The 72,089-nt window shown below is 34.6% G+C and overlaps 2 protein-coding genes across 2 annotated transcripts; both read right to left on the reverse strand.

Annotated features, from left to right (window-relative positions):
• Positions 1-18,145: 18,145 nt before the first annotated feature.
• Positions 18,146-25,857, reverse strand: LOC149143115 (phospholipase A1-Igamma2, chloroplastic-like). Its single transcript, XM_089451682.1, has 4 exons — positions 25,120-25,857; positions 24,845-25,083; positions 18,565-18,674; positions 18,146-18,420 (listed from the first exon to the last, which is right to left on the reverse strand). The coding sequence occupies exons 1-4, from the start codon at positions 25,855-25,857 to the stop codon at positions 18,146-18,148; spliced, it is 1,362 nt and encodes a 453-aa protein (XP_089307808.1).
• A 32,627-nt stretch (positions 25,858-58,484) lies between these two features.
• LOC149143116 (phospholipase A1-Igamma1, chloroplastic-like) lies at positions 58,485-59,732 on the reverse strand. The gene is made up of 2 exons (XM_089451683.1): positions 59,345-59,732; positions 58,485-59,239 (listed from the first exon to the last, which is right to left on the reverse strand). The coding sequence occupies exons 1-2, from the start codon at positions 59,730-59,732 to the stop codon at positions 58,485-58,487; spliced, it is 1,143 nt and encodes a 380-aa protein (XP_089307809.1).
• Positions 59,733-72,089: the final 12,357 nt, after the last annotated feature.

Here is a 72,089-nt window from a genome sequence, read left to right on the forward strand (position 1 = left end):
TGGCCTCTTTGATAGGTAGTTCATAAGGCTATGGAATGATGTAACTCTATGGAGGTCTTCATCAACAACTTATGAATTTTCTATAATATATCACAAATAACTTGATTGAAGGTTTTCATTTGGATTCAAACTAAAGTTTGTATATATGGATTGCAATCCTCTGATTGGCCTTCTAGCTCGCAGAATTGATGATGAAAATTTGATCCTTTAAATATAAGGATATGCACCAGCTTTATTTGTTCCTGAAAGGCTTTACTAGGTTGGTCCCTGCTCTTTGACCTGAGATTTCAATGCCTTCATAGGAAGATAAGGACCTGAACCTTATTTGGTTCTTTCTCTTTTGCAGGCCTTTATTGGTGCCGAATGCTATGATTACAATCCAGGGAAAATCATTGGGTGGGGCCTAGCAGACACAAAGTAGAAGTTCAAATTTTTTGAACGTTTTGCAAGAGGTAAAAAATTTCAATTAGAAAGTAGCAAGAAAGCAGCACCGTTTTTTTGTTTTTGTTGTGAAGGTTTTTGGTGAGCAGGTTACATTAGCTACACCTTTTTCGGGTCCTTGATGATAAGTGGAGTGTCCACCTGAACTTTGAACAGATTTAAAAATTCTTCACACAGGCATCCAGAAAATTTCTCTCATAGAATGTAGAGAAACGGTCTCCATCCTGTAAACTTTACCCAAAAATAGTTTAAGTGGAAAGCCTCACATTCTTTCTTCTAAACATGCACATAGAATGTAGAGACACTCTCTCCATCCTATAAACTTTACCCACAAATAGTTTAAGTGGAAAGCCTGACATACTTTCTTCTAAACATGGTTGAGAAGTGCCACCCATATGGATTGGTGGGATGGATATTCTAGTTATCACCCCTATGCACCGTTGACATTAAATACGTTTTCATCGTTTGATGTGTTTACAATCACAGAAGTCGTATCAGCGGCCTTAATTCAAGCATTGACAGTCCTTGGAGCATTAATTCTTTCTGTTTTGGGAAATGTAATGCAGGGGCTTACCATAGTTTTGGAATATATGATTGGGTGTTTCGTAGTTTTTTTTTCTGCATTAGGTGTATGAGCTTCATTTAGGAAGAAATTAGTGCTATACTGGGACTGATTGGTACTGTGTCTACTGAATTATTAGATTATCTTTGCACTGCCCTCCATGCCATTGCAGAGCTTGTTGGGGGAAATCCTGTGGAATGTCATAGAGATGTTGGTTCAGTTACTGTTGACCATATTGAACTATTTTGTAGATGCAGTGGCCTCTTTGATAGGTAGTTCATAAGGCTATGGAATGATGTAACTCTATGGAGGTCTTCATCAGAAACTTATGAATTTTCTATAATATATCACAAATAACTTGGTTGAAGGTTTTCATTTGGATTCAAACTAAAGTTTGTATATATGGATTGCAATCCTTTGATTGGCCTTCTAGCTTGCAGAATTGATGATGAAAATTAGATCCTTTAAATATAAGGATATGCACCAGCTTTATTTGTTCCTGAAATGCCTTACTAGGTTGGTCCCTGCTCTTTGACCTGAGATTTCAATGCCTTCATAGCAAGATAAGGACCTGAACCTTATTTGGTTCTTGCTCTTTTGCAGGCCCTTATTGGTGCTGAATGTTATGATTACAATCCAGGGAAAATCATTGGGTGGGGCCTAGCAGACACAAAGTAGAAGTTCAAATTTTTTGAATGTTTTGCAAGAGGTAAAAAATTTCAATTAGAAAGTAGCAAGAAAGCAGCACTGTTTTTTTGTTTTTGTTGAGAAGGTTTTTGGTGAGCAGGTTACATCAGCTACACCTTTTTCGGGTCCTTGATGATAAGTGGAGTGTCCACCTGAACTTTGAACAGATTTAAAAATTCTTCACACAGGCATCCAGAAAATTTCTCTCATAGAATGTAGAGAGACGGTCTCCATCCTGTAAACTTTACCCAAAAATAGTTTAAGTGGAAAGCCTCACATTCTTTCTTCTAAACATGTGCATAGAATGTAGAGACACTCTCTCCATCCTGTAAACTTTACCCAAAAATAGTTTAAGTGGAAAGCCTGACATACTTTCTTCTAAACATGGTTGAGAAGTGCCACCCATATGGATTGGTGGGATGGATATTCCAGTTATCACCCCTATGCACCATTGACCTTAAATACTTTTGTCATCGTTTGATGTGTTTACAATCACAGAAGTCGTATCAGCGGCCTTAATTCAAGCATTGGCAGTCCTTGGAGCATTAATTCTTTCTGTTCTGGGAAATGTAATGCAGGGGCTTACCATAGTTTTGGAATATATGATTGGGTGTTTCATAGATTTGTTTTCTGCATTAGTACTTGGGTGTATGAGCTTCATTCAGGAAGAAATTAGTGCTATACTGGGACTGATTGGTACTGTGTTTACTGAATTATTAGATTATCTGTGCACTGCCCTCCATGCCATTGCAGAGCTTGTTGGGGGAAATCCTGTGGAATGTCATAGAGATGTTGGTTCAGTTACTGTTGACCATATTGAACTATTTTGTAGATGCAGTGGCCTCTTTGATAGGTAGTTCATAAGGCTATGGAATGATGTAACTCTATGGAGGTCTTCATCAACAACTTATGAATTTTCTATAATATATCACAAATAACTTGATTGAAGGTTTTCATTTGGATTCAAACTAAAGTTTGTATATATGGATTGCAATCCTCTGATTGGCCTTCTAGCTCGCAGAATTGATGATGAAAATTTGATCCTTTAAATATAAGGATATGCACCAGCTTTATTTGTTCCTGATAGGCTTTACTAGGTTGGTCCCTGCTCTTTGACCTGAGATTTCAATGCCTTCTTAGGAAGATAAGGACCTGAACCTTATTTGGTTCTTGCTCTTTTGCAGGCCTTTATTGGTGTCGAATGCTATGATTACAATCCAGGGAAAATCATTGGGTGGGGCCTAGCAGACACAAAGTAGAAGTTCAAATTTTTTGAATGTTTTGCCAGAGGTAAAAATTTTCAATTAGAAAGTAGCAAGAAAGCAACACTGTTTTTTTGTTTTTTTTTAGAAGGTTTTTGTTGAGCAGGTTACATCAGCTACACCTTTTTTGGGTCCTTGATGATAAGTGGAGTGTCCACCTGAACTTTGAACAGAATTAAAAATTCTTCACACAGGCATCCAGAAAATTTCTCTCATAGAATGTAGAGAGACTGTCTCCATCCTGTAAACTTTACCCAAAAATAGTTTAAGTGGAAAGCCTCACATTCTTTCTTCTAAACATGCGCATAGAATGTAGAGACACTCTCTCCATCCTGTAAACTTTACCCAAAAATAGTTTAACTGGAAATCCTGACATACTTTCTTCTAAACATGGTTGAGAAATATTGGTGAAGGCCTTGGGTTCTAACATCCCTGATAAGCTTAAATATTGTCCCAGTTCACAGCCTGAGCTGACCACCCGCTATGAGGGTTGTTAGCCTCCCGAGGTACGCAGAGGAGGGCCTGTGCGTTCTCACCCTGCTTCCCTTAAGCCTGTTGTTGGTGTCATTAGTTACAGGCCAAGGTTTGAGAAAGATCCAGTAGGCAGTAATTATGTTTTACTGATGATTGCAGCGGATATTTCAGCACGGTGCCATTGCCTCTTGTAGTAAAAGCTTCTATGAGATTTATCAAATGTAATAAATTCCTCGTTCCGGGAAAAATCAAAAGTTTCAAATCGACCCAGTTCAAACCTCATTTTGAAAAAGTTGTAATTTGATCTATTTACCAATAATAATAAGAAAAATGGCAAATACTTTTTGCTTGAGATGTAGAAAATAACTATAACATATTTATGTTGAAATTTTGTTTTTTTATTGTTGTGGTAATGTTGAAACAAAGTGTATAGATTAATTAATTTATGTGGGGTTTAATCTTCAGTAAATTCAATGTTCAAATGTATGTAAAAGCTAAAAACCAATTGTGAAGGTTTGGCTAATCCTAAAAGACATCAATCCTGACAGCATTCTAGTGTTAATCTTCCATCTAACATATGAGTTGAGTTGGCCATGGCCTTTATACAGTACTGAAAAATGTTGAAACATTGTTTTTTAATTTTTTGGGGGGAAATATGTCTTGTGAAAATGCTTTGCTCTCATTGTAACTCGTAATAAGTTGTCTGATCATAGAATCTCCAAACAAATAGAAAAAGGGTCCATGGATCTTGAGAATTCCAAAGAATGATATGATTTAATTACGATCTTAATTTTTGGGGAGTAATGTCTTGTGAGAATGCTTTGTTTTCATTGTAACTTGTAGTAAGCTGTCTGATCATAGAATCTCCAAACAGGTAGCAAAAGGGTCCATGGATCTTGAGAATTCCAAAGAATGATATGGCTTAATTAGGATCTGCACTTGGACAGTGAGTTGTTCTGGCACAAAGCTACATACCCCTTTCATCATAGTACTTCACGATAAACACCCTTAGTTGTTCAATATCAAGGTGTGGACTGCTATCAACAAAAGATTTTCCATGCATATCAATAGCGGTTGCTATTATATGTTTAGCAGTGGTCAATTCCCATGGTGAGCGGAATTGGATGCTAGGAGAAATATTGGTGAAGGTCTTGGGTTCTAACATCCCTGATAAGCTTATCCCATGTCGGTGTTGTCCATTGTTCCACAAGATTATCAGGGACATCTATCCTCTTCCACTTACTCCACATTCTGGAGGCGGCATTATTCCATTCTGAAATATCATGCAGCGTTATAAGATTCCGAGAGTGCATCCAAACTTTTAGTTCATGTCAACTGCTCAATTTGATTTAAATAATGTTCCAGTTCACAGCATGAGCTGACCACCCACTATGAGGGTTGTTAGCCTCCCGAGGTAAGCGGAGGAGGGCCTGTGCGTTATCAGCCTACTTCCCTTAAGCCTGTTGGTGGTGTCATTAGTTACAAGGCGAAGGTTTGAGAAAGATCCAGTGGGCAGTGATTCTGCTTTACTAATGATTGCAGTGGATATTTCAGCACGGTGCCATTGCCTCTTGTAGTAAAAGTTTCTCTGAGATTTATCAAATGTAATAAATTCCTCGATCTACAAAAAATCAAAAGTTTCAAATCGACCCAGTTCAAACCTCATTTTGCAAAAGTTGTAATTTGATCTTTTTACCAATAATAATAAGAAAAATGGCAAATTCTTTTTGCTTGAGAGGTAGAAAAGACCTATAACATATTTTTGTTGAAATTTTGTTTTTCTATTGTTGTGGTAATGTTGAAACAAAGTGAATAGATTAATTAATTTGTGTGGGGTTTAATCTTGAGTAAATTCAATGTTCAAATGTATGTGAACGCTGAAAACCAAATCAGGAATCTCAATCTGTCCCTCTGATTATTGGTTACAAATAAGATTGGCTCAATAAATGGGGAATTGATTTGATTTTAAAAATTTCATGCAACGATGTGAAGTGATATACATCCTCCATTCTTGTAAATTTATGTTCAGTGTTTTTCTTTTTTCTTTTTTATCTGATAGCAGGCGGCTTACGAATATGGAGCGCCAGTTTTCATTGAGAAAGAGGTTAACCATGCAGCATTTGCCTTTCTTTATGACGAGAATTTCAATTATTCCTCAGTTTGGAAAATTCGGTGGTAAATTTGTGAGTTGTGGGTATTGGGTAGTAAAATGAAGAATATGAGCATTTATCTTGATTAAATCCTCTGCATCCATGGTTAGGTGGCCCCAAAGTTAGATCCTTCATTGCACAACAATCGAGAGAAACAGGGCCTGCCAATATCACTGTTCGAAATGGTGCAAAAGTAAATTCAACCATCAGCTACATGGATTTTGTTATGGTCTCTTAGGAGCATTTGATTAATAATGGTATTTTGTTATGGTCTTTTAGGTACATTTGATTAATAATGATTTTTTCAAAATTTGAGGATGAATTTTGAATTATTTCTTCTATTCCAGAAGCATTGACAACAGTGCAAGGACGAGAGAGCAGCAGAAAATGCTTGGCAGACTGTGCCCTTGAACTTGGCAGGGATGCCTTTAGAGGTATTTATCTATTGATCAAACCATGTCAGTCCTAATGCTACGGAGATTATGTGAAGACTATTTGACCTCACTGTTATGAGAACATATGAAGCAATTTGATATTAGTTCACTTTCTAATTCATACCTCTGTTCAAAGGAGTGAAAACTGCCCCGACATGTCTACTTTGTGGTTGATCTATGAAGAACTTCCTCCGGCTTTTAAGGAAAGGCTTCAGGTGGTGTATTTCCTACATCCAGGGCTTCAGTCAAGACTATTTTTTGCAACCCTTGGCCGTTTCTTCTTGAGTGCAGGGTGAGTATTAAGCTGAGTTTGCATTTTGATTCAAATAATTCATTACAACTAATTTTTGCAGATGTGCTCATGTAGTTTTTGATGTGTTATGCAGTTTATACTGGAAACTGAAGTATGTAAATCGTCTAGAATTTATCTGGGATTACATTAGGAAGGGACAGATTGAGATTCCTGATTTTGTGTATGACCATGATGATCAACTGGAAGACATACCTTTGATGGACTATGGTGTTGAAACAGATCCCTTTCAAGTTTATGACATGCCTGCCATTGGATCGTCTGATTCTCGATACTCCTTGAGATGGGCCTCCTGGGCACTGTGCAAACTTTATCCATCAATTATGGCCATTTGTTGAACAACATTGTATTTTCTTGCTTTTCCTTCTATATGCAGATGTGAGTGATCCCTTTCCAAGTGACTTCCCTTGACAAGAGACTGTGTTCTTGAGAGAAGGCCTCAGTCTGGAAAATTCGGTGGTAGATTTGTGAGTAGTGGGTATTGGGTAGTAAAATGAAGAATCTGAGCATTTGTCTTGATTAGATCCTCTGCATCCATGGTTAGGTGGCAGCAAAGTTAGATCCCTCATTGCACAACAATCGAGAGAAACAGGGCCTGCCAATATCACTGTTCGAAATGGTGCAAAAGTAAATTCAACCATCAGCTACATGGATTTTGTTATGGTCTCTTAGGAGCATTTGATTAATAATGGTATTTTGTTATGGTATTTTAGGTGCATTTGATTAATAATGGTTTTTTCAAAATTTGAGGATGAATTTTGAATTATTTCTTCTATTCCAGAAGCATTGACAACAGTGCAAGGATGAGAGAGCAGCAGAAAATGCTTGGCACACTGTGCCCTTGAACTTGGTAGGGATGCCCTTAGAGGTATTTATCTATTGATCAAACCATGTCAGTCCTAATGCTACGGAGATTATGTGAAAACTATTTGACCTCACTGTTATGAGAACATATGAAGCAATTTGATATTAGTTCACTTTCTAATTCATACCTTTGTTCAAAGGAGTGAAAACTACCCCGGCTTGTCTACTTTGTGGTTGATCTATAAAGAGCTTCCTCTGGCTTTTAAGGAAAGGCTTCAGGTGGTGTATTTCCTACATCCAGGGCTTCAATCAAGACTGTTTTTTACAACCCTTGGCCGTTTCTTCTTGAGTGCAGGGTGAGTATTAAGCTGAGTTTGCATTTTGATTCAAAAAATTCATTACAACTAATTGCTCCAGATGTGCTCATGCAGTTTTTGATGTGTTATGTAGTTTATACTGGAAACTGAAGTATGTAAATCGTCTAGAATTTATCTAGGATTACATTAGGAAGGGACAGATTGAGATTCTTGATTTTGTGTATGACCATGATGATCAATTGGAAGACAGACCTTTGATGGACTATGGTGTTGAAACAGATCCCTTTCAAGTTTATGACATGCCTGCCATTGGATCGTCTGATTCTCGATACTCCTTGAGATGGGCCTCCTGGGCATTGTGCAAACTTTATCCATCAATTATGGCCATTTGTTGTACAACATTGTATTTTCTTGCTTTTCCTTCTGTATTCAAATGTGAGTGATCCCTTTCCAAGTGACTTCCCTTGACAGGAGACTGTGTTCTTGAGAGAAGAAAATTTCTTGTTTTCTATTGCAGTTTAGTTAGCAAAAATCCTTTTGCTATAAAATTATGCCATTCCGCATTGGCTGTACATATATGTAAATAGTAAAACCTGAAAACATGGCAGCATGCAGTTACTATGCTTAAGTAGTTCATCTTGCCAAAGGAGTTGATGGAAAAAAGGGTGTGTAGTGCGGAAGCATGGTGCAGATTATTGTCATTGGAAAGAAAATCTACTTTTTGTGTTAAAACTTGGCTTTCAAAAGCATGCCTAGCACACATTGTCCGCAGGGTTTTTGCCTCAAAGCTAGCCAATTTCCACTACTTGACTGAAGAACTACTCTTATAGTCAAATTTGTACTTTGACTGTTGAATTAACTTTTGATGTACCTTCTATGTACAGAATAATATATCCTGTCATGAAGAAAAACTTCATAACTCTTCCTGTTTGCTAAAATTTAAAAAATGTGCAGTGTTTATAATATGTTTGGTCTTCTTCTGCATCTTGGATATCACTGCAGAAGCTCTTACATGGTTTGTTTGTGTTTGTGTGATCAGAATTAAAGGAAAAACATGATTAACCAACTATTCTGGACAAACATATTTATAATGGCTTGAAAACGAATTACTTGTTTTGCAGCGCTTTCCCTTCTCTGAAAAAATCTGATAATGATAAGTTTACATGGACAATGTTCAGTTATCTGAATAAAAATCCTTTTTGAATGACAGATAAGTTACTTGGACTATGTGGATTTTGGTCCCAACAAATCATGAAGTTTGTTCTTATGTTCATGGATCTTTTCTCAACGATCATCAACTTTACAACATCGGATCAGTAAATTTTGCCCATTTCAGATTCTAGAGCATGAATAATTGGGCTTGAGAGGCAAACACACCTCTGAGCTCACCAAATTTAGCTGAAACGATATTGCCAGTTTGTTCTTACTGTATCATACTTGGGCTATATCATTATGCTTGTATGGCCGATCTTCCCTCGCCCTGAGAATGGCCTCGGTAAACTTAACAAAATTGGTAGTGCTAATTCTGCCATGGAATTGTTGACGTTCGTTTTTATCTCAATTCTACAGGTTACAACTCTGCAAGTTAAAATAGTATAGAATTGTAGATCCATATTAGCTTTCATGTGTGTGTGTGTGTGTGTATATATATATATGGAAGAGGGTTTAAACAGGTTTAAGGAATGTACGGGGAGTGCAGAGTTCCAGCAATTGAATGATGAGGCGACACAAATAACGCAGAGTATATTTATCTTAAAATTCTTTGCGTCTGTCCCTCTTATTATTATTTACAAATAAGATTGGCTCAATAAATGGGGAATTGATTTGATTTTAAAAATTTCATGCAACAATGTGAAGTGATATACATCCTCCATTCTTGTAAATTTATGTTTAGTGTTTTTCTTTTTTCTTTTTTATCTGATAGCAGGTGGCTTACGAATATGGAGCGCCAGTAATCATTGAGAAAGAGGTTAACCATGCAGCATCTGCCTTTCTTTAAGCCGAGAATTTCAATTATTCCTCAGTTTGGAAAATTCGGTGGTAGATTTGTGAGTAGTGGGTATTGGGTAGTAAAATGAAGAATCTGAGCATTTATCTTGATTAGATCCTCTGCATCCATGGTTAGGTGGCAACAAAGTTAGATCCCTCATTGCACAGCAATCGAGAGAAACAGGGCCTGCCAATATCACTGTTCGAAATGGTGCAAAGGTAAATTCAACCATCAGCTACATGGATTTTGTTATGGTCTCTTAGGAGCATTTGATTAATAATGGTATTTTGTTATGGTCTTTTAGGTGCATTTGATTAATAATGGTTTTTTCAAAATTTGAGGATGAATTTTGAATTATTTCTTCTATTCCAGAAGCATTGACAACAGTGCAAGGACGAGAGAGCAGCAGAATCTGTAAAGATCTTAGAATGAGATCCAGACATATTAATGTGAAAATTTATGTGCATATTAGATATAAAAGATTTGAGTTTTGGGTTATCAAAGCTATAGATTGAGAACTACATGGATTGCTTGATAGGATGGCTGGTTCGATTTGTATATCAGGATTGCTAGCTTCTTTGTGGTGGTAGTGTGAGATCAATTGGGAATTGCTACTCGTTTCATACTTCAAGAGGGAAATGAATTTCCCAATCATGGTGGTGATGAAGGAACCCAGCAAAAGCACAAAGAATAGCATAGCTGATTGAATAAAAAAATCAATTGTGTAAATACAAATAACACACCCTACAAAGTGATGTCTTCTTTTTCTGTAAGATTATCATTTTATCAGTATTTATAGAACATAAACAGTTAGCAAAGCTACAAATGTGAAATGTTAATTGGTCTCTGTTAGTCAATTCCAGTTTGTGCCCATATGGAATATTGTCCAGTGCGTTTCCTTGCAAAATAAACACATTGCTAAATAATTATTTTTCAATAGCAAGTTACTGCTGCAACTCCATGTTGTAAATGCTAGAGCCTGTGGAAGGAGACCTCCTTATCAGTATATGTTGTGTTACAAAATTCTTGGATTATATAGCTTATTAGATATTCATTGGGGCATACGGCACGTTGGCCGGGGTTAGATACAGCGCATTAGATTCCACCCACAAAGGTAGCATAGTATTTGGTTCTCATTGGTTGGCCACAAGAATTCACAATATGGTACAACAAGTTCTATTGGACGTATACTAATATAAACAGTGTACCTTTTTATGTTTTTGGCGACGATAATCCTTCACTGTTCATGGTTCCAATTGGATTTACGGTTTAGCCAAGGTTACACCATTTTGAGTTTCGTAATATACCCACTACTCCTGGATTGTTCATGGTTCCACTTGGATTATGGTTTAGCTAAGGTTTCACCACAATCCAAGAGATTTTGGCTTTTGTAATATAGTCAACATCAGAGAAAATTCAAACGACACAGATCCATTAAAACCTTGAAAGTTTGTTCATGAACTCTCCGAATCTGGTATAAAATGTGTACTGTATTTGAAATTTCAATTTGCCATTAAATTAATGGGACATGAATTCCCACAAAGGAGTTCAGAAAGGTGCAATTAAGTTGAGCTTTCAACTTGTCATTCAATTGATGGACACTGAATATTAAATATAAAATAAATATATAAGAGTAGCATGTGAGTGTCAGTTTTATAAAGAAGATTCTTTTTATTATTAATAAAAATATAGATAGTTGGTTTCATTTTAAAGGGTTATAAATATGAGTTATAAATACCAGACTTAAAGGGTTGTAAATATGAGTTATTAATTGTATTTACTCAAAACTTGATAAATAGCAATTTAGCAATTTCTTTTTAATTGAGTGACTCAAATTCATGTTTCTTTAGGTTGAAGGTAAAGCCACTAAAGTGGAAAAAATTGTGATGCCAATAATCAGAGGGATTGTCATCATGGGGTGATAAGAAATTTAATATTCCAAGAAGAGGAGGTAGTAGTAGATTCTAAATAAATTAGCAATGCAACAACATAAATGTTTGCAACAAATTTAGAGAGATCCACCTTCTTGAATAATGCACATACTACATGGATAATGGATTTCTGCACTTTATGCCTTATGGTGTTTCCTTTGCAACATCTGGTGCAAATGACTGCCCCTTTTTTTAGGAGAACAACTTTGAGCAACCAAACACTGACATTCTGTCTTCACAAGGAAGGTGTTCTCTACCAAGCCTAGCTTCTCTCTCAGAACCTTAGCATCCCCTTTGCAAAGGGTTTCATTAGAATGGCAACAACCCGCATTTAAAGCATTTCTCCACCCCTCCTAATTAGAAATACAATTTTTGGTTCTCTACTAATTTTCTCCACACCCATTTAATCTAACAATGGACATAGAGCATGTATATTATTAATAAAAATATAGATAGTTAGTTTCATTTTAAAGGCTTATAAATATGAGTTATAAATACCAGACTTAAAGGGTTGTAAATATGAGTTATTAATTGTTTTTACTCAAAACCTGATAAATAGCAATTTAGCAATTTCTTTTTAATTGAGTGACTCAAATTCATGTTTCTTTAGGTTGAAGGTAAAGCCACTAAAGTGGAAAAAATTGTGATGCCAATAATCAAAGGGATTGTCATCATGGGGTGATAAGAAATTTAATATTCCAAGAAGAGGAGGTAGTAGTAGATTCTAAATAAATTAGCAATGCAACAACATAAATGTTTGCAACAAATTTAGAGAGATCCACCTTCTTGAATAATGCACACACTACATGGATAATGGATTTTTGCACTTTATACCTTGTGGTGTTTCCTTTGCAACATCTGGTGCAAATGACTGCCCCTTTTTTTAGGGGAACAACTTTGAGCAACCAAACACTGACATTCTGTCTTCACAAGGAAGGTGTTCTCTACCAAACATAACTTCTCTCTCTCAGAACCATAACATCCCCTCTGCAAAGGGTTTCATTAGAATGACAACAACCCGCATTTAAATCATTTCTCCACCCCTCCTAATTAGAAATACAATTTTAGGTTCTCTACTAATTTTCTCCACACCCATTTAATCTAACAATGGACATAGAGCATGTATATTTATACCTGTGTGTTGGAAATACCATTTTATATTTTAATGTTTATTATTTTTGTTTTATTATTATTAGTTGAATTCCTTCTTAACAAGTGGTTGTGTTTCTTTTGGTTTTAGTGAAAGTATGGGCTCCAATGTTGGCTCTCTTATCATGGAGTATAATTCATCTTTGAGAATTTTTCGATTACTAAATTAGGTTAGTCAATTGCTTAAAATATTAAATTTATTTCAAAAAAATTTTGTTACTTTATAGGTTAGACACTGGCTAAATTTATTTCAAAAAGTTTTTGTTACTTTATAGGTTAAACACTGGCTTGAAATATTAAGCGTATTCCAAAATTCCAAAATGTTTTTGTTACTTTATAGATAAGGCATAGATTTCTTGGCTCTATGATGAAAATAATGAAGGGAAAATACATGTTAATCTGTTACTTGTGCTCTTTGACTGAAAAATAAACGCTGAGAGAATAATGCATATTATGCTAATTGAGGAATGTTTTTCACTTGTCGAACTTATAGTATTGAATTTAACACACTAACACTTTACAACAATGAACTAACAATATTCATGATGAAAATAGCAATATGGAAGATTTATCTGCATAATGAAAAAGGCAATATGGGAGATTCCAATCACGTTCCAAGGCATTTTTTAAAATGTGGATGTGACAAAAGGTTGTTGTGGAAGGTGTTGTTTGTATATGGGAAATTTCTTGATCATTGTGTATAATCCTAATGTTGGTAGATATGTCTACTAAGTGGTTCTAATTAATGGGACATTGATTTGAGTGTTCAATATATTTTTATTCTTTATCAAAGTATTCTTTTGTTGTATTTGTGTTCTTCAATTTATGCCTTACGGCGTTTCCTTTGCAACATCTGGTGCAAATGCTAGTTAAAATTATCTCTTGAATTTATTTTCAATTTATTTTACAATAAAATCAAATATTTTTTATTAACATCTAACCTTAAATTGATACTTGAAACAAAATACATTAATGTCTTACCTTAAATTAATACTTGAAACCTTAAATTAATACTTGAAACAAAATACATTAATTTCTAACCTTAAATTAATACTTAAAACAAAATACCTTTATGTTACAATTCAATGAGTTATTTAAAATAATAAAGAAGCACTTATATTTATATTTTTTTTAATTTAGAAAGTATTAATCATTAATCTCATAACATATTATCAATAATTTTTAATAATTGTGTATCAATAAAAATAAAATAACTAAAATTTAAATTATATTTTTAAAATTGTAAATTATTATATTTTTAAAATTATAAATTAAAATTAATAAATTTAAAGAATTAAGTAATATTATCATAATATAAATAATTTAATAAAACTACACTTAATTATATCATAATTTTTTTTAATATAAAAACAAAAACCAACTATTATCAACATTTCAGAAATTAAAATATGTGTTGTTAAACTCCTAAAGGCGGAGACGAATTCTTCTCCTATTGGCAAAAAAACTTCAAATTTAATCGTCAATTGCTATAGGTAATATATTGCCAAAAATATAGATATATTGAATATTTATCTGGACCCGAAGCTGCTCCTTGTCCGAGAGGGAAAAAACTGTAAATTTTATTATAAATAAGAAAAGAAAAATATCATATTTAAATATTTATTATAAAAAAATATTTAACTAAAATTAAAATTTATTATGGTATAATATAAAAAATATAGAATAGATATTTAAATATTAGATATTTTTTATAATAAATATTTTTTATTAAATAATTATTATATAAATTTTTATATTTTTTAAATTATTAATATTATGATGTTTTTGGAATTTTTTTCCATTATTAATAATATATAATTTTAAGAAATATATTGAAAAATTAAGACTTTTTAATATTTAATTAATTATTTACAATTAAATGTTAATGGTCATATAAAAATATATATTATAGATTTAATATTTATATTAACATTTGATAAAATCTTATGTAAAAATTAGATAGCATGGAGTGGGCAGCCTGCAAATACCCATTCAAGCAACTATTTTATATGCAAGATAATACTTATTTTCGTCATAAACCTTCACTCTTTTTTCACTTTATTTCAGGACGACTTTCCTTGTGATAGTGAACATGCCACATGCTACTTAAGAGGATTGGAAGCTCTCTAACGACAGGTTTATCCATTCTATTCTTAAAACGATGCCTCTTATTTGACCTTTCGATTTAGAGCAAGTTTCAAAACCTTCTTTGGAAAGAGAGATTCGTTCTACTTTTCGTACATTTTTTAGTTACAGGGCTGCATAAATACAATCAGCTCATTTTTAAAGTACAAGAATAAACAAAAATCATAGATAAAAAAAAAAACCTTACATTTTTTCTAAAGCGCAAATTGCATAATAAATTTTTAACTATTATCTTAAAGTGGCAAGCTTGATGGAAGAAAGTGTGACATTCAAATTTATCAATAATGTGATACAAAGTTAACTAAAAATAAATATTAAAATGTGTACTTAAAAAAAACATCTTAAAAAAAACTATTTCAAAACTTCCACTCTAAAAATTATCATTGCTATTTCTTACAAAATCACATAATGCATCCGCACATAATTGAATTGGCCCATAAAAAGACACACCATAAGGGAAAATAGAACGATAAATTCAATGAAAACAGTGTCAACTCATGCGCTGAACTAAAGGATGAATGAAGTATCTAAATCAGATTGAGTTTGGATGAAGGATAAATGAGCTTGCATGGATAGGAGTTGAATATCATCACCCAACAAGCACGCACTTCATTATAATGCAGGTTTGATTCATTTGTCATTCCGGAGAGTTCGGTGTTGCTGTTTGAAGTGATAGTTTGTATGGTTATACATTAGAACAGTGTGTGGGAAAGAATCGACATCTTAGGTGTGGTGCCTGTTTTCCTTCCAAAAAGATCTTTGTGCCCACGCCATTGAAAGAAAATTGCAGAATTGAATACCTCAGTAAAAGACAATAAATCTTAGGCGAGAAAACCTATCAATTTTCTATAATGTAAAACCAATAGTGAAGACTATATATCGATCCAATTTACTACCAATAGTGTATGTGATGTATATGCAAACATAAATCAGAGGGATGTTCAAATGATATGCTTGCAGTGTCAATAGGCTTGGCATATAAAGTTACAAAATTATAATGTCTATTTCTCGAAAAGAAGAAGATTGGTGATTAGATTCCAGGACATTAATCGCTCAGCCATTGATGAATAAAGGATGTCAATTCCCAATGTATCATGTGGCAGTAAAAGGCAAGTTGAGACAAGTCAACAAGGGATGGATAATGTGACTTTATATTTAGGCCCACATGTGCTCAATAATAGACATCCATAGAAAACGAGAGGGGAATAAGACTAGTTTTGCAACAATAAAGAGGAAAATAAAACTCACACTACATGTAGCTAATGGCAATGGACTCAAAATATTATATAGTCTAGTGACACAGTCAGTGCTCTCTTACAACACTCTAGAATGTAGAAGAGCTTTTGCCTCTACGCTAGAGTTGTTGTTGTGAGTTGTAGTTGCATCAACCAACAAACATGAGAAATCTCATTAAGGTTTTGGAATGCCACCAATGCCTTGAAAAGTGTCTCTAACGGATTGGAGTGTACCCACAATGTCCATCATAGTAGGTCATCCTTCAGGAGAATCTCTTCTGTAAAGCAAACCCATGCTTAAGAATTGATTGAGGCAGCTAAGATCTTTATCGGTTTGAGTGCTCGTACTAGCCCCTCTCAATAAAGGCCCCTAGCAATAATTTGTCTATCCATCTGATACTTAATATAATGTATAAAAAAAGTATGGAAAATAGAAAGCATCAAATGCCATCCAGGTACCGTAGGATAAATACTTTGTCATATGATTACGTGTACTAAAGAAATGAACCTTCCAAATAAAATGCAAACAAAGGGAATGCTATCTTGCTATGTTCATGAAATGTTAGTACTCCAAATGAATTGCCCACATTGATCACATCATTGTAAGTTGTATCAATCATACCATTGTATGCGGTGGCAAATCAGTATTAGCTTTACATGTTATGCTTCATTGCTCACTGAAAAGATCCTTACCTCAGAAATCGAGGTCAAGATAGCATATATTTTGTAGTATGTAGGATATCAAGATTTGATGGCAACAACATTTGATAATATGGAAAAATTTTGACATGTTAAAAGCCTAGGAAGGTCAGTATTGCAACAAAGAATATGAAACTGAGATCTAATGTGGTTGTATGCGAGGCATTCTAAGAGGAAGTGATTTTCATCATCGATGTTCATATTCTCCGAGAGATGGCAGATCCTTTCCATCCATGGTGTTTTAGGAACTGCCCAATGATTTGTTTCACTATGGAGCTCATGAGTGTTCCTTCTAATCTTGGCTATATTAATTTTCTTCTTTGAGCTAATTAAAACAGAGAGATACTTTCGATGTTGTAGGGTGGAGTTCATGCAAGCTAATAAATAGGTAAAATTGTTTTTAATATTTTACAGTAAATTAATTACTTTTATTGCCAAGCCAACTTGACTATTACCTTTACATATTCATAATGAAATAAATTAAAAATATTTTACTAATAAATTTTGCAAAATTATTAATAGATTTCAGGTATTTATATCAGTTAAAAGAACTATGAATTCATAATTAAAAATATTTTAAGATAAATATTAAGTTTACTAAAATTTAAAAAATTAAAAATTAAATATATATATTAAAAATATATGTTATAAAGATTTACTCGAAATTTTTAATTTGTAAATAAACTTTTTTACGATAACTTAGTTTATTAATACTATATACATAAAATAAACCATAATACATTTAAAAAAAGATGATTCAGAAAAAAAAAAAAATCATAAATACTTCAAAAATAAAGTCTCATTGATTTATATATATTGTTATATGGTGGTTAAATCCTAGGATAAAAAAATTGCCCATGATATAACGACTTATGCAGTCTTATACCGCAGCCACGTTTGGGGCTGATCACATGATTTGCTCAAAGAGAGACCCCGGTGATCATAAAGTCCATGGAAAAATTCGGTCACTGATTTTACTAGTTCACAGGGGTTTCACAGGATTGAATCAGTCATCTTGCTCGTTCATTTTCTTGATCTTGCTGCTGGTGCTGCCACCAGAAGGGGAATCCGAAGTCGCAGCAACTGTGAGCAGACAGCCATGACAGCCCTGGCATGTAGCGCGGAGCCTGCAAATACGCATTGAAGAAGTCTTTCTCTGGAAGCTAATGGAACGACAAAAATTGCCTTCGATTCTGATAGAGTCAAATAACTAGTTTTATCCCCATGGCATCTCGACATTTATCCTTGGCACTTCCATAATGAAATAGGTCAGAATCATTTTATTACACGTTAGTTGATAAAAGAGAAAAATGTTAGCTTCTGATAGAGGGATCTAGGCAGTCTTATAATACAACCACTTGTGCTGGTCACGTGATTGGCTCAAAAAGATCACATCACATGATTTGCTCGAAGAAAGCTCATGGTGATAATAAAGTCTTGGAAAAAATTCAGTCAGTGATCTTGCTGGTTCACGGGGGTTTCGGAGGAGTCAATCAGTCATCTTATTAGTTCTTGTTCTTCTGCAGGTGCTGCCCCGAAAAGCGAAATTCTAGGATCAGTGAGCCGCAGCAAACGGAGCAGGGTCTCTATTCCCTGAAGATTTGAAAGGTTTTCCGTTCCCGACATAGCCGTCAATTAGATGAAGATAATTCTTTAAACTGTGGGCGTAAGCGGGATCAATATTATGGAGCTCTCTCAGAATGGGAGAGTCGTTATTATTCAAAACAATTTTCACGCCCACGTGAAAATATGTCCAGGGAAACCAATCCAACATTTGACTCAACCATGTCCAGCAGTTCTCGTTGAAAACAAGTCCAGGAAGTTTGGGAACTGTTGAAATCTAATTTCAACGCAGCTGCCAGAAACCGGTCAATAAACCTCGTCGGAAAGCTCTCGGGTTGATTTCAGGCAGAAGGAATAATCCGGCAAGGAGCTCCGAGAAAATATGGAGCTGACGCGTGGTTGACCCCTGACGTAACGCAACGTAAGAATCTCGGGGGTTAATGTTCAGCACTTGTTGGCCTTCCGATATCATTTTCGCCGTTCGATTTGCTCCACTCCTTTCAACCGTTGATTGATTAAACCTGCACACGGGCCTACATCAAATTAAAACTCATGCGTGGAGTAAAAGACTTATGGGTTGACCGCCGTATGAAAGAATTTAATGAATTTATGTGTTGTTCGTAGTTTTTAGGTAGATGCTTTTAATATAAGTATGGGCACGTATAATATATGTTTTTTATATATTTTTTTATACGGCATGTATTAAAAAAAAGGTCGTATGTAATAATTTTATGTTTTGAGTGTGTTGACCTTTTTTATGGATGTATCGCACATGGTTGGAAATAGAGTGTTTTCACAGCAGCGTAAAAAAAAGAATGATGGAGCAGTAAAAGAAAAACACACAGCAGTGTGTAAAATGAGAAGAACCAGGTGATGTAATTTTTGGAATAGCAAAAACCATGTGTGGTTTTGCACAGCAGTGCAGAAAGGAAATGGTGGAGCGATTTTTGTAACTCTGTGTAAATTTCTTTTACAGCAGTATGTAAAATTGTTTTACACCAGTAAATGTGAATGGAGGTTTTACAGCAGTAAATGTTAATGGGAATTTTTCCAGCAGTGTAAATTCTCATATGGAGACACAGTGAATGTTTTTTTTGTTTTAATGAATAGAAATATTTTATGGTGAAATCCTCTGTTCCTCAGTGAAATTTTTTTAAGTCTTCTGTGTGCACAAAAGATCCTGGAGCAAAAGAAACAGAGCATTGCCTCTGTGTGTTTGAATATTTGGTTTTTGGTATTTTCCCCCATCAAAAATACCTAACAGTGGTATCAGAGCAGGATCAGGCTCTTTAAGGAAGTTAAAGAAGCTGAAGGGAGAAGGTTGTTGTAGCAGCAAAACTTCTCAGGCAGATAGAAGACTCAGACAACAAAGGATTCAGGTATTCTTCATAGCTATCTTATTTGTTATTGAAGAGACAGTCAGTGTTTTAAATACACAGTCAAGGAATGGCTAGCACAAGCACTGGTATGGGTTTGTTTAACACCCAGCTCCCACAGTTTAATGGGAAAAACTATGACTACTGGGCAATAACCATGACAGCCCTGTTTGCCTCTCAAGACTTATGGGAAATAGTTGAGGAAGGTTTTGAAGAACCAGCAGATGAAACTGAGTTCAATGCACTAACTCAGGGAGAGAGAGATCAGCTGAAGAGCAATAGGAAGAAGGATTCGAAAGCCCGTATGTTGTTGTATCTAGCAGTAGACCAGAGTGTGTTTCCAAGGTTAGCAACAGCTAAGACAGCAAATGAAGCATGGCAAACCCTTAAGACAGCCTATCAAGGCATGGAGAGAGTGAAGACAGCAAAACTACAATTGCTGAGAAAGGATTTTGAGAACTTGAACATGAAGGAGTCAGATAACATTGACTCATTCTTCACTCATGTGATTGGTGTAATCACACAAATGAGAACTCATGGAGAAACCATTGAAGACAGAAGAATTGTGGAGAAAATATTGAGGGTCTTACCCTCAAAGTTTGATGCAATAGTCACCACCATTGAAGAGACAAAGGATCTCTCAAACTATTCAGTTGATGAGCTACATGCATCACTGATAACACATGAGCAGAGGTTGAGTAGGAATGAAAACTCATCTCTTGAGCAAGCCTTCAAGACCCAGATGTCCTTTGGAAGAGGAAGAGGTCAAGGAAGAGGAAACCGAAGAGGAAGAGGCAGAAGCCAGAACAGAGGTGGAAGGAACAGCCCATCAAATGCACAAGGAACAGGCAGCAATCCAAATCAGAACCAAGGTCAAGGCAGCAGCCAACAAAGAGAACAGTTTCATGCTCAAGGACAGAGGTATGATAAATCTAATGTTCAATGCTATTATTGCAAAAAGTATGGGCATTATGCTAGTGATTGTAGAAAGAAACAGCATGATAAGAATAGCAGACAAAATGCAAATGTTACAAGAGAAAACAACAGTCAAAATAATGTCCTGTTAGCTTGTAACATGGCTGAAACACATAGTGAAGACATATGGTTTTTAGACTCAGGTTGCAGCAACCATATGACAGGGAATATAGCCCTCTTTTCAGCCTTAAATCAGAATTTGAAATCAGAGGTCACACTAGGAACTGATAGTAAAGTCTCTGTTATGGGAAAAGGGGAGATAAAAATATTTACAAAACAAGGAGAAAGGAAAACCATAGCAGATGTCTACTATGTCCCCGGAATGAGATGTAACCTATTGAGTGTTGGACAGCTTATCCAAAAGGGTTACAATGTTTACTTTGTAAATGATGTGTGCACCATCATGGATATACCACCCAGCAAAAGATGCATTGCTGAAGTGAAGATGACAAGGAACAGGATGTTCCCTCTCCGGATCAGGGCAGACATGAAAAACAAAGGTGAAATGGCAGCAGTCACCGAAGAGGCCTTCCAAAGCGTGCCAAAGGATGAGAACTGGTTATGGCACTTGAGATTCGGGCATCTAAATTTTGGAGGTCTAAACTTATTGAGCAGAAAAGGAATGGTAAAAGGATTACCATTGATAGAGAAACCGGACAGCCTATGTGAAGGCTGCATTTTGGGAAAACAACACAGAGAAAGTTTTCCATCAGGGAAGAGCATAAGGGCAAAGGCACCCTTAGAGATTATCCATTCAGATTTGTGTGGACCAATGCAAGCTGCATCATTAGCAGGCAGCCTATATTTCTTGACATTCATTGATGATTTTACAAGAAAGACTTGGATATATTTCCTCAAGAACAAAAGTGAAGTCTTTGAGAAATTTCAAAATTTCAAAGCACTTGTGGAGAACCAAAGCGGGCTGCACATAAAAGTATTGAGAACTGATAGAGGAGGTGAGTATATCTCAAATGAATTCCTAAAGTTTTGTAGAGAAAATGGAATACATAAACAGTTTACAACTAGGTACACTCCGCAGCAAAATGGAGTTGCTGAAAGGAAGAACAGGACCATCATGGATATGGCGAGGAGCATGCTAAAGGCAAAGCATTTGGGAAATGAGTATTGGGCTGAAGCTGTACATTGTGCAGTGTATATTTTGAACAGGTGTCCTACAAAAGCAGTGATGAACAAGGTGCCAGAAGAAGCATGGAGTGGAAGAAAGCAAGGAGTCACCCACATGAGAGTTTTTGGATGTGTGGCCTATGCACACATTCCAGATCAGCTAAGGAGGAAGTTGGACAGCAAAGGGGAGAAATGTTTATTCATTGGATACAGTGAGGAATCCAAAGCCTACAGGTTGTATATTCCATCTAGCAAGAAGTTTTTTGTGAGCAGAGATGTTCAATTCATTGAAGAAGAAGCTTGGGATGGAAGCATAGAGAAAACAGTGAATGTCAAGAACTGTTTGTCTCATGATGAAGATGAAGAGGAGGTGGCTGAAATGCATCCCCAAACAGCAGCGCCAACACAAGGACAGCAAGGGACACCATTGAGGATCAATGAGAGTGCTTCTCCAAGCACACCACAAGGAGGAAATTCAAGTGCATCATCAAGCACTTGCACACCAAATGAAAGAGGTAAGAAGTTCAGAAATCTAAGTGACATTTATAATGAAGGAATGAATTCCTTATTTGCCTTGTATTGTCATGTTGATGATCCTATTCATTTCGAGGATGCAATCAAAGATAGGAAATGGATAGAAGCTATGGATGAGGAGATGAATGCCATAGAGAGAAACAAAACATGGGATTTGGTTGAGTTACCAAAAGGCAAAGAAGTCATTGGTGTGAAATGGGTCTACAAGACCAAGAGCAATGCTGAAAGCAAGATAGAAAGGCATAAAGCAAGGCTAGTTGTCAAAGGCTACAAGTAGCAGTATGGAAGAGATTATGAGGAGACTTTCGCCCCGGTTGCAAGAATGGAAACCGTGAGAGCAGTGCTGTCCATAGCAGCTCAAAACAAATGGAAAGTCTACCAAATGGATGTGAAATCAGCATTCCTAAATGGAGTGTTAATGGAAGAGGTCTATGTGGAACAGCCTCTCGGATATGAGAAGAAAGGTGAAGAGCACAAAGTGTGCAAATTGAAGAAAGCTCTTTATGGGCTGAAGCAAGCGCCAAGAGCATGGTACAGCAGGATAGATTCATATCTATTGGATAATGAATTTGACAAGTGTGAAGGAGAACCCACAGTCTACATCAAGGAAAAAGATGGTAAAATTTTAATTGTTGTTTTGTATGTTGATGATGTGATTTTCACAGGTAATGATGATCAGCTCATTAAAAATTTTAAATCAGTCATGAAGGATGAATTTGAAATGACTGACATGGGTTTCTTGAGATACTTCTTAGGCATAGAAGTAGATCAAAATGAAAAAGGAATTTTTATATCTCAAGCAAGATATGTAAATCAAATTTTGAGCAGATTTAAAATGGAAGAATGCAAGGCAGCAATCACTTCCACAGTGATGGGATTAAAGCTCAGCAGAGAGGACAGCAGCAAGGATTTTGATCCTAGCTTGTATAAAAGTATTGTTGGCAGCCTCATGTACTTAACAGCTACTAGGCCTGATTTAATGTATGCAGTTAGTTTAATTTCCAGGTTCATGGAGAGGCCGAAGGAGGCACATTGGCAGGCAGCAAAGAGAATTTTGAGGTATGTCAAAGGTACCAAAATGTTTGGAATTCTATATCATGCCTCAGAACATTCAGATTTGGTTGGATACACTGACAGTGATTGGGCTGGAAGTGTAGATGATCGGAAGAGCACTTCCGGTTATGTTTTTAATATGGGTTCAGGAGCCATTTCATGGGCTTCTAAGAAGCAGTCCATTGTAGCATTGTCTACAGCAGAGGCTGAATATGTGGCAGCTACAGCAGCAGCATGTCAAGCAGTGTGGATGAGAAGAATGTTGAGAAGCTTAGGCCAAGAGCAGGAAAAAGCGACAGTGATCTTTTGTGACAATAGCTCAACTATTGCACTGTCAAAGAATTCAGTGTTTCATAAGAGAACGAAACACATTGATACAAGGTTTCACTACATCAGAGAATTAGTGAACAATGGAGAAATTGTCCTAGAACATTGCAGGACTCAAGAACAGGTAGCAGACATCTTGACAAAGCCACTTGATCAGAAAAGCTTTGAATTTTTGAGAAAATGTCTGGGTATGACCGAATGCCCAGCTGTTGAAATTAAAGGGGAGTGTTGAAATCTAATTTCAACGCAGCTGCCAGAAACCGGTCAATAAACCTCGTCGGAAAGCTCTCGGGTTGATTTCAGGCAGAAGGAATAATCCGGCAAGGAGCTCCGAGAAAATATGGAGCTGACGCGTGGTTGACCCCTGACGTAACGCAACGTAAGAATCTCGGGGGTTAATGTTCAGCACTTGTTGGCCTTCCGATATCATTTTCACCGTTCGATCTGCTCCACTCCTTTCAACCGTTGATTGATTAAACCTGCACACGGGCCTACATCAAATTAAAACTCATGCGTGGAGTAAAAGACTTATGGGTTGGCCGCCGTATGAAAGAATTTAATGAATTTATGTGTTGTTCGTAGTTTTTAGGTAGATGCTTTTAATATAAGTATGGGCACGTATAATATATGTTTTTTATATATTTTTTTATACGGCATGTATTTAAAAAAAAGGTCGTATGTAATAATTTTATGTTTTGAGTGTGTTGACCTTTTTTATGGATGTATCGCACATGGTTGGAAATAGTGTGTTTACACAGCAGCGTAAAAAAAAGAATGATGGAGCAGTAAAAGAAAAACACACAGCAGTGTGTAAAATGAGAAGAACCAGGTGATGTAATTTTTTTTGGAATAGCAAAAACCATGTGTGGTTTTGCACAGCAGTGCAGAAAGGAAATGGTGGAGCGATTTTTGTAACTCTGTGTAAATTTCTTTTCACAGCAGTAAACTTATGTAAATTTTTGTAACTCTGTGTAAATTTCTTTTCACAGCAGTAAACTTATGTAAATCTTTTTTTTACAGCAGTATGTAAAATTGTTTTACACCAGTAAATGTGAATGGAGGTTTTACAGCAGTAAATGTTAATGGGAATTTTTCCAGCAGTGTAAATTCTCATATGGAGACACAGTGAATGTTTTTTTTGTTTTAATGAATAGAAATATTTTATGGTGAAATCCTCTGTTCCTTAGTGAAATTTTTTTAAGTCTTCTGTGTGCACAAAAGATCCTGGAGCAAAAGAAACAGAGCATTGCCTCTGTGTGTTTGAATATTTAGTTTTTGGTATTTTCCCCCAACAAAAATACCTAACAGGAACAATATCGTTCTTGTTCACCAACCGCAACACCTTCACTCCCACCTCCGCCATTAGCAGGGCGAATGCTCTATTCCCAACGCGTGGGCTCGCGAATGCAAACACAGTCACAGGTATAGGCTGTCCCGGCAAATTTGCGTTAAGGTTTTTCTTAACGTCATATGAGCTTAAGGTTGCGAGAGCAGCTCCTAAGCTGTGTCCAGTTAAAGTTACGCTCAAACTTTCTTCCTTCTATTCATCTCCGAGTCTTAAAATTTCTGAAATAACAGTATCTCTTGCAGATATTGAATTGTCTCCATGAGAAGTGTAACAGCTGAAAAATCCCTCCTCCATTCGGACGCCGTTGTCGTTTAAAGGAGCAGTAGACGATAATCCGGCTCCGATGCGCTTGTGTTTGAGAGGAGTAATTGATAATCTGGCAGGAACTAAAATATCTCTTGCGTCCTCTATCCATTCCTGAGCCGTTTGGGTTCCTCTCCACGCTACTACAATATCCCGCCGTCCTAGTCTTCGTATCTCTTGAGTATCTGTGCAAACTACAATAAACCCAATCCACACAGATTGCTCTATTTTCCTCCCTAAGATATCTGTGTCCGCATACAAATATTTGGTCACTTTATAGCCCTTGGGGTAATACTGGGAATCACCGGCCATTTCACTGCTATCGAACAATTTATCAGGACTATACTTAGCCCCACCATAACCATTCATCAAAAGTTCACTATCAAACGCATCGTAGCACAACTCTGCAAAATCACCATATCTGAGAATCTCAGCTTTGAATACTGGATTAATGGGATCTAATAACCCATTCCACGACTCTGCTCCTTCAATATCTTGCCACATATCTGCAAGCGCTATGTTTTCGTATCGGCCCATCTCTTTTACTAGTGGGTGTCTTGAAGAACAGGCGATCGATTTTCGGTTTTGGGTCCGGATCAACTTTTTATGGAGAAGAGTGCCCTTGCTGCTTGAAGCTGTAAGGAATGAAGGGAGCATCCCCATCCTTCGTAGTACTGAATACAGGTGATCTATGAAGCGAGACATGAATTTCTGAATCTCAATGTCCTCAAGTATAAAAAGGCCGGATATCTTAAAAGACAGTTCTGCTTCTGTGGTTTTATGCAAGTTGTTAGCTTAGTTTTTCTGATGTGCAATGCCAATCCCAATATGTGTATCTTACCAGAGCTTGGTACGCGTATATATATCGATATCATACACGAAATTCATTAGCAGCAGCAAGCGGATTGATTTCCTGGATTCGAGGTTAGTAAATTTGACACGGTTGCATGAGGCCAAAGGATTGACTTTGACTATGAATTGTTTACATGGTATTCCTCTGCCTTCAGATTTTAAACTTTTAATCGTTCAAACGTGCGCACGTCTTTTTCAGGTTCCCCACTCCCTTTCCCCCAATTCTAAGGGGTTCCAAGCAAAACGATGAGATAAGAAAGTTAATCGACATCCTTCTCCCATATCATTGGAGATCACCGGTGTTCTTCCACTCTGTTCCACGTTTTTTCATTCAAATCACTCTGTTCAACGGTAATCTCAATAAGTGAGTTTGCTTTTTTGTTCAACGGAGAAGGTCGTTGAATTTGTCAAATCTATTTTACAGTTACCGTGACTGCCTGTGCTATCAATAGGAGACTTGTCTAATGATAATCTTAACGGTAATGTTATTAACAGTGTTTGCTTCTTTCGGTCAATTGAGAAGGTTGCCGAATTTGTCAAATCTATTTTGCAGTTCCGTGGCCACAGCCGGTATCATGAATTAAACACACGTTCCTGTTATTAATAGCTCAGCCGTTCAATGGTAATCTTGATAACAGTGTTTTAGGTATTCAAGTCAAATCAGAATTTTGTTTTATCAATAACTCGCTTGTTGAATGGAAATCTTCATAACAGTGGTTCCTGATTTGGTCAGGCCATAATCGGTATTGGAAAATAATAACAGCGAGTAAAGTGGATAAGAATCTAACTCAATTGTTCGACATAAAGTGGATAAGAATCTAGAAAGACAATTAGATTCTGAATATTAGTTTTTAAATTTTAAAAAATCAATAAGAATGTGAATATTTTTTTTGAAATTTTAGAAACACAATTGCAATGTGAATAATATTTTTTAACTTTTATATTTAATTTAGAATGCGAATAATATATCTTTGAGTTTTATATTTAATTTAAATGTATTATATGTTTTAAGTTAATAAATCATAATTGTCACATGGATACTAGTTGTGTGGTGGGTAATAAAAATTTTAGATATAATATTAAAATTTTAATTAATAAATAATAATTGTTGAAGTAGATAGTAGTTGTTAGGTGGATAATAGAAATTTGACTTGTATAAAATATTTTAAAATATAATATTTATATTACTATATACCAATCAAAGGTTGATATGATTAATTAAAAAAAATGTTATACGAAATTATTCGTGGTTTTTTGAGATGTGGTGTTGATAAGTCATAATATTACCCAATGGTATTGTAAATATCTATAGTCAATAATCTTGTTTCATACTTTCATAAATGTATAGATGTTTAACTTTGTTCTATATATTTTTTTAACTTATCTAGCTTATATATCAATTATTTCTACAAGTAATAATAATAATACTAATTTAAAATAAACATATATATATATATATAGATATAGATATATACTTCTTTGATATGAGATGTACCATATAGTAAGCATTTTGATACTTTTTTACCAATTGATCCTTATAAGTGTTTATCATCTATTCAATTTATATGACATCCATTGTATATATATATATATATATATATATATATATATATAATTTGTTAATTAATTTTTATGTTTTAAAAAATTATAAAAAAATATTATATTAAAGAAATTGTCTAAACATTACATTAATTATGATATTTTAAGATTGCAGGTTATCACTCTTGAGCTATTAAAAACGTCCAATTCTATCACATATTTTCAATAACACCAACCAGGATCCATCTTAATTTGGGATCTACCATACCTGTTTCAAATCTCTTTTCACTTTAAAAGTGGTTTGCAACTCAAGGCATTTGATTCCTTCCGGGGGTTTCGTACACTACGTATTAAGATGTATATAGGTTTTTTTATTATTAATTATAGATATAAATATAAATATAATTATTGCTTTTGTATTTTATAATTTTATTTAATTTTATTTTTATCAAGTGAAAATGTTAAGGATTACATCTCTACTATACTTGGACCAAATGTTTATATAGGAGTTATGTTTAGTTATGAGCCTCAAATATAAAGAAAAATTGTAATAAAAAGTGGATCAAGTGAGGGGAAATCTTAGATAAAATATAATATTGCAAGTTTCCCAATCTTTATTTGCCAAACTTAGGGGGAGGGGGGGAGGGGCATAATACTAATTAAAATGTAATATTATTACATTTTACATAATATTTCCCATCACCCCAACCTAAATATCAAATCTTACTTAGTATTTCACCTAACCAATGTTAATTTTGTAATTAAGTTTGTTTACTTTTAAACTTCAAATATGATGAAAAATTACAATAAGAAGTGGACGAGTGGAGGTAAATACTCCATGAAATGTAATATTATAGTATTATGTTTTACACAATATAAATTAGTAAAAATTGGATGGGGGTAGGCAAAAATATTAAGTAAAATGTAATAATTACATTTTACCTAATATTTCCCCACCTCCTCCACTCACCCTAGGTCACTTTCATAGCTAAGCTTATTCAATTATTATTAATATTAGACATAAATCAAAAGAATATATTACAATTATTATATTATAGTGATTATCAAAGAATCCATTAGAATGAAGAAGTAACTATTGTAAGGGACATGTTGCGAGTTAAGGGGAAGGGTCCTAACCAACAAATGAAATACATACCTTTGATGCTTCTATACATATCTACACATTATGTATTCACCCATTCAATAATAGAAAAAAAGCATAAAAAAGATGCAGGGCCACCAAACATATCCAAACAATTTCCCAATACGAACATATCCTTAAAAAAAAATTACCTTTACAAGCTACATGCATTCAATGCCATCATTTTCTAAAGTTAATTATGTATCTAAATATTTGCATTATATTATGTTATGTTATGCCTAGCATATTGGCCTAGAGAATGCCTCTTAGCCTATTAAAAGATGAATAATTTTGTTTAAAAAATGAAAAATATTATTCTAAATTTTAAAATAAAAATATTATATTTTAAAATGTTATATTCAAAATCTATAGTCCAAAATGGTTAAAAAAAATTAACAAATAAAATGCTCTGACACTCCATAAGGGTTTTGGTAGCACTAGGGTTTAGGGCCTCCTGATACCACATAGCAGGCTCTCCTCCTCACTCACGCATCTTTCACCACTCCCTGACATCGTCCTTTGACTGAGCGAGCACATGTTGGGCCCTCCCGGGTGAGGGAGATCAACCCCCTCCTTCAGATCAGTACTACCCGATGCACACCGAACACACAATGATTGATCTTCTAGTTTAGGGGAACATAAGGGTAAAAAAATTGAAACACCTTCTCTGAGAGCTTAATGGAAGTCCCGAATACAGGGTCAATGCATTCCAAAATATGCAAAGAATCCATGAGTTGTGATCCCTAACCATCGCCTAGAACAATCTCGATAATTCATGCTGGATCATGCCATAATCTATAAATTTATTGGAATTTGGCCCAGAGAATCGAATATTCTTCGATGGATCAAAATCAAGTGGTAGTTGAAATCTCCTTTTGATCTTCGTCTCTGCGCCAAGGGTTTCATCACAGTGATCTTCGAAGATCTCGATGACCATAAGTGCATTTTGCACAATAGACCATATTTCATGAACAATGTTTAGTTGTACATGAGGCACTGGCAACCCTGCTACAGCTCAGAGAACGAACAATCTTTAGCTACCCCCATATGTGTCTCACTGTACTCTCTGCCAGAGGATTTATGGGAATGGATATTCTGGAAACAATTGGAAACTCCATAGGTGACTTTGTCGAATTCTCAAATATCACCAGGCATCGATCATTCTCCTCCTGCGCTCAAATTGTGTCTACATGAACATATCACAATCCCTCTCAGAGTCTGTGGAAATAGAGTACCAAGATGAAATCTGGTCCCATCATCAAATCGGGTACCAATCCCTGCAATACAATATGTTGGCAACACTCTTTACCGCCACGGTACTTATTCTCTCTTTCGGCATTGTTTAACTCACCAAGAGGCTGAAAAAGCATTAAATGATTTCCATTATGGAGCGTGTGGTGGTCATTTGTTTGGGCATGCCACTACCCAAAACATATTACGTGATAGTTATTTTTGGCCTTCCATGTTTAAATATTGCATAATTGCAGTTGGAAAATGAGATAATTGCCAGGTCTATGATCATAAGATGCCAGTGCCTCCATCTCCTCTTCACCCTATTATAGTTGTTGGTCCTTTTGCGAAATAGGAGATAGATTTCATCCCCTGTAACCCTCACTTGGCCGGGGGGCATGGCTATATTATCCATGGAGTTGATTACTTTATGAAACTGGCTGAAGCAATGCCTACATATAAATACAATGATGAAACTGAAACAATTTTTATTTTCAATCATGTGATTGTTCGGTTTGATCTCCCACAAGCTATTGTTACGGACCATGGTGGTCATTTTTGTAACTTTCTAAACACTGAACTATCAAAACATCTTGGCCTACGCCATGATAGCTTTACTCCTTATTATCCACAAGAAAATGGTCAAGTCAAAGCCTTCAATACAATTTTAACAAACATGATTAAATGGGTAATTGGTATTCATAAAGGAAACTCGCATACCATGCTTTCTCCAGCACTCTGTCCATGTCGTACTACCACAAAAACATCTATGGATTTTACTTCCTTCCAAATTGTTTATGTCTTGGAGGCATTATTTCCACTTGAATGTGAAATTCCATCTTTGAAACTAGCCATCGAATTATTACCAGCTACCTCTGCAGAGGAAGAGCGTTTTTTACACTTATCACGTTTAGATGAAACTCGCTTTGAGGTTGCATTGGCTAGCGACGCTCAAAAAAAATTAGTTAAATATCAATTTGATCAAAATGTGAATCCTCGTTCATATGCATAAGGTGACCTAGTATTAGTTTATGATCATTCTCATGACAAGTTAGGTGCAAGAAAATTTGAGCCCATGTGGCATGGCCCTTACATTATAAAACGTGTATTAGCTAAAGGAGCCTATGAGCTGGTGGATTATCATGGTACTCCCTTATGAAATCCTCGAAATGGTCTTTATGTAAAGAAATATTATACATAAAATATTTCGTGGATATTTGTACATTATTTAGTAGTTTTTAGGTGTGTGAAATAGCTTATACTTTACAATTTCTTGCCACTTCTCCTGCTTATCTTATTTAGCACTTGATTTGTAGATGTCGATGTTCACTCAAACTTACGTTGGATTTGTTGATGGTGCTAGTCATATAACTCAAAATTTGTCTTTTGCAACCTGGGTTATTTATTCACCGAGTGATGAGTTAGTCTCTATTCATGGAATATGGCTCGATCAAACAACAAATACTATAGCAGAATATAGTGTAGTTATTGAACTATTATATGATGCCATCTCATTTGGTATTCGATGTTTGATTGTTAGGTTATATTCGCAACTTGTAGTATTACATTTCAACAATGTGTATTTAGTAAGAAGTTCATCAACGTTAAGAATTTTTTTACAGGTCTGTCTTTTGGGAAGGCAGTTTGATTACAGTAAATATCAACACATTCCAAGAAATTCGAACACATAAACTGATGCAATAGATAATCATGTGTTAAATAGACATTTGCTACATTTATAAAGTAAAAAAATATTCATCCACATACTGATCAAATATAAGTTGGAATCAAAGTAGTAGTCTTCATTAGTATAAAGTTGGTATAAACATACACCATACCAAAATGTCATCCGAGGAAATAAGGCCCCGTGGCCTTTATTATCCGAATATGTCAATACAAAAATCAAAATGTGACCCAAATAAATAAACAACTAAGCATGATTATGCTCATGATAGAAAACTATGGCACGGTCAACTCGACACAACAATTACCTAAGTGGTTCTGGAACTCCAACCATGTGTCGTTGGTATCAAAGAGGTATATCATCTACCTAGTCTCTGGGATATCTAAATTCAACCTCTCGAGGTTGTGTTCTAGCTCTGTTAATGCCTCCACTACATCTAGGTTAGCTACCACAACTATTATAGGCTCCTCACCTCGCCTGTCAAACTGTCTTAGCCTTGCTGGTCGGATTAGGTACACATCTACATATGCATTTCAGATAATTAGCCTTTGAAGATTAAAAAACAAATAAAATATTAAAATTAGAAAAAAACATCAAAATATCAAAATTATTACTTAGGTCGCCCCACTACACTCCTGTTCGATGTGGGATATCAGGGTCACCTATGTAATCCATCACCACATATGGTAAGTCATCAATATAAATGATTTGTTGACCCAACCAGAAAAAAAAAACTCAGGGGTATATCTCACCACCAGTCCATCACCTCCATGAAGCACCATAAGTGGGGCCCATCTCAGCATACGTGGATCTTTGGGACCTACCTCATCCGCTAAAATTTTCTCTCGCCAAAGGAGTGGAATCCTCTCTAGGGAAAAAGAAACCAAAATTTCACCATAACCGAAGTGCTTCAATTTTTCATTTTTGCATCTGGTTAGCTATCCTTTCATGTGCATAACCACTGCCTCCGACCAGTTAAATATCGTGGATTCCCAACATTCCATGGCAGTCTACTTCTATGCCCGTGTGGTCAAATGAAGAGCTGTGCTATCACACAATTTGATGACTGTAAAAACTACGGTCCTCAAAGGCAGGATCCTAATGGTCTGAATGTCAATATTTCCATCCTTGAGTTGTGTGCTGCCACAAAAACATCGTAGATACCCATCAATAGTGTCTCCATCTGTTCTCTACCCAAATAAAGAAATATCATCTCCTCTAAGAGAAATCCCAGTCAGGAAGTAGATGTCATCAACATCAATGGTAACACGATGATCTATGATCACAGATCATTGTTCCTGGTCATTCTAGGTCCTTACAAACCATGTCATTAGATCTACCTGAGCTTTCATCCTAGGAAAGCAAATTTTTCAAAACGCCATAGGTTCTCAAAGACTGCAAAGTAGTTGGATTTGCTAAAGCTACTAAATCAGTGGCTTCATGTTCTCTCTCCCTCCATTCCGTTTTGGAATAATCAATAGACATGAAATAACATTTAAAAAGAGTTAGAATCAATCTTGAAGCCAAAAAGCTCATTTTTTTGGGCTTATTTTAATTATTTAAAAAGTCTCGATGTCTGTGTTGCCGGTATTTTATAAATAGGGCGTAACTACATATACTTATAGGAATATTTCCGCATAGGTTGCACTTTTCTGTGTATAAAAGATTATCGGCCTGCACTAGCCTGATGGAGACAGCCCGCGCAAGGTCAAGGGAACATATTTTGACAAAATCTCTCCAAAAAAATATTGCAAGCCTAAAATGAAAATCTGAATAGATGAAACGATAGATCATGAGGATATCTCTCACCTCGAGGAAATGGTATGCAATTTCATCCACCAGTTGGCTCAAAATTAGTCTCGGAAGTTCCTTGGTAAAAATGCCCATTTTATCTACTCTCAAATGGTAAAAATTGAATTAATTTTTCAATTTTTATAGGTTTTTGAGAAATTAAAATATTATTTTTTATGATTGGGACCTTTAAAAGTGAAAATTTTATGTTTTTTCCCTAATACGGATCAATTATGATGATTTATTGAGTTTTAAATGTGTAGAACATGTTACAACGTAAAAATAAATCATTTTGACTATCAACAAACTTTTATTACCTTTCATGCTCTTAAAAAATTACGAAAAGTGAAATCATGGTGTCCTCTTTGAGCCCTTCTCAGACTCTTGAAATATGAAAATATAAAAATAAATGAACAATAGTCCACTCAGTATAAGTTCATGCCTTTTACCCCTTGACTAGACTCATTAAAATTAAACAGTATAGGACTCGATGATCATAACAAGACCAAACCATTCCTTCTTAGGCTTCGTTAAAAATACTTTGATGGACTCATCTGAAGGATGAGCTTACAAGACAAGCATATGTTATCCTCCTCAAGCTTGTAATAAATAAAGAGGTACTTGCCAGAAATGGTGGGGGAAAATTGGGAAAAGATGTTCGTTTTACATTAATCATAAAGGAAGTATGTCGCTCTTGAATACAACACTTCATCACACTAGTGTCCGGGTTGGGAAATCCATTTGTCTTACAGTTAATCGAACACCATTGAAAGTCTTCAGCTAGTTTTGAGTATTATTGTTAAGTCAAATGCTGCCAAGTCAATTTTCATGTCGTAATGTTTTAAAGAGAAGTTCAACCTTAGTTCATGTTCCTTTTCAAATTTTAGCCTTAAATCACGTCGTCCATCCCCGAATCTATCTTTGTAGGCTATTTTTCAAAAATTGAAACTATGATTTGTGTCGCAGGATTTCCTACGACGGGTCACTTCCTATCGACTTCACCTCATTGTCTAGGAAGTTTATCTAGAAACCTTCATTACCTTGAGGCCTGCATGCGTTAATGGTAGGTTTCTCGCCTTCAGCGATAGGTTCCCATCATTAGCCTTCAATCAAATGTTTCTATGAGTGTTTAGATCACTTATTCACACTTTATATATTGTACTTGAGGTACCTTGAGAGCCATTGTCATTATTGGTGGTTTCTCTTGCACTTGTTAACGATTCATATCATTGGTCGGTAATCAAGTGGTTTCTACCATGTTCGACTTTGAGACATTCACTCGCATGGTTAGATTCATATTATGGATAGAGAAGATGAAGATCAAGACCCTAGATCTACTTTCATCAATCCAGGTTGCGAGGAGTTTTATATTCATGATTATGTAGACAAAATCATAAATGGATGGCTGCGTCCATACTGTGTCTACTATCGATATGATTCTGGAGATTTTTCGTATATTCTTTGAGTTAGCATTACTCTGAGGATGGGAATTCGTATAAACCCAAGTCATATAAATCCTAAGATAAATATTATAAACCCAAGGGAATAATATTAAACCCAAGGAAAAAATATTATACACTGAAGGAACATAAACCCTAAGATAAATATTTGTCACAATCCAAAATTGGAATATGGTTGACCATGGTTTATTTTCATATTGAGATAATGTTTGTTGCAATGCGACGTTGGACAATGGCTGACAATCATTGACCATGGTTGATCTCCATATTGAAAATTATGTGTCACAATGCGATGTTGGACCATGGTTGACCATGGATGACCATGGTTGATCTCCATATTGAAAAATTATTTGTCACAATGCGATGTTGGACCATGGTTGACCATGGATGACCATGGTTGTGACAATGTCACATTGGACCAAGAGACAGTCTTTGTCTCAACGTGACCATGGTTGACAAGGGTTATTGACGATGGTTGACCATGATTGACCATGTTTGATCATGGTTGAGACAACCTTTTTCACAATGCAACATTGGAACATGGTTGACCATGGTTAATTTTCATATTGAGACAATGCTTGTCACAATGCAATATTGGTTGATTTTCATATTGAGAAAATCTTTATCACAGTGGACAATGGTTGACCATGATTGTAAACCCAACGAATTTATATTAAACCCAAATATTAATATTAAAAACCCTGTGAACAATATTATACCCTTGGAATATGAAGCCTTAAATTAATAAACCCTATAAATTAATAATTTATACACATTTTTAATGAAAAAATTCAAAATATAGTGCAAAATCTTAAAAACAAATCAATAATAGATAATGATTTTTTCAAAAGTAAATTCATAAAAAATAAAAAGAAACGAAATATGAATTTGTAAATTCATAAATTCATTTACTGTAATCTCATTTGAATATATTAAATTTAAAAATGGAACCTATCATGGAACTTACTAATATAAATAATGTACTTCATAAGTAAGATATTTAAATGTCATATTAAGCAAAATATTTCAATGTCAACTAATATGTACAACAAAAAAGAAATACATTTTCATGGTTAAAACATTTTTAAGAATTTCAAGTAATGTTATTATTTTAATATTGGGCTATATTGTTTTGTTAATTTTATGTTTGAAATGCAATTTATTTTTTCAAATTTTGCATTTAAAAAAATTACATCAGTCTAAAAACTTCTTAGATTTTAGATTAAAATAGATCAATATTGATCTTTAAAGAAAAAAACTAATAAGATCAGCTTGCAATTTGGAAATTTGTTATTAAATGGTTGCTAATAATTCATTCATGCTACTTTGCCTAATTCTCCATTAATCCTACACTAAAAACCTAGGACAAACCAAATTCATAGTTTAGCTACCTTTATACATTTGTATTTTAAAAGTAAATTAATGTTCCATAGGACACTCCTTCAAACTATTAACATCTAAATAATACTCAGTTACCAAATTTACACCCGATACATAATTGATCTTCGTGAGATTCATTGCATAAGCTGCTCAAAACTTGTACTTCTCATTTGTGCGGCGATGCATATTCCTCTTGAGGGTAAATGTCCCATAAGTCGGTCTCATGTTCCAGTATCAAATTCCCAAACTTCTCATAGAGGTTGTCCATGCTGAATTTTCCACTAGAAGACACATGTGGTAGTGTACAAATATAGGTATCTTCCGATACTGGTAAAGTAGACACGGAAGTAAGTTGTTGCCACAATTATAGGAAAATACCTTGTTATATATGGTATAGAAAACTTTTTTATTAATCGAAGAAGGCATTTCACTCACAACTTGTAGACCACATTCTTCTAGGGTGAGCAGGAGATTGGAGTAGACAATATGATATTCAAACATGTTGAGGGACATCTTAAACCCATAATGCATGGAATTTATTTGCATCATAGTGAAGACATAGGAAAATACCATGTTATATATTTTCTTATATAGAAATGAATGTTATAAATAATAATGAAAAACTTATCATGGAGGAACTTATTAGAATTTAAATAATCTCAAATCCATAGGAAATTGGTGGGTGGGGAGACATGTGGCACGAATATATATTTTTAAATTAATAAAAAGTAATTGACCATTTTGCTAAATAAAATTTTCTTATATATAAATGAATGTTATAAATAATAATGAGGAAATCATTAGAATTAGAATAATCTCAACATGGAGGAACTTATTAGAATTGGAATAATCTCAAATCCCTAGGAAATTGGTGGTTGGGGAGCCATGTGGCACAAATCTAATTTATTAAATTTATTAAAAGTAATGGACCATTTTACTAAATAAAATTTGCTTATATATAAATGAATGTTATAAGTAATATTGAGGAAGTTATTAGAATTGGAATAATCTCAACATGGAGGAACATATTAGAATTGGAATCATTTCAAATCCCTAGGAAATGGCTTGGTGGGGAGCCAGGTTGCACCAATCTAACTTTTTAAATTTATTAAAAGCAATGGACCATTTTTCTAAATATATATATATATATATATATATATATATATAGATGAATGTTATAAATAATAATGATGAACTGAATAGAATTGGAATAATATCAACATGGAGGAACTTATTAGAATTGGAGTAATCTCAAATCCCTAGGAAATTGGTGGGCGGTGAGCCACTTGGCGTTTAAATTTATTAAAAGTCAATGCAACCTAAGAAACTCTGTAATACACTACATCCATTGATAAACATTAAGAATAAGTAGATTCCCCTTGAGAATAAATCTAGGCCCTCAATTAAGAAAATTAAAAAATGCAAGAAACCTCCTTCCATCTAAAATTCATATATATACCCTAATAAGTAGATACCCCTTGAGAATCAATCTAGGCCCTCAATTAAAACTAGCAATTGCACTGGAAGTTGTGGAGGAAACACGATCGAGCTTAATTCCAAAAGAACCATCACGTGTAAAAGATGATCGAAGATAAGGATAAGTAAATCAGATGTCATTTAAATGTAGAAGATGAATGATTTACATTATGCAAAATCTTTTTCTTAAGTGTACCATCTTTTGATCATTCATCAATTATTTAAAAAAAATCATTATTTGGTCTTAGGTTCATCCTACAATCCTAAGTGGTATGAATCATAGCATTGACCCTAAGTTTTGGAAATCATAGCATTCAGTTCCTGGTTTTCAAGTTAGTAAATTTGACACGGTTGCATATCAGAGTTTGCTTTTCTTTTTTTCTTTTTCAAATCACTCTATTGAATATTTTTCTCCTCCACGGGTTTTCTTTGTTCAACGGTAATCTTAATAACAGAATTTTCTTTTTGTTCAATAGAGAAGGTGGTTGAATTTGTCAAATCTATTTTACAGTTACCGTGGCCACTGCCCGTACTACCAATAGGAGACTTGTACAATGATAACTTTACGGTAATTTTATTAACAGTGTTTGCTTCTTTCGGTCAATTGAGAAGGTCGTCGAATTTGTCAAATCTATTTTAGAGTTCCGGGGCCACAGCCGGTATTATGAATTAAACACATGTTCAATGGTAATCTTAATAACAGTGTTTCCTTGTAGGTGTGTCGAGCATCAATAGCTCAGTTGTTCAATGGTAATTATGATAACATTTTTTAGGTGTTCAAGTCAAATCAGAATTTTGTTCTATCAATAACTAGCTTGTTTAATGGAAATCTTCATCACAGTGGTTCCCTGATTTGGTCACGCCATAATCGGTATTGCAAAATAATAATAGCCAGTTATTTTACATCAAGTGGATAAGAATCTAACTCAATTGTTTGACTTAAAGTGGATAAGAATCTAGAAACACAATTAGATTGTGAATATTATTTTTTAAATTTTAAAAAACCAATAAGAATGTGAATGTTATTTTTGGAAATTTTAGAAACACAATTATAATGTGAATAATATTTTTTAACTTTTATAGAATCCGAATAATATATTTCTTAGTTCTATTTTAATTTAAATGTACTATACGTTTTTAATTTGTATAATTTAATAAACCATAATGGATACTAGTTGTTAGGTGGATAATAGAAATTTGAGATATAATATTAAAATTTTAATTAATAAATAATAATTGTCAAGTGGATATTAGTTGTTAGGTAGATAATAGAAATTTGACTTATACAAAATATTTTAGAATATAATATTCATATTAGTATATACAAATTAAAGGTTGATATGATTAATTAAAAAAAATGTCATATCAACTAATGTCATACGAAAATATTCATGGTTTTTTGGGATGTAGTATTCATAAGCCATAATATTGCCCAATGGTATTGTAAATCTCTATAGTTAATAATCTTGTTCCATACTTTTTAAAGGTATAAATGTTTAACCTTGTTCCATGTTTTTTTAAATTTATAAATAGTTAACTTATATATCAATTATTTCTACAAGTAATAATAATAATACTAATTTAATATATATATATATATATATATATATATATATATATATATATATATATTCTTGTGTGATATGAGATGTACCATGTAGTAAATGTTTTGATATTTCTTACCAATTGGCTCCTATAAGTGTTTACCATTCAACTTATATGACATCCATTCTATATATATATATATATATAGAATTTGCTAATTATTTTTTATGTTTTAATAAATTATAAAAAAAAAGTTATATAAAACAAAAATAGCCTAAAAATGTAACATTACATTAACTATGAAATTTTTAGATTGCAGGTTATCACTCTTGAGCTATTAAAAATGTCTAATTCTATCATACATTTTTAATAACACCAACACAGGTCCATCTTAAGTCGGGATCTACCATACCCTAAGAGGAACCAAATCTCTTTTTACTTTAAAAGTGTAACCAACCTCCTGAGCCTACGCGAAAACCCTCCACTAGGCTCCACAAGTTTAATTTTTTTTCCTTTGTTTACGGTGAAAATTTACCCTTAACACAGGTGTTATGTTCCTCTTTATGTCATGACCATTTATTAATTCTGCAACTATACTTATCTACATCCTCTTGCAGCTTTTGCAGGTTGGTGATGGGATATTTAGAATTCCTTATGACAAACATGGCATAGATGATTGAACCATAACTAGATGCATTTCCACCTAAATTGTTCTGCATGCCCCATGGTCTTATGCAAATCTTACAACAGAGATACCATCTAATATTAAAATCAGTGGCCATTACCATTATGATCATCTCAGAAGGAAGTCTTAATGAAATCATTATTCTTAATTTACACTGCCATCATCATTAAGCACAATTTTATAATTCTGTGGAAGGAAAACGAGTCCTAACATGTAGCTCGTAACATTTGTTAGTTACTTTTCCCCGTCAACATTTAATACCTTAATTGTAATGCACTTAACCTGATCATGCATCATAATCATAGTTCACTTGTAAGTATCAATGGACATTAGATTAAGTCTATTGTAGCTAACACGAGCATTGTTTTTCATGTAGAGTCTCACAGGTTTGTGATATTACTATTAAATAACACATAACTACCCAACCCTCATGCATGGCATAGAAAACCATTCCCTTATTAATTATACAGTTAAACGTTATTTCATAATTCACTCACATGCATAAGCATTTATCACCTAACAATAAGGCCTGCTATGATAACCATGTTTAGGTTCAATATTTATGAACATATCATAAAGAGGTTAGTACAAGTAGTTCCATCCACATTGATGGCCCCATGCAATCCCTATCAGCGGTAAGAGAATTCCATAGCCACAGTGATAGTAATCCAACTAATAAGCCTCTACCACTAAATTTACTTTTATAGGTAATAGTGTAACATGCATAAGGATGAAACCATTGACATAGTTACAGATTACACTACAAACATAACTTATGTAATGTGAATACAGAATCTAGATAGCACATAAGTTAGAAGTAATACATATTCACTATCCAAAATAGCTCAACATGCTATACTCTTCCCCAATTAAAAGCCATAAATGTCATATTCATAAACTGCAATTATTTCAGTACCAATACAAAGTGCAGCATTTATATAACTGAAACAAATAATAAGAACATAAGGGTAAGATACTGATGTACAACCCATCCCACGCATGTGAATCCATCTAAAATAATCACTTGGAGGGAGGAGCACCACCACCTAATCATGAATCACCTATGATTCCCCCCGAGCCGAATATCTTGCTAAGGATCAGTTGTCCTCAATTGATCAATGCACTGGGTATTTAATACCCTCTTTCATGATTTAGTTACCATTTGCGTTGTCTCTCTTTTATGTATTTTTCCATTTCCCTAGGTCTTTTTCGTAAATCTCATCTTTATCTCCCACAAGGCTTTTCCTCATAAAAGCTTGCCTTTATCTCCCGCAAAGATTTTATGTCCGATGGATATTTATCTCCTATCCATCTGATGGATATCCATTCCATCCAATCTTATCTATAATCACATCTGGAAGCTTATCATGAAAGATTAATCTCTATCCCATTCCTCATGGTATTTGGCAAGAATATCCTCTCTCTTGGTGCTCCACCTTCCAAGTGATTAATTTTATTAATTCATTTAACAACATATTTTCTTTTCATATTAAATATCACCTATCTTTCCTCAGCTTAGGTTTAGAATAGTTTAACCCACAAAGGAAGGTATCACACCTAGCTTTAACTCAAATTAGGTTTACAATAATTTAGCACAAAAGGGAGGATATCACACCTAGCTTCAACTCATCTTAGGTTTACAATAATTTAGCACGCAAGGGATAGGTGTTACATACTCCCCCACTTAAATTTTACATTGTCCTTGGTGTATCACTACATCATATCCTCGTTCACAGGTAGCTGGTTTTCGAATCAATAGCTCTCATGGCTCTGCCTTCTAATGAAAATTTTTTAATGTACATTGGTCACAAGGAGTGTTCCCTGCACCTCTCCTTCCATAGATACATCGGTCTAAAGGAGTACTCTCCTTTCATAGCTACCTGTAACATTTTTTTTGAAACCGTTTGTGAGAATTTATATATGCAAAAGCTTAACTATGATAAATATCATAATCTGTTACTTAATATTATAAGGGAAATTATTTCTTATCGGTTATTTTATCTGAAGAATGCATGTTATCTGGTTGCATTCTATTCCAGCCTTTGTGTTCTTGACGAACATGTGTTTCTTGTAGTTTCTTTGCATACAATACATCAGTTAGCATATTCTCCACATTAATATGCCTGCAAGGTCATAACAGATTAGTTCACATAAAAATATAGATCCATCATATATATTCATCGTGATTGTATGTATGGCAAACTGCAATTAACCATTCTTAGCTATACCAAACTTACTTTCCTTTTCTTTTTTTTGTCTAACCTGCAGGTTAGTTGCCTTGTGAGACATTTATCTAATGTCTTCATGCATATCTGCACAAATGTGTATTATACACTCTGATATACATATCATATTTCAATCATATAGCACATGTAATCATACAGGTATTGTATGTACTGTTGTACATAGCACCATCTGTGCTACAGCCCATCATACCATTCCCATGATATCACCTGCATTACAAAAACTTTGTCGACATATTCTTCTACCATGTTAGTATCATGCCAACCATTCCTTTAGCAATTAAAACAACAATGCTCAGTTCACAAGGAATTTGTATGAGCATGGTTCATTTCTGTAATCAAAGAAAGTTTTTTCAAGTGCAGATCATTTCCAGCATTCATTTGGTTACAATATCAGTGGTATAGTACTGTATTCATGCATATTTTCATCATACCTTTTGCTTAATGTCCTAAAGCAGACTATTAACTCACAGATTATCACATCATAATTCATCCCATATGATTTACTATTTCTCTTTGTATGCACCAACAAATTGTTGGGCATGCATAATTTAGTATAGCTATACTTGAAAGTTTTTACTACTTTCAATTCTACACCATTTTAGTTGTAAGTGGTTATGATCTAAGGGCACTTACATGTTAGCTCCTTTTTAACATTAAATCACCCTTAACCAAAGGATGAATTATCTATTTTATGAATTCCTGTTTGAATTGTGCAACCTTTCTTATGTTGTCGAGACACATTATCAATGCAATCCAATAAGTGAACCTCTCAAAATTTTTGGATACAATTTATTCGTTCCAATTGATATGATATCAATCTATTTAAATATATTGTTAAGTACCATCTAATTGACCGAGTGGTCCATACCATTTGAGCACTTCATAAATTACTATGGTTTGCACTCAAGGATACTTATAGGTTTTGTTATGCATATCCATCGGAAGATGCATATGTCCTAGAATCTGTTTAGGTTAAGATTTCCCCTTAACCATAATTTCTTCCATCCGAAGAACAAATCACATTTTATGTAGATGCATTAATCAAAGGATTAATTTGAGTGGCAATTTGTACCGGTTATATATTTCTGTACTATAACATGTTCTCACCATCATTTACCTTGGTATAATGTTTTGATGGCAATTATACCATTTATATGTTGTTTTTATAGCATGATGACCATTGTTTAATCTCTATCAAGAATTATAGTCTAGTTTTATGAGAATTGGGATTCTTGCATTCATGAAGGCAACATATGTAAGTGGGTTACTTCAAGTAATGATATCTTCCCCTATGTGCATTACTTACTTTTAGGTAATTTGTTCCCTATTGCATGCTATAACAACTTTAATTATAAGATGTTTCCTGTAAGACTAATAACCTACAATTCCCATGTCCAACTTGACTCTTAAACATAATCATGCACATTTTGCCTATTTATTGTTGGCACATAAAAATCCATGCATGTATGCTAACAAAATATAATTTCAATAAGCAACTCAAATCCCCTGCATGGAGGAAACACCAAATTTATACATTCTACGCATATTTGTAAGCATTGGTAGCAGTCTAACATTGATTCTACAAGTCACAACTATGCCCAACATCTAGGCAACAAAACCTACAGTCTATCAAAACAAAACAAGAAATCCACACTACTTTACCATTATAATCATAAGGTCAATCACACACTTTTCCTCTACAGAGCATACTACCCCTTAATAGGCATTGATGTAACCAACATCTTTATGATTGTTGAGCAATGAATTTTACTTTCTTTCGACATGTAAGAGACCATCAATACCAGAATTCATCAGAAAGTGCTTACATGGAATATTCATATGACTCATTACTATGCACGGATATTAAGCATGATCCCTTTTAAGACATTTTTATCTGAATGACCACTCAACCAAACTATGGTATAGAAAGAATTCATGTTCATACACGGGTATATGTATCATAACGATAATGATACAATTATGGACTTTCTCTATTATACAATCCTCCTTTCAAGTATTAGGTGATTTTATTTAGCCATGCATCTAAATGTACCATTTTTCTTTTATTTTTTTAAATATGCATAGCGTCACTATTCAAAACATAATTTTTTCTTTTCACTTCTTATAAGAAGTATGTCCGTCATGTCTCAATTTCTTTTCCAAATTGGAAGGGTTCATATCGGTTAGATATTTCTCGAGAACCTTATCTATATGATATTTATACATTAAAGTATGCAATTAAGTTGCAAAGTTTCATATTGTTAAGAGGTGTTTATAAACTTAGCACACTCAAGGACGCTTCTATATAACATGTTAACATTAGATTCTCCTTAGTCACTTTTTCGAAGAACCATCACACTCCGTTGTATATAGATGTATTAACACAAGGATTTTGTTATGCCATTTCATGCTCTTTATACTATTATTGTTATTCATGGGAATCTTTACCATTGCATGACACATTACTAAGGTTTAACATTTCCTCCTTTATATAATCATACTTTCACGACTAGTCGTTGGCTTATTGAGCCATTTCACTCAAAGAAACTTTTCCATTTCCAAAATGTTAACATGGAAAAAACTATATTAAGAGATTTTTTCTTCTGGGCAATCACACAAACTCATATTTAGTCGACCAATGAAATTCTTAACTTTATCTAGCCTCAAGAAAACAATGCTTTCAAAAAATATCTCTTATAAGAGAGTAACACATAATCAATCGTGAATATCCAAACTACAAGGATTGGGGTGTCTTATTTTGCATGTCTGCAACAAAATTTTCCCATGTTTTCAATAAACAAAGGGCAATCGAATGACATGAGAACAACCAATTTTTTTTCTAAAGTATGGCAAATTTATTTTCAAAAATTTCACCATCTTAAATAGGTTTTTAGTAATGATTCCTTCATCATGGAAGGTCGAGTGCTTCTGAGCATCCATATTTTTCCAAAATTTCATAAGTGGTCTTTCCTTTCTTTTCAAATTCCCCAGGTAGAATGACTTTACGTACAATCTCCATACAAAATATGAAGACAATTAAGCATCCATATTTATGGTGGTAATTTTAATTATCCAAGTATTATTTCTAATTGAATGAACACTGCGACTTCTCCTCATAGAAAGAAGAAAGAAACAATTTTTGAATCAAGGCACATTAAGGACCAATATCCATAACAATAATAGGCTTAAAAAAAAAGTTCGTCAAATCGGCCTTATTCAGATAGAGATGCATAGTCATGTGAACAGACTCACAGCTCTGCAAGAGACAACGCCGCTAAATTCACTTTACGCTTGCACATAACTCACTTATCCTTTTCCCTTGGAAGGATCTCAGAGGATGCCAACATACTTTACTTCTTAGAAACTAAATCACGATTCAAAAACTAGTTTAAAAAATCAATAAACTTATATGCATTTAAAACACCAAATCAGGAAATAGATTCAAGTATATACTATTGTTGTATCAAAAAGTCGCAGGGAACAGTAAGAAAAACCAGCATATATGTCTGTATGCACGCGAGCGCATGACCTTGAGAAAATTTTGGTGAGGAATGGGGTTGGGGATCAATAATACACTTCAACCGTAGATGGATCCATTTGTGTGCTCATTGTCATCTTTTTCCTTTAACTCGGTTGAGAGTGATGGTTGAATCCATGCATAACTATGCGCAAAGAGTCTTTGCTCTAATTTTCTACCCACTTGGTAAGTGTTTTTTTCTTTTTCTTACATAGACAATTTGAATGCATTGTTGAGAGCATAGCCAGTTGATGCACTATGCTTCCCTTCAACATAGCGTAACATGGATAAGGATGAAACCATTGACATAGTTACAAATTACACTACCAAAATAACTTATGTAATATGAATACAAAATCATTATCCAGATAGCACATAAGTTAGAAGTAATACATATCCACTATCCCAAACAACTCAACATGTTGTACTCTTCCCTAATTAAAAGCCATAAATGTCATATGCATAAACTGCAATTCTTTCCGTACCAATACATAGTGTAGCATTTATATAACTGAAACAAATAATAAGAACATAATGGTAAGAGACCGATGTACAACACATCCCACGCATGTGAATCCATCTAAAATAATCACTTGGAGGGAGGAGCACCACCACCCAACCATGAATCACCTCTGATTCCCCTCGAGCTAAACATCTTGCCAAGGATCAACTGTCCTCAATTGATCAATGCACTGGGTATTTAATACCCTCTTTCATGATTTAGTTACCATTAGAGGCGTCCTGCTTTTATGGATTTTTCCATTTTCCTAGGTCTTTTTCAGAAAGCTCGCCTTATTCACCACGAGGTTTTTCCTCATAAAATCTTGTCTTTATCTCCTACAAAGCTTTTATGTCCGATGGATATTTATCTCCCATCCATCCGATGGATATCCAATCCATCCAAGCTTATCTAGAATCACATCTAGAATCTTGTCATGAAATATTCATCTCTATCCCATTCCTCATGGGATTTGCAAGCACCTCCTCTCTGTTGGTGCTCCACCCTCCAGGTGATTTATTTTATTAATTTATTTAATAACACATTTTGTTTTCATATTACATATCACCTAGATTTCCTCGGCTTAGGTTTAGAATAGTTTAACCCACAAAGGAGGGTATCACACCTAGCTTGAAACCAGCTTACACTACTACATAAAGGGGGGTTTAAGACAATCTTTGAGACTATTTTTGGGTAAATGGTGTTAACTTGAGACAAAAAAAAATCTTGTGTATTGTCTTAAATATTGTTTTTAAGCAGGTGTCTCAAAAATTATTGTTTTAAACATTATTTTACTTAAAAATGATTGTCTTAAAGATTATTGTCTTAAAAAATATTGTCTTAAAGATTATTGTCTTAAAAAATTGTCTCTATAAAGAAAATATATAACACAATCATTATTGTCTCTTAGCAGACAATTTCATTTTTTTCTCTCTTGAGACAATTTCATTTTTGTCTCTCTAGAGACAACACTTGGATTAGAGACAATATGTCTTTAATAGTATCTATTGTCTCTCTAGAGACAATAAAATTTTTATTTAAAGATCACTTTTGTCTCTCTAGAGACAATATAAAACAATGAATCCAGAAATATCTCAGCATTGAAATAAATCAATATAAAAAACATTTAATTAAAAGTAAACTACAAAATCATTGATTAATTCATGTTAGTGCAAAGTGGAATCGAACCACCAACCTCCTTCTTGTAAGGAAGACGCTCTTCCATTGAGCTAGCACACTTTAAAGAATTACGTGAAGAGTTATGACAATCCTGAAAACTACATTTATAGCCATTGATTTAAAAAAAAAAAATGACACATGATCTATAATATTTATAAAAACTATAATCATTCAGACCATATTTTTAACTTACTAAAACTAGCAATTGCCCCAAAAGGTGCAAAGAGAGGCAGATTATATCTCTAGAAAGAAATTCAAGATCTAATATTAGTATAAAGTTAAATGTTCATGTATATAGGCATCTATAAATATGGACTCTATAAAGAGCACATCGTTAAAGATTTAGGCCACACCAAGAGGCAGGTTGCTAGTGCCAAAAGAGGGTAGGATCTACGTAAGAGAGAATTAAAAACTCTATCCCAAGAAATGAAACTCTAATGTAGACCCCATTTATATTATTTTGAGTTATCCCATTGGATTATCAAGGATTTATAAAGTGCTTTGAATTTTTGTTGAAGAGTGACATCAATTGAGAATTTTCTTCACACCAAAGGAATTTGTTGAAAACATAAATGGAAAGATGTACTTTTCATATGCAATTATGCCAAAGTTATCATGCGTTAGCATTGGAGAAGTAGGAAATCTAGAGAGATATTGATTGTAAAGGGGTTTCACTAGTAGAGAGATATTGGAATTGATAATGCAATAGAAAAAGAAACCAAAACGCACTAGAGTGATATTGGACTTGATAATGCAATAAGAAAAGGAACCAAAAAACACTACAAGAATAAACAAAAATCATAGATAATAAAATAAAGCTTACATTTTCTCTAAAGTGCAAATTGCATAATAAATTTCTAACTATCATCTTAAAGTGGCAAGCTTGATTGAAGAAGGTGGACTTTCAAATTTATCGATAGTGTGATATAAAATTAACTAAAAATAGATATTAAAATGTGTACTTAAAAAAACATCTTAAAAAAAACTATTTCAAAACTTCCACTATAAAAATTCCCATTGCTATTTCTTACAAAATCACGTAATGCATCCCCACATAATTGAATTGGCCCATAAAAAGACACACCATAAGGGAAAATAGAAGACTACATTCAATGAAAACAGTCTCAACTCATGCGCTGAACTAAAGGATGAATGAAGTATCTAAATCAGATTGAGTTTGGATGAAGGTTAAATGAGCTTGCATGGATAGATTGAGTTTGGATGAAGCTTAAATGAGCTTGCATGGATAGGAGTTGAATATCATCACCCAACAAGCACGCACTTCATTCTAATTCAGGTTTGATTCATTTGTCATTCCAGGGAGTTCGGTGTTGCTGTTTGAAGTGATAGTTTGTATGGTTATACATTAGAAGGGTGTGTGGGAAAGAATCGACATCTTAGGTGTGGTGCGTGTTTTCCTTCCAAAAAGATCTTTGTGCCCATGCCATTGCTAGAAAATTGCAGAGTTGAATTCTTCAGTAAAAGACAATAAATCTTAGGACAGAAAACCTATCAGTTTTCTACAATGTAAAACCAATAGTGAAGACTATATATCGATCCAATTTACTACCAATAGTGTATGTGATGTATATGCAAACCTAAATCAGAGGGATGTTCTAGTTGGAAAAAATAAATGATATGCTCGCACTGTCAATAGGTTTGGCAGATAAAGTTACAAAATTATAATGTCTATTCTCGAAAAGAAGAAGATTGGTGATTAGATTCCAAGACATTCATCGCTCAACCATTGATGAATACAGGATGTCAATTCCCAATGTTTCATGGGGCAGTAAAAGGCAAGTTGAGACAAGTCAACAAGGGATGGATAATGTAACTTTATATTTAGACCCACATGTGCTCAACAATAGACATCCATAGAAAAGGAGAGGGGAATAAGACTAGTTTTGCAACAATAAAGAGGAAAATAAAACTCACACTACATGCAGCTAATGGAAATGGACTCAAAATAGTGCTCTCTTACAACACTCTAGAATGTACAAGAGCTTTTTGCCTCCGCTAGCGTTGCTGTTGTGAGTTGTACTTGCGTCAACCAACAAACATGTGAAATCTCATTAAGGTTTTGGAATGCCACCAATGCCTTGAAAAGTGTCTCCAACAGATTGGAATGTAACCCACAATGTCCATCATAGTAGGTCATCCTTCAAGGGAATCTCTTGTGCAAATTAAACCCATGTTTAAGGATTGATTGAGACAGCTAAAATCTTTATCTGTTTGAGTGCTCGTACTAGCCCCTCTCACTAAAGCCCCCTAGCAATAATTTATCTATCCAGCTAATACTTAACATAATGTATAAAAAATGAATGGAAAATTGAATGAATGAGGCCATAAAATTGACTTCGACTATGAATTCTTTACGTGGTATTCCTCCGGCATAAGCTTTTAAAAGTTTAATCGTTCAAACGTGCGCACGTCTCTTTGAGGCCCCCTCCCCTAATTCTAATTGCCGACGTCCCTGTGAGGCTATCCCTGGCTGTTCGGAGTGAGCGGTTCCAAGCAAAACAATGATACAACAACTTTAATGGACATATATTTCCTGTTCCATTGGAGAATTCGAAATCACCGGTGTTCTTCTGGCTCGGGATTCAGAATCACTTTTGACGTGTGGAAATATGTAATTTCCCCTTCCAAGTATGTGACTAACTTTGACCTTCATAAGCTGCATGGCTATCAGAAGTGCGAAAGCAATATCGATGCGGGACGCTAGTTGGCATGCGTATCATAGGAACAATATATTATGTTGAATATTTTTCTTCTACAGGTTTTTTCTTTTAATCAATCACTTATTGGTTCAATGGTAATTTTAATGACAGAGTCCCCTTTATAATTCAACGGATAAGGTCGTTGAATTTGTCAAATCAACTTTACACTACCGTGGCCACTGACGTACTATCAATAGGACACTTGTCCAAGGATTTTTTTACCGAGTTTAGGATATGCGTGGTTGTTGGAAGTCTGGCAAAAAAATTTCAAGAAATCTTGCGGTAGCGTTGTTTGAATCGTGTTTTTATGGTAGATATAAATTCAACATCATCAAAAGCCTCCAAATTTTATCAGTGTAATTAGAATGCGAATATTATGTTTAATTAAAATATGTTATATGTTTTATAATATTAAAAATTTAATTTAATAATTAATAATTGTCATATAGAAAGTAGAAATTTGACATGCACAAAATATTTTAGAATATAATATTCAAATTAGTATACACAAATTAAAGGCTGATATTTATCTGTAAAGTAGTTACGTCTTTTTTATCTTTTTAATTAAATTGGTTAATTAAAAAAAAAGTTGTGTCATATGAAGATAGTCATACTTTTTTGGGATTTGGTATTGATAAGCCATGATATTGCACAATGGTATAATCTCTACTAATGTGGTATTAATAAGCCATGACATGGCCCAATGGTATGTTAATTTTTTATAGTCAATAATCTTGTTCCATGTTTTTTCAAATGTATAAATATTTAACTTATATATCAATTATTTTTACAATTAATAATGATAATACTAATTTAAAATAAAGTTATGATTTCTTTAATTTTTTTATGTACCATGTGGTAAGTATTATTTTAATAATTCTTACAAATTGATGCCTATTTATATGACATCCATATATATATATATATATATATATATATATATATATATATATATAATTTGTTAATCATTTTTTCTATTTTAAAAAATTATAATAAAAAAATTGTATTAAAAAAAATTTGTTTGAACATGTAATATTACATTAATTGTGAAATTTTAAGATTGAAGGTTATCACTTTTGAGCTATTCAAAATTCCTTAAATATAAATACAAATATAATTATTACTTTTATATTTTATATTTTTTTAATTACGCAGAGAAAATGGTAAATGTAAACAACCCGTATAGGGTAAATCTCACATAAAAACGTAAACATGTAAATGTAAACGTAATGTTTAACATTTAACATTTTTAATATAATGTAGACAGTATTTAAAATCAATCTAATTATTAGTATATATAAACACAATATAAATTTATAATATCAAAAACCCTAATCTATATATTTGGATTAATTATAAGCATTATTTATATACAGACTATCATGTACTAACATGCACTTATAAATTGACGATGATAAATGCAATAATCTACAAATAAAAAATATCTTGATTATTTTATAATTAAAATAAACTAATAATGAGGATGAATATTATGTGTGAATGAAAATTGAGTTGTCTTTAGTAAGATTTTTTGGAAGTTTTTTTGGTGGGTTTTTGCTCTAATTTTTCTAAAATTCCTCAAGAATTTATGGAAATTGCAAATTAATTAACAATAAAAAATAAGAAAAAAGCAACCTTTATGTATAATATGGGAACATACTACATACCTTAGGATCTGTGTCATATAAGTGTTTGACAAACCATTCAAAACCTTTAAGTTCACAGGCAATAATATAGCAGAGAATATTTTTTCTTGAGCCTTCGTAAAGTGGTGTCATTTCTTTTCTAGTAGAGGTACATCAAAAATAAAATCATTGTCCTCATCCTTATCATTGACAAGTCAAGCGAACAAGTCTTGGATCAATTCATTTGTCCCATCATGTTGATCTATGTTATTATTGTCATCTTCTTCTATAAGATCATTGACTTGATCTTCAATATTCGCCCCATATTCATGAACTTGTACAACATCATTTTTAATATTACTTGGGGCGTTCAGCCACCTAGGGGGAAAACTTGACTTTATGATTACAAACATTCATCCAAAATGAGTCTACATAAAAAATATTTTAACAATACCAAATTTTACAAATACGAGTAATATAAAAAGAATATGAATATATAGCTTATCAAGGGATAACATTACTTTAGTCTCCCTTCAATGATCCCATGTCTCTTTCCATGTCTTTTAGCTTTCTATTTTAAAACACTTACAAAATGCAAGCTCCCCCATTTAGTGCAAGGGCAATAACATCTCCCATCATCCCCTTGATATTTTTCCCTAGTAAAGTTTTTTGAAAATGGAACAAGATTATTAAACACGGACATGTACCCCACTTTACTATAGAGTAGGCTCCCAAAAAACCATAACTCACTTCACATGGAACTTATTTACATGATTTCTTTTAAATTAATCAATTGAATTAAAATGAAAACAATGGCATAACTAATTTGGAGATAAATATCAAAGTTTGATTTGTGTATACTATTATGAATATTCTAAAATGTTATGTGTTAATTAAAATAAATTATAAAATCCTTATTCCTAAATAGAGTGACTTGTTGACTTAATTACGTTTAATCAATTTTAAATAAAATGAAAAAAAAAATGTTCTTATCCAAATTTTTTAGTTTTTTTTAGTAATGTTAGATGAAATAATGACCTCACTTAGAATAACACTTATTTACATTTTCGATTTGTGTATACTACTAGCTAAGAGGATTCTAGAATATTATTGAAATTAAATCTCTATTTAGATTTGTGTATACTACTAGCTAAGAGGATTCTAGAATATTATTAAAATTAAATCTCTATATTCACTTAATAATTATTAATAATTAAAATAAAATTTTCAAAACCTTATTCATAAACAGAAAATTCTAAATTTATTAACATAACTGTAATCAATAATCAATAAGATTTTTTTTTGTGTTTAAGAGTCGATCCATTAATATTAGCTAATATGAGATTTGAAACTGATCTATTAGAAAGTGGACCCCACACAATTCATTACCTAACGTTCCGACTTTCCACATGGTTGGGACACACATGAGGCTAGAAATTGGCATTGACTTGGAAGTATTTACCTAACAGTCCTCGAGGAAGAAATTGGATTCGAGTTATAATTCCAACATGGGCACGGACGTATCCGTCAAGGTTCCGGTTGTGCTCGAAAAAGTGATATAAGAATTTTAATTGACAACTCTCTCACGATTTGGAGAGGACTAGATCTCTTCTGGCAGGTGGCAGCCGTTAGGAATGATACGAGTAAGTGAATCTATCCAGAATTTGCGAATGAATGAGTTGTTGAATTTTGTATCATAACCTCTGCGGTCTAATCATATTTCTTGTTTTCTCCGTCACGTGGAGTTTAATTTTTAAGAATGTCACTGTGCAATAGTATCTACCTGTCTGTTAACAGGCGGCAAATTTTTTTTATATGATTTCACACTTAAATGACCCCATCACACTTTTACACTTTTCCTATTCGATGTTATGCCTCGCCTAAAGATAAACCCATCATGGTTTTATATAAAACTATGACACTAGCTTACTTTTACAACCACGTCACTGGTGGCATGCACTTTAATTTAGTTTTATACACATTTTAAATCCTGACCTATGCAACTGCACATATTTATGAATTTACTTTTGGGATTATGGTCAAACCTAACAACTCTCTTTATCTTGAACCGATATTATGCAAAGAAGCATATTGATATAATTTACCTTTGATATTGCGGCAAAACCTAATAAATCTATTTATTCTGAACTCAACAAATATTATCAAACAAGTCACATGTTGATTAGTTATATCCGTCACATCTTTTATAGAAATAAAATGATGTAAAGAAATAACGATATAAAGAAATTGTGGTTAAATTTGAATTTAGTTATTTAGAGATTTAATTAATTTGAATTTATTAATATTTTAAATATATTAAAATGTATTAAAGAAAATATTTCAATGTCGCAAGTTTATATTTTGTACTTTTCAAAATGTTGTTAGGTTTATGTTTCAAATTAGGTTGTTTTGAATATGCAAAGAGATCTTTTTGATGTGATAAAAAATTGGTTCATTCAAAATAAATTTATTATTTTTAATTTTTGAAATTGGTATCATCTTAATAGGGAAAGATAAATTAATACTCAAGTGCAAAAATTAATAAACACCATGAATAAGGTACCTTTTTGCACTTTGTTCATAACTTGTATTATAATCATCTATATCTTTTCACACTTTGTTCATAGATTAGTATTATAATTATCTATCTTTAAAGGATGCATGTAGGTGCGAGGATGGAATTTACAATGACATGAAGTAAAAGTCTTGATTATGGGAATTTCTTTCTAGGAATTAAGCACTTTTTCGTGCATATTTCTTTGTTCATATGTTTTTTAATCTTGTTTGGTAGTCTCATAAGTAAAGGTATGTCTAGACATACTCAACAAGTAAAGATAAACTTTAGACGTATTAATAGTAATATTTTTTTGATATCTCAAGTAATTGTGAATTATGAAATTGATTTGGGTTTAGAATCTTAGCTAAGGAGTGGAAGAAAAGTTGGATTTTGTAAATTAGATTGGTTGGGTCTTTTGGTTTCTTAGTTTTTTTTTTTTGTCTTGGCACCTCTAACATTTTTTAGATTTATAAAATTAGTGTCCTCTCTCTTAGATTTGTCTTGGCACCTCTAAACTAGAGCACCAGGTTGTGTGGCTCAGCTTAAACTTGGTTTATACTTATTTTCGTCATAAACCTTCACTCTTTTTTCACTTTATTTCAGGACGACTTTCCTTGTGATAGCGAACATGCCACATGCTACTTAAGAGGATTGGAAGCTCTCTAACGACAGGTTTATCCATTCTATTCTTAAAACGATGCCTCTTATTTGACCTTTCGATTTAGAGCAAGTTTCAAAACCTTCTTTGGAAAGAGAGATTCGTTCTACTTTTCGTACATTTTTTAGTTACAGGGCTGCATAAATACAATCAGCTCATTTTTACAGTACAAGAATAAACAAAAATCATAGATTAAAAAAAACCTTACATTTTTTCTAAAGCGCAAATTGCATAATAAATTTTTAACTATTATCTTAAAGTGGCGAGCTTGATTGAAGAAAAGTGTGACATTCAAATTTATCAATAGTGTGATACAAAGTTAACTAAAAATAAATATTAAAATGTGTACTTAAAAAAACATCTTAAAGAAAACTATTTCAAAACTTCCACTCTAAACATTATCATTGCTATTTCTTACAAAATCACATAATGCATCGGCACATAATTGAATTGGCCCATAAAAAGACACACCATAAGGGAAAATAGAACGATAAATTCAATGAAAACAGTCTCAACTCATGCGCTGAACTAAAGGATGAATGAAGTATCTAAATCAGATTGAGTTTGGATGAAGGATAAATGAGCTTGCATGGATAGGAGTTGAATATCATCACCCAACAAGCACGCACTTCATTATAATGCAGGTTTGATTCATTTGTCATTCCGGAGAGTTCGGTGTTGCTGTTTGAAGTGATAGTTTGTATGGTTATACATTAGAACGGTACGTGGGAAAGAATCGACATCTTAGGTGTGGTGCCTGTTTTCCTTCCAAAAAGATCTTTGTGCCCACGCCATTGAAAGAAAATTGCAGAATTGAATTCTTCAGTAAAAGACAATAAATCTTAGGCGAGAAAACCTATCAGTTTTCTACAATGTAAAACCAATAGTGAAGACTATATATCGATCCAATTTACTACCAATAGTGTATGTGATGTATATGCAAACATAAATCAGAGGGATGTTCAAATGATATGCTTGCAGTGTCAATAGGCTTGGCATATAAAAATTATAATGTCTATTTCTCGAAAAGAAGAAGATTGGTGATTAGATTCCAGGACATTAATCGCTCAGCCATTGATGAATACAGGATGTCAATTCCCAATGTATCATGTGGCAGTAAAAGGCAAGTTGAGACAAGTCAACAAGGGATTGATAATGTAACTTTATATTTAGACCCCCATGTGCTCAACAATAGACATCTATAGAAAACGAGAGGGGAATAAGACTAGTTTTGCAACAATAAAGAGGAAAATAAAACTCACACTACATGTAGCTAATGGCAATGGACTCAAAATATTATATAGTCTAGTGACACAGTCAGTGCTCTCTTACAACACTCTAGAATGTAGTAGAGCTTTTGCCTCCGCTAGAGTTGTTGTTGTGAGTTTTAGTTGCATCAACAAACAAACATGTGAAATCTCATTAAGGTTTTGGAATGCCACCAATGCCTTGAAAAGTGTCTCTAACGGATTGGAGTGTACCCACAATGTTCATCATAGTAGGTCATCCTTCAGGGGAATCTCTTCTGTAAAGTAAACCCATGCTTAAGAATTGATTGAGGCAGCTAAGATCTTTATCGGTTTGAGTGCTCATACTAGCCCCTCTCAATAAAGGCCCCTAGCAATAATTTGTCTATCCAGCTGATACTTAATATAATGTATAAAAAAAGAATGGAAAATAGAAAGCATCAAATGCCATCCAGGTACGGTAGGATAAATACTATGTGATATGATTACGTGTACTTAAGAAAAGAACCTTCCAAATAAAATGCAAACAAAGGGAATGCTATCTTGCTATGTTCATGAAATGTTAGTACTCCAAATTAATTGCCCACATTGATCACATCATTGTAAGTTGTATCAATCATACGATTGTATGCGGTGGCAAATCAGTATTAGCTTTACATGTTATGCTTCATTGCTCACTGAAAAGATCCTTACCTCAGATTCAATCGAGGTCAAGATAGCATATATTTTCTAGTACGCAGGATATCAAGATTTGATGGCAACAACATTTGATAATATGGAAAAATTTTGACATGTTAAAAGCCTAGAAAGGTCAGTATTGCAACAAAGAATATGAAACTGAGATTTAATGTGGTTGTATGCGAGGCATTCTAAGAGGAAGTGATTTTCATCATCGATGTTCATATTCTCCGAGAGATGGCAGATCCTTTCCATCCATGGTGTTTTAGGAACTGCCCAACGATCTGTTTCACTATGGAGCTCATGAGTGTCCATTCTAATCTTGGCTATTTTAATTTTCTTCTTTGAGCTAGTTAAAACAGAGAGATACTTTCGATCTTGTAGGGTGGAGTTCATGCAAGCTAATAAATAGGCAAAATTGTTTTTAATATTTTACAGTGAATTAATTACTTTTATTACCAAGCCAACTTGACTATTACTTTTACATTTTCATAATGAAATAAATTAAAAATATTTTACTAATAAATTTTGCAAAATTATTAATAGATTTAAGGTATTTATATCAGTTAAAAGAACTATGAATTTATAATTAAAAATATTTTAATATAAATATTAAGTTTACTAAAATTTTAAAAATTAAAAATTAAATATATATATTAAAAAAATATGTTATAAAGATTTAATCTAAATTTTTAAGTTGTAAATAAACTCTTTTACCATAACTTAGTTTATTAATACTATATACATAAAATAAACCATAATACATTTAAAAAAAGATGATTCAGAACAATTTTAAAAAAATCATAAATACTTCAAAAATAAAGTGTCATTGATTTATATATATTGTTATATGGTGGTTCAATCCTAGGATAAAAAAATTGCCCATTTTATAACGACTTATGCAGTCTTATACCGCAGCCACGTTTGGGGCTGATCACATGATTTGCTCAAAGAGAGACCCCGGTGATCATAAAGTCCATGGAAAAATTCGGTCACTGATTTTACTAGTTCACAGGGGTTTCACAGGATTGAATCAGTCATCTTGCTCGTTCATTTTCTTGATCTTGCTGCTGGTGCTGCCACCAGAAGGGGAATCCGAAGTCGCAGCAACTGGAGCAGACAGCCATGACAGCCCTGGCATGTAGCGCGGAGCCTGCAAATACGCATTGAAGAAGTCTTTCTCTGGAAGCTAATGGAACGACAAAAATTGCCTTCGATTCTGATAGAGTCAAATAACCAGTTTTATCCCCATGGCATCTCGACATTTATCCTTGGCACTTCCATAATGAAATAGGTCAGAATCATTTTATTACACGATAATTGATAAAAGAGAAAAGGGTTAGCCTCTGATAGAGGGATCTAGGCAGTCTTATAATACAAACACTTGTGCTGGTCACGTGATTGGCTCAAAAAGATCACATCACATGATTTGCTCGAAGAAAGCTCATGGTGATAATAAAGTCTTGGAAAAAATTCAGTCAGTGATCTTGCTGGTTCACGGGGGTTTCGGAGGAGTCAATCAGTCATCTTATTAGTTCTTGTTCTTCTGTAGGTGCTGCCCCGAAAAGCGAAATTCTAGGATCAGTGAGCCGCAGCAAACGGAGCAGGGTCTCTATTCCCTGAAGATTTGAAAGGTTTGCCGTTCCCGACATAGCCGTCAATTAGATGAAGATAATTCTTTAAACTGTGGGCGTAAGCGGGATCAATATTATGGAGCTCTCTCAGAATGGGAGAGTCGTTATTATTCAAAACAATTTTCACGCCCACGTGAAAATATGTCCAGGGAAACCAATCCAACATTTGACTCAACCATGTCCAACAGTTCTCGTTGAAAACAAGTCCAGGAAGTTTGGGAACAATATCGTTCTTGTTCACCAACCGCAACACCTTCACTCCCACCTCCGCCATTCGCAGGGCGAATGCTCTATTCCCAACGCATGGGCTCGCGAATGCAAACACAGTCACAGGTATAGGCTGTCCCGGCAAATTTGCGTTAAGGTTTTTCTTAACGTCATATGAGCTTAAGGTTGCGAGAGCAGCTCCTAAGCTGTGTCCAGTTAAAGTTACGCTCAAACTTTCTTCCTTGTATTCATCTACCAGTCTTAAAATTTCTGAAATAACAGTATCTCTTGCAGATATTGAATTGTCTCCATGAGAAGTGTAACAGCTGAAAAATCCCTCCGCCACTCGGACGCCGTTGTCGTTGAAAGGAGCAGTAGCCGATAATCCGGCTCCGATGCGCTTGTGTTTGAGAGGAGTAATTGATAATCTGGCAGGAACTAAAATATCTCTTGCGTCCTCTATCCATTCCTGAGCCGTTTGGGTTCCTCTCCACGCTACTACAATATCCCGTCGTCCTAGTCTGAGCCGTTTGGGTTCCTCTCCACGCTACTACAAATATTTGGTCACTTTATAGCCCTTGGGGTAATACTGGGAATCACCGGCCATTTCACTGCTATCGAACAATTTATCAGGACTATACTTAGCCCCACCATAACCATTCATCAAAAGTTCACTATCAAACGCATCGTAGCACAACTCTGCAAAATCACCATATCTGAGAATCTCATCTTTGAATACTGGATTAATGGGATCTAATAACCCATTCCACGACTCTGCTCCTTCAATATCTTGCCACATATCTGCAAGCGCTATGCTTTCGTGTCGGCCCATCTCTTTTACTAGTGGGTGTCTTGAAGAACAGGCGATCGATTTTCGGTTTTGGGTGTCTTTTACTAGTGGGTGTCTTGAAGAACAGGCGATCAACTTTTTATGGAGAAGAGTGCCCTTGCTGCTTGAAGCTGTAAGGAATGAAGGGAGCATCCCCATCCTTCGTAGTACTGAATACAAGTGATCTATGAAGCGAGACATGAATTTCTGAATCTCAATGTCCTCAAGTATAAAAAGGCCGGATATCTTAAAAGACAGTTCTGCTTCTTGTTGGGTATTTTAAACGAGAAAATACCAAAAACCAAACAAGTAAATACCACAGAGCCAATGCTCTGTTCCATTGTTCCAGGATCTTTTGTGCACAGGGAAGCTTTAAATCAAATGTACTCATAACAGTCCATTACACAGCCATTAAAATATTTCTATTAATTAAAATATAAAGCCTGATACAAACCTCATCCTCTTTGCTGAGAGGGATTCACCAAAACTTACATTCACCCATCAAAACTCTGTTTTCACCTGAGAAATTACTGTACCCATTTTTACATTTGCTGGTGTAAAACTATTTTTACACATACTGCTGTAAAAATATTTTACACATACAGTAATCTTTACATTACATTCACAATCTCAAAAAAATACCTGAGCGCTCTTTTCATTTGCATTTCAATGCAAATCCAACCTATAAAAAAAAACTTACTCAAAACACATGTGCTCCACTTCGTTTCTTTTCTTCATGCACTACTGTGCAAAACCACACATGGTTTTTGCTACTCCTCTGTTTTTACAATACAACACAAAAACATTACAATCTGTTCCTTGTAATTTCTTCGCACTGCTGTGCATACATTTCTGGTTCTCATTCGCTGCTGCGAACACACTCCTATTTTTCATTGCCTCCCGTGTGCCATACAAAAACAATGGTCAACACAATAAAAAACAAAATGAGCACATTTCACGTGACTCATTCACATATCAAAAAACTTAATACGAAAACACATACGTATTAAATCCTACAACTAACACTTATATGAAAAACTTCACATGCCGTATGTAAACAAATATAAAAAGAAACGTATGGGACGTATGCCCATCACCATATTAAAAGAGCCACACCTAAATCTGCATATCAACATTAAATCTCATGTCCTTTCTTCCACGGCGGTCAACCCATAAGACAAACACTCCACGCAACGCATTGAATTGACGTAGGCCCGTGTACCTTCAAGGATCGACGGCTGACAACGCGTAACCAGATCGGACGACGGAGGTGAATATCGGAAGCCATACAACTGCTGAGGTTTACCTCCCGAGAACGTGACGTTGCGTTACGTCAGTGGTAAACCACGTGTCAGCCCTATATGTTCTCGGGTTCGATCGCCGGTTTATTCCTTTCGCCTGAAATCAACCCGAGAGAATCCGGTGCCGTTTTCTGGTCAATCCACGCCGGAAAACTCATGATCACTGCGCTGCCATTGCTGTCACGGTCCGCCTGTAACCTGTAACCTGCTGCAGTTGGAATTAACATTCCAACACTCCCCTTTAATTTCAACTGCTGGGCATTCAATCTTACCCAAACACTTCCTCACATCGAGGGATTCTCCAACTGCTTCTGATGCAGTTCATAAACAAACAATGTTGTCTTCCTCTTAATAGAGGGATTAACCTGAAACTGTGCTTAAGAGCACCTTCCTCATGACAGAGGGATTCACCATAACAATGTGCTGAAGAGCACCTTCCTCTTGACAGAGGGATTCACCTGTGACTATGCTGAAAAGCATCATCCTCTTGATAGAGGGATTTACCATGTCACTGTGCTGAAAAGCACCTTCCTCTTGACTGAGGGATTCACCAAATGACTGCTTCAAATGCAGTTCCAAAACAAACAATCATTGCACTGCTGTGTGTGCAAACTCATTACATTGTTCTTTTATGCTGCTGCATATTCTCTGCTGCACTGTTGTGCCATCTTCTTTACTGTGTCTATCCCACACTGCTGTGTCTACACTTGCTGTTGTGTTGCTGCACTTTTCAAAGACAAATACTCTGTCTTTTCTGGAACAATTACATTGTCCCAATTTATAAATTTACACTGCTGTGTGTAAACATTTCTTACACTCACTGCTGTTGCATATACAACATTTCAATTCAATGAACAACAAATTCATTACATTTACCTTTACTGCTGTAAGGAAAATTTCTTTTGCATGTGCTGCCGTTCAAAACTTCTTGCTGCTGCATTTTTCACATTTGCTGTTGTCCATACCCATAACCATAGACTGTCATCCCTGGGTTTTTATTTGCTGCTGCGTTGCCTCTGCAATTTGCACTATCGCTGCCTTTTGTTTCATCATACTGCTGTGTGCCCATACTCTTGGCACTTCATTCTCCACACAAAAGAATAACACAGGTTGCTGCCTTTTCTTATGCACCCTTGCTTCACACAATTTTAGTCTTCATTTTTTTTATCTTCATAATGCACTGCTCTGCAATCCCTTTCAATTTTCTGCTGCCATACACATTCTCATTCATCCATGTGCATTAAAAATCTGTTGTCCCTGTTTTTCTTTAGCCATTTCTGTGCATGTTGCATTGCATACAAAAATATATTACATTTTTCACTGCTGTGTATTATACTCACTCTGCTATGAGTATGCTCTCTCACATTTCATAAAAGGAAACTACCTTCCATTGCTATGCATTTCAATGCATGTGCACCACAAAAAATTTAAACTGCTGTTCATTCTAATCCATGTGCTCCAAAAAAAATTTCAAACTGTTGTTTTGTATTTTGTCTTCCCACTGCTGTGAGGGTCTTCTTGCTTTGCATTTTTCTCTTATCTCGCTGCTGCTCTTTACATTTCAGCGCTTCCATCTTTTCTTCTTTATGCATTTCTGTTCATATTGCATAAACACAAAGCAAAAACATTGCTGATTTCATCACTGCTGCATATTACCTTTCAGAGGGATTAACAAAGATTTCATTTACAACTGCTATGCTGCAATACATCCTCCATCAACAAATGACTGTTAATACAGTTCAACAAATAAAAAATTACAAGCTCCCCTTTAATGTATGCTTGTCTTCTTTTGGCAGACTCTTCTCAAAACAAATTTAGATCAGTTGGGGAGTTCAAGGGGTTTTCAGATTGCCTTTCCTTCCTTCTCCATACTTGTGTAACTTTCTTCTTTTGCATGGGTCTAGCTTGCATAGGAGCCCATCTTAAGTTACAATCTTGTGCCATATGCCCAATGTTATGACACTTGAAACATTCTACATTTTTCATGAAAGACATTTCATGATTTCTTCTAAAATTGTTTCTTGGAGGTTGTGGAAGACCACAACATTTATCTCCATGAAATGCTCTACAGTCTTTTGCCATATGACCAAAGTTTGAACATGCATAACAATAACCATAAAATGAACTTCGGTACCTAGGAGATGGAGGTTTCCTTGATGTACTTCTGAATTCTTGCTACCTTGAGATCCTTTGATGATCGCCATTGCCTCTTGCCTCTTTGACATCAGCTACATTTCTTCTTGGAGCTGGTTTTCTTCTTGGAGGAGGATTTCTTCTATTGCAACCTTCATTTTTCTCCTTTCCTTTGCTGGAACTAGGAGCATCACCATCTCTTTCTGGCTTCTTCACATCTCCTTTGCTTAAGACATCCTCATCCTTGTTTGAGGGTTCAGCTACATACCCAAGTCCTGATTTATCATATGGAGATCTGTGATAGCTGAGCATGTCATCCAAAGCTTGAGAGCTCTTCATGATCTTGTTCATCCCTTCAACCTTCTTCCTGAGGAGGACAATCTCTTCTTTTAACTTTTCACATTCATTATTTTTCTTTGCTAGTTGTCCATCAGTTTCTTCCTTGCTATGAGTAGCTTCAGCTGCTACTACTTTGAAGGAGATAATCTCTGTCTTCATTTTGGAGATTTCTTCATCTTTTGCTTGACTGCTCTTCATTTTCTTTTCAGCTCCTTGTACCTGCTTCCTGGCTTCTTGTAGTTCGGACTTAAGGGAGGAGACCTCTACCTTATATTGTCCAATCTCTTCCACAAGTTTGTTCACCCTCATGTGCCTTTGTTCAAGTTGACTTGACAAGGCATCTGCCTGCTTCGTTGCTTCATTCAGCTGATTTGTCATGGATATGACTTCTTCATAATGTTTCCTCTTGCTTTCTTCAAGTTCCTTCTTAAGCTTGGCAAGCTCTTCATCCCTTTCTTTTACTTGAAGCTTGATGAGGTCAAGCTTCTCATTCTCAGCTTCTATTATGGGTTCATCTTGACCCATTGTCATGGTCAGTGCTCCCTTTGCATGAAGGTCATGCAGTCTGTCCCATATATCCTTTGCTGATGTATATTTTCCAAGATTCTTCTTCACAGAATCAGGGAGTCCATCCAAGATTAGTTTTGCTGCTTGTGCATCATACTCCATGGATTCTTTATCCATCTTGCTGTCATCAATCACTGACTCCCAGACTTCAATCCCCTCAGACATTAGGAAAGCCCTCATCATTATTTCCCATACATCAAAGTTTCCATCAAACTTTGGGGTTTCAAATAGAATGTATTCTAATGGATTGCCTTCTATTTTAGTAGAGGAGGGAGACACATTTTTAACAGCCCTGGAGGCTTTCTTCTTTGACCTTGCCATTCTTATCTAGGCTTTAAATACTTGACTGTGTTTTCTTTAAAATCACTGACTGTTCCTTTCACAGTAACAGAAAGGAAAGCTTTGAATAATACCTTAACTCTTTTGGCTGAGTCTTCACACTGCTGGAGAAGTTTGACTGCTGCAACAACACCTTCCTTCAGCTTCTTTGAGTCTTCAAAGAGCCTGGACTAGCTCCGATACCACTGTTGGGTATTTTAAACGGGAAAATACCAAAAACCAAACAAGTAAATACCACAGAGCCAATGCTCTGTTCCATTGTTCCAGGATCTTTTGTGCACAGGGAAGCTTTAAATCAAATGTACTCATAACAGTCCATTACACAGCCATTAAAATATTTCTATTAATTAAAATATAAAGCCTGATACAAACTTCATCGTCTTTGCTGAGAGGGATTCACCAAAACTTACATTCACCCATCAAAACTCTGTTTTCACCTGAGAAATTACTGTACCCATTTTTACATTTGCTGGTGTAAAACTATTTTTACACATACTGCTGTAAAAATATTTTACACATACAGTAATCTTTACATTACATTCACAATCTCAAAAAAATACCTGAGCGCTCTTTTCATTTGCATTTCAATGCAAATCCAACCTATAAAAAAAACTTACTCAAAACACATGCGCTCCACTTCGTTTCTTTTCTTCATGCACTACTGTGCAAAACCACACATGGTTTTTGCTACTCCTCTGTTTTTACAATACAACACAAAAACATTACAATCTGTTCCTTGTAATTTCTTCGCACTACTGTGCATACATTTTTGGTTCTCATTCGCTGCTGCGAACACACTCCTATTTTTCATTGCCTCCCGTGTGCCATACAAAAACAATGGTCAACACAATAAAAAACAAAATGAGCACATTTCACGTGACTCATTCACATATCAAAAAACTTAATACGAAAACACATACGTATTAAATCCTACAACTAACACTTATATGAAAAACTTCACATGCCGTATGTAAACAAATATAAAAAGAAACGTATGGGACGCATGCCCATCACCATATTAAAAGAGCCACACCTAAATCTGCATATCAACATTAAATCTCATGTCCTTTCTTCCACGGCGGTCAACCCATAAGACAAACACTCCACGCAACGCATTGAATTGACGTAGGCCCGTGCACCTTCAAGGATCGACGGCTGACAACGCGCAACCAGATCGGACGACGGAGGTGAATATCGGAAGCCATACAACTGCTGAGGTTTACCTCCCGAGAACGTGACGTTGCGTTACGTCAGTGGTAAACCACGTGTCAGCCCTATATGTTCTCGGGTTCGATCGCCAGTTTATTCCTTTCGCCTGAAATCAACCCGAGAGAATCCGGTGCCGTTTTCTGGTCAATCCACGCCGGAAAACTCATGATCACTGTGCTGCCATTGCTGTCACGGTCCGCCTGTAACCTGTAACCTGCTGCAGTTGGAATTAATCATTCCAACACTCCCCTTTAATTTCAACTTCTGGGCATTCAATCTTACCCAAACACTTCCTCATATCGAGGAATTCTCCAACTGCTTCTGATGCAGTTCATAAACAAACAATGTTGTCTTCCTCTTAATAGAGGGATTAACCTGAAACTGTGCTTAAGAGCACCTTCCTCATGATAGAGGGATTCACCATAATAATGTGCTGAAGAGCACCTTCCTCTTGACAGAGGGATTCACCTGTGACTATGCTGAAAAGCATCATCCTCTTGATAGAGGGATTTACCATGTCACTGTGCTGAAAAGCACCTTCCTCTTGACTGAGGGATTCGCCAAATGACTGCTTCAAATGCAGTTCCAAAACAAACAATCATTGCACTGCTGTGTGTGCAAACTCATTACATTGTTCTTTTATGCTGCTGCATATTCTCTGCTGCACTGTTGTGCCATCTTCTTTACTGTGTCTATCCCACACTGCTGTGTCTACACTTGCTGTTGTGTTGCTGCACTTTTCAAAGACAAATACTCTGTCTTTTCTGGAACAATTACATTGTCCCAATTTATAAATTTACACTGCTGTGTGTAAACATTTCTTACACTCACTGTTGTTGCATATACAACATTTCAATTCAATGAACAACAAATTCATTACATTTACCTTTACTGCTGTAAGGAAAATTTCTTTTGCATGTGCTGCCGTTCAAAACTTCTTGCTGCTGCATTTTTCACATTTGCTGTTGTCCATACCCATAACCATAGACTGTCATCCCTGGGTTTTTATTTGCTGCTGCGTTGCCTCTGCAATTTGCACTATCGCTGCCTTTTGTTTCATCATACTGCTGTGTGCCCATACTCTTGGCACTTCATTCTCCACACAAAAGAATAACACAGGCTGCTGCCTTTTCTTATGCACCCTTGCTTCACACAATTTTAGTCTTCATTTTTTTTATCTTCATAATGCACTGCTCTGCAATCCCTTTCAATTTTCTGCTGCCATACACATTCTCATTCATCCATGTGCATTAAAAATCTGTTGTCCCTGTTTTTCTTTAGCCATTTCTGTGCATGTTGCATTGCATACAAAAATATATTACATTTTTCACTGTTGTGTATTATACTCACTCTGCTATGAGTATGCTCTCTCACATTTCATAAAAGGAAACTACCTTCCATTGCTATGCATTTCAATGCATGTGCACCACAAAAAATTTAAACTGCTGTTCATTCTAATCCATGTGCTCCAAAAAAAATTTCAAACTGTTGTTTTGTATTTTGTCTTCCCACTGCTGTGAGGGTCTTCTTGCTTTGCATTTTTCTCTTATCTCGCTGCTGCTCTTTACATTTCAGCGCTTCCATCTTTTCTTCTTTATGCATTTCTGTTCATATTGCATAAACACAAAGCAAAAACATTGCTGATTTCATCACTGCTGCATATTACCTTTCAGAGGGATTAACAAAGATTTCATTTACAACTGCTATGCTGCAATACATCCTCCATCAACAAATGACTGTTAATACAGTTCAGCAAATAAAAAATTACAAGCTCCCCTTTAATGTATGCTTGTCTTCTTTTGGCAGACTCTTCTCAAAACAAATTTAGATCAGTTGGGGAGTTCAAGGGGTTTTCAGATTGCCTTTCCTTCCTTCTCCATACTTGTGTAACTTTCTTCTTTTGCATGGGTCTAGCTTGCATAGGAGCCCATCTTAAGTTACAATCTTGTGCCATATGCCCAATGTTATGACACTTGAAACATTCTACATTTTTCATGAAAGACATTTCATGATTTCTTCTAAAATTGTTTCTTGGAGGTTGTGGAAGACCACAACATTTATCTCCATGAAATGCTCTACAGTCTTTTGCCATATGACCAAAGTTTGAACATGCATAACAATAACCATAAAATGAACTTCGGTACCTGGGAGATGGAGGTTTCCTTGATGTACTTCTGAATTCTTGCTACCTTGAGATCCTTTGATGATCGCCATTGCCTCTTGCCTCTTTGACATCAGCTACATTTCTTCTTGGAGCTGGTTTTCTTCTTGGAGGAGGATTTCTTCTATTGCAACCTTCATTTTTCTCCTTTCCTTTGCTGGAACTAGGAGCATCACCATCTCTTTCTGGCTTCTTCACATCTCCTTTGCTTAAGACATCCTCATCCTTGTTTGAGGGTTCAGCTACATACCCAAGTCCTGATTTATCATATGGAGATCTGTGATAGCTGAGCATGTCATCCAAAGCTTGAGAGCTCTTCATGATCTTGTTCATCCCTTCAACCTTCTTCCTGAGGAGGACAATCTCTTCTTCTAACTTTTCACATTCATTATTTTTCTTTGCTAGTTGTCCATCAGTTTCTTCCTTGCTATGAGTAGCTTCAGCTGCTACTACTTTGAAGGAGATAATCTCTGTCTTCATTTTGGAGATTTCTTCATCTTTTGCTTGACTGCTCTTCATTTTCTTTTCAGCTCCTTGTACCTGCTTCCTGGCTTCTTGTAGTTCGGACTTAAGGGAGGAGACCTCTACCTTATATTGTCCAATCTCTTCCACAAGTTTGTTCACCCTCATGTGCCTTTGTTCAAGTTGACTTGACAAGGCATCTGCCTGCTTCCTTGCTTCATTCAGCTGATTTGTCATGGATATGACTTCTTCATAATGTTTCCTCTTGCTTTCTTCAAGTTCCTTCTTAAGCTTGGCAAGCTCTTCATCCCTTTCTTTTACTTGAAGCTTGATGAGGTCAAGCTTCTCATTCTCAGCTTCTATTATGGGTTCATCTTGACCCATTGTCATGGTCAGTGCTCCCTTTGCATGAAGGTCATGCAGTCTGTCCCATATATCCTTTGCTGATGTATATTTTCCAAGATTCTTCTTCACAGAATCAGGGAGTCCATCCAAGATTAGTTTTGCTGCTTGTGCATCATACTCCATGGATTCTTTATCCATCTTGCTGTCATCAATCACTGACTCCCAGACTTCAATCCCCTCAGACATTAGGAAAGCCCTCATCATTATTTCCCATACATCAAAGTTTCCATCAAACTTTGGGGTTTCAAATAGAATGTATTCTAATGGATTGCCTTCTATTTTAGTAGAGGAGGGAGACACATTTTTAACAGCCCTGGAGGCTTTCTTCTTTGACCTTGCCATTCTTATCTAGGCTTTAAATACTTGACTGTGTTTTCTTTAAAATCACTGACTGTTCCTTTCACAGTAACAGAAAGGAAAGCTTTGAATAATACCTTAACTCTTTTGGCTGAGTCTTCACACTGCTGGAGAAGTTTGACTGCTGCAACAACACCTTCCTTCAGCTTCTTTGAGTCTTCAAAGAGCCTGGACTAGCTCCGATACCACTGTTGGGTATTTTAAACGGGAAAATACCAAAAACCAAACAAGTAAATACCACAGAGCCAATGCTCTGTTCCATTGTTCCAGGATCTTTTGTGCACAGGGAAGCTTTAAATCAAATGTACTCATAACAGTCCATTACACAGCCATTAAAATATTTCTATTAATTAAAATATAAAGCCTGATACAAACTTCATCCTCTTTGCTGAGAGGGATTCACCAAAACTTACATTCACCCATCAAAACTCTGTTTTCACCTGAGAAATTACTGTACCCATTTTTACATTTGCTGGTGTAAAACTATTTTTACACATACTGCTGTAAAAATATTTTACACATACAGTAATCTTTACATTACATTCACAATCTCAAAAAAATACCTGAGCGCTCTTTTCATTTGCATTTCAATGCAAATCCAACCTATAAAAAAAAACTTACTCAAAACACATGCGCTCCACTTCGTTTCTTTTCTTCATGCACTACTGTGCAAAACCACACATGGTTTTTGCTACTCCTCTGTTTTTACAATACAACACAAAAACATTACAATCTGTTCCTTGTAATTTCTTCGCATTGCTGTGCATACATTTTTGGTTCTCATTCGCTGCTGCGAACACACTCCTATTTTTCATTGCCTCCCGTGTGCCATACAAAAACAATGGTCAACACAATAAAAAACAAAATGAGCACATTTCACGTGACTCATTCACATATCAAAAAACTTAATATGAAAACACATACGTATTAAATCCTACAACTAACACTTATATGAAAAACTTCACATGCCGTATGTAAACAAATATAAAAAGAAACGTATGGGACGCATGCCCATCACCATATTAAAAGAGCCACACCTAAATCTGCATATCAACATTAAATCTCATGTCCTTTCTTCCACGGCGGTCAACCCATAAGACAAACACTCCACGCAACGCATTGAATTGACGCAGGCCCGTGCACCTTCAAGGATCGACGGCTGACAACACGCAACCAGATCGGACGACGGAGGTGAATATCGGAAGCCATACAACTGCTGAGGTTTACCTCCCGAGAACGTGACGTTGCGTTACGTCAGTGGTAAACCACGTGTCAGCCCTATATGTTCTCAGGTTCGATTGCCGGTTTATTCCTTTCGCCTGAAATCAACCCGAGAGAATCCGGTGCCGTTTTCTGGTCAATCCACGCCGGAAAACTCATGATCACTGCACTGCCATTGCTGTCACGGTCCGCCTGTAACCTGTAACCTGCTGCAGTTGGAATTAATCATTCCAACACTTCTGTGGTTTTATGCAAGTTGTTAGCTTAGTTTTTCTGATGTGCAATGCCAATCCCAATATGTATAACTTACCAGAGCTTGGTACGCGTATATATATCGATATCATACAAGCGGATTGATTTCCTAGATTCGAGGTTAGTAAATTTGACACGGTTGCATGAGGCCAAAGGATTGACTTTGACTATGAATTGTTTACATGGTATTCCTCTGCCTTCAGATTTTAAACTTTTAATCGTTCAAACGTGCGCACGTCTTTTTCAGGTTCCCCACTCCCTTTCCCCCAATTCTAAGGGGTTCCAAACAAGACGATGAGATAAGAGAGTTAATCGACATCCTTCTCCCATATCATTGGAGATCACCGGTGTTCTTCCTCGGAACAATAGTTTATTAATTTTTTTTTTCAGATCACTCTGTTCCACGTTTTTTCATTCAAATCACTCTGTTCAACGGTAATCTCAATAAGAGAGTTTGCTTTTTTGTTCAACGGAGAAGGTCGTTGAATTTGTCAAATCTATTTTACAGTTACCGTGACTGCCCGTACTATCAATAGGAGACTTGTCCAATGATAATCTTAACGGTAATGTTATTAACAGTTTTTGCTTCTATTTTGCAGTTCCGAATTTGTCAAATCTATTTTGCAGTTCAGTGGCCACAGCCGGTATCATGAATTATAGCTCAGCCGTTCAATGGTAATCTTGATAACAATGTTTACGTATTCAAGTCAAATCAGAATTTTGTTTTATCAATAACTCGCTTGTTGAATGGAAATCTTCATAACAGTGGTTCCTGATTTGGTCAGACCATAATCGGTATTGGAAAATAATAACAGTGAGTAAAGTGGATAAGAATCTAACTGAATTGTTTGACATAAAGTGGATAAGAATCTAGAAACACAATTAGATTCTGAATATTATTTTTTAAATTTTAAAAAATCAATAAGAATGTGAATATTTTTTTTTGAAATTTTAGAAACACAATTACAATGTGAATAATATTTTTTAACTTTTATATTTAATTTAGAATGCGAATAATATATCTTTTAGTTCTATATTTAATTTAAATGTATTATATGTTTTAAGTTAATAAACCATAATTGTCACATGGATACTAGTTGTGAGTGGCTAAAATAATAAAAATTTTAGATATAATATTAAAATTTTAATTAATAAATAATAATTGTTAAGTGGATAGTAGTTGTTAGGTGGATAATAGAAATTTGACTTGTATAAAATATTTTAAAATATAATATTTATATTACTATATACCAATCAAAGGTTGATATGATTAATTAAAAAAAAATGTTATACGAAATTATTCGTAGTTTTTTGGGATGTGGTGTTGATAAGTCATAATATTACCCAATGGTATTGTAAATATCTATAGTCAATAATCTTGTTTCATACTTTCATAAATGTATAGATGTTTAACTTTGTTCTATATATTTTTTTAATTTATCTAGCTTATATATCAATTATTTCTACAAGTAGTAATAATAATACTAATTTAAAATAAAGTTATATATATATATATATACTTCTCTGATATGAGATGTACCATATAGTAAGCATTTTGATACTTTTATACCAATTGATCCTTATAAGTGTTTATCATCTATTCAATTTATATGACATCCATTGTATATATATATATATATATATATATATATATATATATATATATATATATAATTTGTTAATTAATTTTTATGTTTTAAAAAATTATAAAAAATTATTATATTAAAGAAATTGTATAAACATTACATTAATTATGATATTTTAAGATTG

Source organism: Pinus tabuliformis, chromosome X (genome assembly GCF_031772625.1).
Source record: "Pinus tabuliformis cultivar Carrire ecotype Pingquan chromosome X, CPIR1, whole genome shotgun sequence".
Classification (NCBI taxonomy): domain Eukaryota; kingdom Viridiplantae; phylum Streptophyta; class Pinopsida; order Pinales; family Pinaceae; genus Pinus; species Pinus tabuliformis.

Excerpts from the sequence above, each read along its gene's own strand:
- LOC149143115 (XM_089451682.1), bottom strand. The coding sequence starts at position 25,857 with ATGGGGATGCTCCCTTCATTCCTTACAGCTTCAAGCAGCAAGGGCACT. Across the intron at positions 18,675-24,844 it reads AACGATATTGTTCCTGTTAG|GTTTAATCAATCAACGGTTG; the intron begins GTATTTTTGTTG and ends GCCCGTGTGCAG. Across the intron at positions 18,421-18,564 it reads AGATTCTTACGTTGCGTTAC|TTCCCAAACTTCCTGGACTT; the intron begins GTCAGGGGTCAA and ends AGATTTCAACAG.
- LOC149143116 (XM_089451683.1), bottom strand. The coding sequence starts at position 59,732 with ATGGGGATGCTCCCTTCATTCCTTACAGCTTCAAGCAGCAAGGGCACT. Across the intron at positions 59,240-59,344 it reads CGATAGCAGTGAAATGGCCG|CGTGGAGAGGAACCCAAACG; the intron begins GTGATTCCCAGT and ends ATATTGTAGTAG.